Source organism: Papio anubis, chromosome 3, assembly GCF_008728515.1.
Source record: "Papio anubis isolate 15944 chromosome 3, Panubis1.0, whole genome shotgun sequence".
NCBI lineage: Eukaryota > Metazoa > Chordata > Mammalia > Primates > Cercopithecidae > Papio > Papio anubis.
Genome location: NC_044978.1, coordinates 114119872 through 114191960, shown reverse-complemented (window position 1 = coordinate 114191960; position 72089 = coordinate 114119872). Strand labels below are relative to the sequence as shown.

The 72089-nt window shown below is 36.0% G+C and overlaps 3 protein-coding genes and 2 long non-coding RNA genes across 6 annotated transcripts; 1 reads left to right on the top strand and 4 right to left on the bottom strand.

Annotated features, from left to right (window-relative positions):
- Positions 1-7206: 7206 nt before the first annotated feature.
- On the bottom strand, positions 7207-14502 carry LOC103884413 (submaxillary gland androgen-regulated protein 3A). The gene is made up of 3 exons (XM_009206993.4): positions 14341-14502; positions 13024-13091; positions 7207-8558 (listed from the first exon to the last, which is right to left on the bottom strand). Exons 2-3 carry the CDS (start codon positions 13075-13077, stop codon positions 8127-8129), a joined length of 486 nt encoding a protein of 161 aa, XP_009205257.2. The 5' UTR covers positions 13078-13091; positions 14341-14502; the 3' UTR covers positions 7207-8126.
- Positions 14503-21631: 7129 nt separating this feature from the next.
- Positions 21632-29293, bottom strand: LOC103884415. The gene is made up of 4 exons (XR_647002.3): positions 29078-29293; positions 27118-27201; positions 23026-23516; positions 21632-21697 (listed from the first exon to the last, which is right to left on the bottom strand). It is a non-coding gene; the product is annotated as an uncharacterized LOC103884415 (long non-coding RNA).
- Positions 23523-67411, top strand: LOC103884414. The gene is made up of 6 exons (XR_002522089.2): positions 23523-25338; positions 25529-25650; positions 29348-29388; positions 30689-30851; positions 61334-61468; positions 65791-67411. It is a non-coding gene; the product is annotated as an uncharacterized LOC103884414 (long non-coding RNA).
- On the bottom strand, positions 39206-41377 carry CABS1 (calcium binding protein, spermatid associated 1). The gene is made up of 2 exons (XM_003898806.2): positions 39976-41377; positions 39206-39356 (listed from the first exon to the last, which is right to left on the bottom strand). Exon 1 carries the CDS (start codon positions 41283-41285, stop codon positions 40095-40097), a length of 1191 nt encoding a protein of 396 aa, XP_003898855.1. The 5' UTR covers positions 41286-41377; the 3' UTR covers positions 39206-39356; positions 39976-40094.
- Positions 48184-60122, bottom strand: LOC110743282. Of its 2 annotated transcripts, none has more exons than XM_021938566.2 (2): positions 59944-59994; positions 48184-53928 (listed from the first exon to the last, which is right to left on the bottom strand). In XM_021938566.2, the coding sequence occupies exon 2, from the start codon at positions 50378-50380 to the stop codon at positions 48197-48199; it is 2184 nt and encodes a 727-aa protein (XP_021794258.1). In that variant the 5' UTR covers positions 50381-53928; positions 59944-59994; the 3' UTR covers positions 48184-48196. The 2 variants fall into 2 exon arrangements, with proteins under 2 accessions (XP_021794258.1, XP_021794259.1); XM_021938567.2 differs by having other exon boundaries at positions 50412-53928; positions 59944-60122.
- Positions 67412-72089: the final 4678 nt, after the last annotated feature.

The window sequence follows — 72089 nt, the reverse complement described above, 5'->3', positions numbered from 1 at the left end:
ATCCAAATTGGTAAAGAGGAAGTCAAGCTATCACTGTTTGCTGATGATATGATCGTTTACCTTAAAAACCCTAAGGATTTCTACAGAAAGCTCCTAGAACTGATAAAAGAATTCAGCAAAGTTTCTGGATACAAGATTAATGTACACAAATCAGTAGCTCTTCCATATACCAAGGGCAACCGCGCAGAGAATCACATCAGGAATTCAGCCTTTTTTACAATAGCTGCCAAAAAAAGTACTTACATATATATCTAACCAAGGAGGAAAAAGACCTCTGTAAGGAAAACTAAAAAACACTGCTGAAAGAAACCATAGACACAAACAAATGGAAACTCTTCCCATGCTCAGGGATGGGTAGAATTACTATTGTAAAATGACCATACTGCAAAAAGCAATCTACAAATTCAGTGCAATCTGCATCAAAATACCACCATCATTCTTCACAGAATTAGAAAAAATAATTCTAAAATTCACATGAAACCAAAAAAGAGTCTGCATAGCCAAAGTAAGACTAACCAAAAAGAACAAATCTGGAGGCATCACACTACATGATTTTAAACTATACTATAAGGTCATAGTCACCAAAACAGCATGGTACTGGTATACAAATTGGCACATATACCAACGGAACAGAATAGAGAACCCAGAAATAAACCCAAATACTTACAGCCAACTGAACTTCAACAAAACAAACAAAAACGTAAAGTGGGGAAAGGACACCCTTTTCAACAAATAATGCTAGCCACATGTAGGAGAATGAAACTGGATCTTCATCTCTCACCTTATACAAAAATCAACTAAAGATGGATTAAGGACTTAAATCTAAAACCTGAAACTATAAAAATTCTAGAAGATTACATTGGGAAAACTCTTCTAGACATTGGCTTAGGCAAGGATTTCATGACCAAGAACCCAAAAGCAAATGCAATAAAAACAAAGATAAATAGTTTAGACTTAATTAAACTAAAGAGCTTTTGCATAGCAAAAGGACAGTCAGCAGAGCAAACAGACAATCCACAGAGTGGGAGAAAATCTTCACAATCCGTACATCTGGCAAAGGACTAATATCCAGAAACTACAAGAAACTCAAATCAGTAAGAAAAAACTAATTCCATTAAAAAGTGGGCTAAGGATATGAATAGACAATTCTCAATATATGCTGGCCAAGTATTCAAATGGCCAGCAAACATATGAAAAAATGCTCAACATCACTAATGACCAGGGAAATGCAAATCAAAACCGTAATGCGATAACACCTTACTCCTCCAAGAATGGCCATAATCAAAAAACAAAACCAAAAACAAAACAGTAGATGTTGGCGTGGATGTGGTGAACAGGCAACACTTCTATACTGTTGGTGGGAATGTAAACTAGTACAGCTGCTATGGAAAACAGTGTGGAGATTCCTTAAAGAACTAAAAATAGAACTACTGTTTGATCCAGCAATCCCACTACTGGGTATCTCCCAAGAGGAAAAGAAGTAATTACATGAAAAAGATACTTGCACATTCATGTTTATAGCAGCACAATTTGCAATTGCAAAATCATGGAACCAACCCAAATGCCCATCAATCAATGAGTAGATGAAGAAACTGTGGTATAGTTATACGATGGAATACTACTCAGATATACAAAGGAATGAATTAGCGGCATTTGCAGTGACCTGGATGAGATTGGAGACTATTATTCTAAGTGAAGTAACTCAGGAATGGAAAACCAAACATGTGTTCTCACTAATATGTGGGAACTAAGCTATGAGGATGCAAAGGCATAAGAATGACACAATGGAGTTTGGGTACTTGAGGGGAAGGATGGGAGGGGGGCGAGGGATAAAAGACTGCAAATAGGGTTCAGTTTATACTGCTTGGGTGATGGGTGCACCAAATCTCACAAATCACCGCTAAAGAACTTATTCATGTAATCAAACACCACCTATACCCCAATAACTTATGGACAAATTTTTAAAACATAAAAAAAAAAGGTTTAGTGGGTGGATTTTGGGATTAGCAGTGATTTGTGGAACAAAAGGGGAGGTCTGGAAAGTCACTGGGCATATACAGTTATCTCTTCATGCCTCCTCATGAGTCCCATGTGCAAATTTGTGGGGAGTTACTATGCAACATGCAGTGGAAACTCAGGTTGTGACCTCAGCAAGTTCATTCTGTGTGAACTCCCTTTGCCCATATTGGTTCCAGTCGATTTCTGCCAGTTCTTTTAACTCGTAAGCAGAGGGAGCTTCAGTGTTTCAGCAACTTGTTTCTTTTCTCATCTACTATCCAGCAAACTCAAGAATTTCTGTTAGTTACAGGTTTCTTTAACTCTTTGGGGCACAGTTTCAGAAGTAATTCCTATAACATTCTTCTCTCCTTTCATTGGCTGAAATTCAGCACATGGCAATGCCTAATTGCAAGGAAGGCTGAGAAATGTAGTCTGGCTGTATGTTCAGAAAGAATAGGGAACTAGATACCCCTTTGAAATTATAGAGTTTTTGCTACAATTGACGTTTCTATATAGTTAAACTACTTTTCTCAGTTTAGGAATTCTCAAATAGATTTGATATTTCTTCAGACTGACCCTTTAGAATAAATATTTCCTTAAGGGTTCACTTGATCTATATTCATGCAGAATTTTCTAGATATTTGTAGGTTCCTTAGGCCCAATATTTAATGATATGATGCTTTACCTGCAACTTGGGATTCTTGGGGCCATAGGAGACATTCTGAAGCAACATCCTTCTTGGTAATGCTATATCCATAGTATTTGTAATTGGCAGTGATGGATGACATCAGGGTAGAACATAGCCCTCAGAAGGCTGCCATTATGACATAAACATTACAAAGCAGTGCTATCAGTAAATGAAATAAGAAGCACCAAATAGGAAGGTAGGCGAGATTGTTTTTTATCCTTATGAATTACTCAGCAAGGTCCTGTGTACTTAGTTGACATGTGGTGGTGGGGTGAGAGGAATGGGTATACAAGATGTCTTCTTTACATTGTAATTTCATCCTGGTTCAAGGTGTAATTTCATTTTTATTTGCAAAATATCTGAGTCTCTAATTTGCATATATATAAAAACAAGTGATCTATACTTTTGCTCTTGGATTGCTCATGGTGTAGAGGAGACGGAATGGATAAAAGAGGATACTGCAGTAAATGGCAGAAATATGTAGTGTGTCTAGACAGGCTGCCAGACCAGAAAGAAGTAATGAACAATTTGAGGGTAGTGATTTTGTGTATTTAACTTTATATGCAAAATTGACCGTAAAGTTCTGATATTTAGTTGATAGTGCATATACAGGGAATGAGGGATTAAAATGGACTTGAAAAAATTGTTTTGCAGTTTTACAAAGGGACTCGGAAAAGCAGCAGAAAGATGTTGGTGCAGGAACTGTGTTTGCCCAACACTGTAAGATGAGGTGACTTTTGATGGAGCTTTCTTGTAAGGGGAAAATTTGGGGCAGTATATGTGCCTACAACAAGATGGGAGAAATACTACCTTTCATGGTTAAAATGGCTGCAAGTAATGAGGTGAGGTGTTGGTTATAGATGTGTATGTATGTGCATATTTAAATAAAAAAATAAAGATCCAAACATAAGTATAGTACCTAGAGAGAACATTTGGGAGAGAAACAAATTCCAGATAATGGTTCTGCATGGTCTCCAAACTCTCAGTTTCAAACATTAAACCCTCTGCTACCCTATTTGTATTTTTTTTTTTGCTTACTTTAGTAATTCACCTCTTCCAATAAACCTGCTATCTATTGACCTTTTATAACTACTCCTTGTTTCCTGATCTCTCATGTTAGTCAGAAGTTGAAAGTGCTGCAGGCATGCACTTGCCTTATTTTAAAGGGATTCAGCTCTCATTGTTGTGATATTTACACATGACCTATGTGAAACTTGTGATGCATTCCAAGGGAAATGTAGACACTTATAATTATGCATTATTTAAAAAATAATGTTTTTTTTTCCAGCTGGTTATAGATTGGTGTTCCTTGTATCCTCTTTTTGGTGATATTATAGTTTTAATTATGTACACTTTTCATGGATTTCAGGACACCTTTGAGAAGTGGGTTTGTCTAAAGATGGAATGATAATCACATATTTCTTCCTCTGCAGTCACCAAAACTGTTAAAGCAAAAATATAGGTAATTTCAGCTTTTGCCAGTCAAATAATATCAAGGTGAACTTGAATAGATACAGGTTTTTCACAGGGTTGACGGAAAAAACACAACCTTCTCCCCCTTGATTTCTTTAAGTTCTAGGATGGCAAAGATTTTAATTTTGATTACTTATTTATTTCGGGTAACTATTGTGGTTCATGGCACATGGAGGTCAGTAAATAATGTTAAACAAATTAAGGAAACATTGAAATAGAGGCTTTTTGAGCTCTGGGTGCTTTTGTTAAGACCCTCTCATCCTGAGGGAATGATCCCAAGAAAGAAGATGTAATTAAAATGTATTACCCACTTTTCTCTAAGAGGCCATCAGGACTAATCTTGTGTCTTACACTTCTTCATCTTCTTTCTCTAAGATTTCATGTCTCTAAGATCATCCACCTATATTCAGACTGTCATTCTCAGAGGGCTGTATTATCTCTTCTCCCATCTACAAACATCAACTCTGTTCTCTCAAACTCATGAAAATTCATCAGCAGGAGCCTCTATATTCTCAGTTTCTTTTCTGTGTGTTTGCAGTAATATATTGCAAAACTCAAACCTTGTCTGTATCTCAAGTACACAATGTGTACACTAGAGTACTTGGTGGAAGTGGTTGGGTTTTCTCCATACTCTGTTCCACAGGGCTTGGGAGCAAAAGCATAGGTCACTTATATTTATAAATATGCAAATTAGAGGCTCAGATATGTTGCAAATAAAAATACAATTACAGCTTGAATCAGGGTGAAATAGCAATATTAAGAAGAATCACACATACCCATTCTTCTCACCCCATTACCACATATCAGCTAAGTGCACAGGATCTTGCTGAGTAATTCATAGCAACTTGTTTCTGTTTAGGTACTCCTTATTTCATTTACTGATAGCACTGCTTTGTAATATTTATGTCATAACGAGAGCCTTTTGAGAGTTATAGTCTACTGTGATGTCACCCATCACTTCCAGTTACAAATAATATGGACGTAGCAACACCAAGGTCAGGTAGATGACCTTGCCTTCATTGCTATTTCTAAACCTCATCTCTTTTCCATCATTCCAACTTTGAAGACCTTCAAAAAAGCTATGCCTCCCCATTACTCTTCTGTATTGAAATAATTTCTTCCTGCTCGGTCACTACTTGATGTTTTTAAGACTTTACCACTTTGGTCACTGTCTTCTCCCTTTATTCATCACATTTGGTGACTTCAACATCCCTGTAAATGATTCATCCAACCCACAGCCTCCTAATTCCTTGACTTGCTTACTCCCAACATTTGGATTTGAAAAACCAGCATTATTTTATTTTATCCCAGCCTTTTTCATAGTAATACCTTAGACATTGTCATTACCAGCAATTGAATTGCCCCCAATTTTTACAACAAAGCATTAAACTTCATATCTACTCTAGTCTGTCTTTTATTGAATAATCAAGGAAAGGAAATTTATCTTAAAAACAGATGATTTTTTTTTCTGGCTAGATTCAGAGAGATGTGACCAAACAAGAGTCAGGAAGAAGACATACATAGGAGAGATAAATGAGCCTCAAAACAGATTTTTCCCTAGAGTCTGCAAAAAGGCATGCAGCCCTATTAATACCTTGATTGTAGCCTTGCCAGACTCTAAGCAGAGGAACTCTTTGAGCTATACTATTAGAAAAACTTCTTTCTATAGATTAGTGAGATAATTTGTTATTTTGTGATTCTAAGTTGGTGATAACATGGTATGACAGCAATACAATAATACAGAAGTTAAATGGATAACTCAACCTTAACATGGCCAATGCAGAATGTATGATATTCTAAATCTTTATACCCTGATCTTTTCCCATTTTTTAACTTACTAAATGACACCATTATTGACACAGTTGTTTAGGCCAAAATTATCAGAGTTATTTCTAGATTATGTATTTTTCCTAAAACCCAAGATTCTGTATTTCATCAAAGATTTCTGGATATTTTTTCAGCTGTATACTGCGATTGACTACTTTGCTTCATCTCTGTTGATCTTTCCCTAGTCTAAGCCACCTCTTCTCTCATCAGGACTCCTGAAATAGCCACCACTTCTGCTCTTTTTATTTTATTTGAAGTTCCGGGATACCTGTGAAGGATGTGCAGATTTGTTACATAAGTAAATGTGTGCCATGTTGTTTGCTGCATCTATCAACATATCACCTAGGTATTATGCAGTCTTGCTCTTCTAACAGTTTTTTATCCATAGAGCAGCCAGAGTGATGAAGTTTTGAATATGTTAATCACATAATGTTATTTCTTCCTTTAAAGCTATAATGACTTCCCATAACATGTAGAATAAAGTTCAAAATCCAAATCCCTTTATGATGTGTTTTTTCTCTGCCTTCTTCATATCATCTCCTTCCACTCTCCTCTTTTTTGAGTGTGAACCACATTAACTTTTGTTGACTCTTCTTATACACAAAATTTATTGCTGCTTTAGATCTTTACATGGTTGCCTTGAACACTTTTTCTCTAGATCATTTAGTACCTTGCTTTTTAATATTCTTCAAGTCATTCCTCAAATATCACTTCATCAGAGAGTTTCTCCATTATTATTTTATGTAAAACAGTCAGTCACCACTACTTAGTATCTTCCTATGCATTGTTCATTACTTTTCAAAACACTCTCACATCTTACATTTTATTGACATGTGTTTACTTTTTAAAAAATATCTCACTAGATATAAGCGCCATGAAGACAGTTACTTTGACTACCTTCAATATTGCTGTTATTGTGCTACTAAAACAGTCCCTGTATCCTGGTAGGTTCTCAAAAGTGAAAGAGAAGCCTGGGCAATGTAGCAAAACCCTCTCTGCTAAAATTACAAAAGAATTAACCAGGAGTGGTGGCGTGCATCTGTAGCCCCAGTTAGGAAGCTAAGGTGGAATTTCCTGAGCTCAGGCAGTCATGGCTACAGTGAGTTGTGATTGCATCACTGTACTTCAGCCTAGGTGATGGGAGTGAGACCCTTTCCATGGAAAGAAAAAAAAAAAAAAAAAAGGAAAGCATTAAACACAAATGAAAATTGTGGGCTTACTTTAGGTGTCTTGAGAAGTTTTAATTTATAAGTGTTTGACGGCACTGTGGGAAGTTAAGTGTCCTGAAGGAAAAAGTCAAACATGGAAAGATAAAACTCTCATGACATTATGAGGCCATTTCCTAAATAGTCATATCATAATACTTCTGATTCAAATATCAACAAATAGATGCAGTAGAAACTTGGAAATCTCAGTGATTAGCTTCTTCTTATTGCTATCTGAAACCATCTCCTATCTCTATCTTAGCTTAGAAAATAATTTTTTCATATCAAATTCCAAGACTTGTGATTCACATCTCAGATATTTAGATTTGCTAGAATGGCGTTTCTTCTCTGCAACTATTTATAAGCAGTGATCAGATGGTACTCAGGATTTTTTATAGGGCGAGCTATGGTGACGGCTAAGATTCTTTCATTTTAGTATCTATTAACATCTTATTTTGGGCTTTGTAATTGTATGATGGGTTGCCATACTGAAGAGGGCATCCTGTTGCCTACTCTTCTAACTTCGTAACTCTAAGCTTCAAGTCCAAGTGTCTTATTGCATTTTTCCTTAATTTACTTTTTTGGCCTCATGGGACATGGCCAGGCTCTGGTAGCACTAATATTCATTTAGGTGACATAAATGGGGGATAAACTAGTGGCTCTGATAACAGTGGATACTTCATATTGTTGCTCAATTCTTTATTTTTCCCTACTGATATAAAGGTTCATGGGGATTGTTTCACAATTTCTAAGATATTTCTCCCAAAACACAATGCTTTGGAAATATTTATTCTCATTCAAAAATGAAAGCCATTTTATCTAAAAGTCTCTTGGAAGTAGTGTTGAAATTCTTATTTTTGGAGAGTAGAAGCAGTGGCTATGAGGGTAGTGGTGTCTTTTGCAGTGGTGGTGGCACCTGTTGCAGTTGTCTGTATTTAGGGTGCAGGATTAGGGAGGTCAGGATCAGTTGGAGAAATTACAGGGGAAAATGGAGGTCCAGGTGGATAGGGTCTTGGTTGGGAAGGTGGCTGTGGATAACCTGGGCCATAAGGGGAAGGAAGAGAGAGTGGTTGAATTCTCCCTGGACCATAGGGTGGAGAAAGGCGTGGTGGAAATCTCCCTGGACCATAGGGTAGAGGAGGAGATGGTGGAAATCTCCCTGGACCATAGGGTAGAGAAGGAGGTGGTGGAATTCTCCCTGGACCATAGAGTAGAGGAGGGGGTGGTGGAATTCTCCATGGACCATAGGGTGGAGGATGGGGTGGTGGAACAAATCCTGGTCCAAACGGAAAAGGTGATGGAGGAGGAGAAGGAGACAGTGGCTCAGGTGGATATGGTCCCCCGAGGTCTCTTTGACTCTCACCAGGCTGTGGAATAAAGAAGTAAATACTTTTAAATCAGATATTTCGCAGTTAAATATAAGAATGAATGCTTTCTATGATAGGCAGAACTCTGAGATGGCCCCAAGATTTCTACTCTCTGCTGGCACATACTGGCCTGACCTTATCAGATGAGCCCTTTTAAAACAGGTTCTGCAATGTCTGAAGAAATCAGAGAGATTTGAAGCTGCAGCAAATGCTTTTCTCTGAATCAAGATGCCGTGTTGTGGGGAGGGCTACGTGGAAGTACATGGTAGACCGGCTACAGGAGCTGAGAGTGGCCCCGGGCTCATAGGCAGCAAAAAAGTAGGGGCGTCAGTCCAACAACCAAGGGACTGAATCCTACCAATGACCATACAAGCTTAAAAAAAGGACACTGAGCTGCAGAAGAAAAAAAAAAAAAATACAGCAGTGGACACACCTTTTCAGCCTTGTGAGATTGTGAGCAGAGAAGCCACCTAAGCCAAGCTCAGAGTTATGGCCAAAGAAACTGAGATAATAATGAGTTTTTAAAGGCTACTAATTAGTGGTAATTTGTTATTGAGCAATAGAAAAGTGTTAAATGTATCTAAGTTATGATGTCTGAACGTCTATATCAAAGAAAAATGTTTCTCTTTTGCCCTCTGAATACCTAGGCTCTCAATGAAAGCTGGGATAGTATTGACTTAAAAAAATAGATAATGAACAAAAATCTTATCCTTGGCCTATAGTGAAGTCTGTCATTCCAAATTCCAAATGGAAATGAATGCCTTTGCAGCATGAGAAAAACATGTCTTTTTATGTCTAATTCAAGGGTTCAGGCTTGTTCCGGGCTTTGCACATTAATTAATTGTGAAACGCATGTGAGCAACTGTTTCGTGCAATGAGCTTATGAAGGAGCTGGTTCATTCATGTCATGAATGTCAACCTGGCAAGTTGCCAGGGGTACAAACATCTATTCTATGACTCTACAGGCTGAGTAATTACAATACAAGGAGGGGTAAATGTGATCTGAAGGGAAGTGAAATTAGTGGAATGAGTGTCTGGGGTTTCATGTCAGTGTTTGAGCTCTCCTTCTGGCACATGGAGATAGAGTGAGTGTGGAATTCTTTTTGATTCTTTTTTTCTCATCAGGAAAATGATGTTCATAAAAGTACTCACCTCCTGCAGTTGTTGTCACATTTGTTGTGAAATATCACTTGTAAAGTGCCTAGGGTGGTGTTTATCTCAGGTCTGGTTTACATAGAGTACAATTTTTAGAAATGAAAATAGCTGAGGCTGGGCGTGGTGGCTCATGCCTGTAATCCCAGCACTTTGGGAGGCTGAGGTAGGTGGATAGCTTTAGGCCAGCAGTTCAAGACCAACCTGGACAACATAACAAGACCCCATCTCCATTAAAAAATTCAAAAATAACTGAAAAGTAGTGCAAGGAACAAATACATTAGGGATTTAAAGTGATCAGTTCTGGATAGGAAAATGATAAAGGATTGTCTCTGTGGGAAGGAGTCATTTGAAAAGAGGGTTAAAGAATATAAAGTAAGGAGGGAGCATGCCAAATAGAAGGAAAATACGCAAATGCTCTGGGGTAAGAATGAAGTTCCACTCTACTGACGGCAAGAAGTCCAGGTTGCTTGGAGCAGATGCTTTTTTTGGACACAAAACTACATTCACTTCTTGTGGTTCTCAGTCCCTTCACCTATTTGGCCATTACCCTTGCTAATCCTAAACTTTACTATTACAGTAAAGCATCTCTGTCCTGAATTCCTAATGCCAGGTTCTTACCAATGTTAGAGGATGTCACCAGCACTGTACCATCAGAGTTAGCGTCCTTCAATATTGCCTGAAATCCTTTTTTGAGTGTCTTATCTCAGATTATCTCTTCCCACTTCCCCAGAGGCCTGTAATTTTCCAAGTTGATGCCGGTTTTATCAACATTCTCCACCTCATCCTGAGCTCTCACTTACCCCCACCAAAGTGGCTTTTCTCCTGCTTCACCAAGATATTTCAGGCAATTAGAAATGAACTTCCCTGATTTACTGGTCACACAACCATGGAGTCATTGATAGCTAGATAGTTTCTGTTTCTTTATACTTGTTTTCCAAGGGACCTGGCTCTGTCAGTCTTCTCTTTTACTTTCTGCAACTGTAATATCTGCCATTTAGCTAGCTCATTTTCTTCAGAAGAACACTATCATTTATGGTCAACTCAATTTTTTTCTCCCTATCCTATCAGCTCTTCATCCCACTTCCTGAATTCTAAATCTAACCACTTCTTATCATCTTTCTTGCTTTCATTCTAATCTGTCATTTACTTTTACCTGAATTTCTATAATGGCCCGTTGATTTGACCTCTTGATTCTAATCTTGCCCCTTTCACCTAACATGTACAGAGAGGTTGAAGATGTCATTTGAGAAATAAATATCAATTGATATTTCTCCGTTTATAAAAGATTCAGTTTCAACCACCAGTACCTTGTTGCTGTGACTTTCTTTTCACGTCTTTCCTGCAAAGCAAAGCTCTATGAAAGGGTATTCTAAATTTGCCAACCCCACTTCTCACTTCTCATTTGCTCTTAAACCTGGCTTCTGTCCTTAACATGCCAGTAAAAGTTTTATTCATATCACCAATGAAACAAACAAACAAAAAATTCCAAGGCACTTCTGTGGGACCAGCCTCGTGTTTGTCTTCTCTAGCTAGTGATGGTTCATGGTATTATGGAGGGTGTTTGACCCAAGGACTGCCAATCCAAGGACTAGTCAGGGTATGTGGAAGTTCAGGATTTGATTTTTTATTGTCAAGAAAACGAATCCTCAGTGTGGAAAATATTTCACACATTTTTATTTTTGAGACAATTAAAAATTAGCTGAAAGTATTTTTCCTAAAGATATACCGATGTTGATCTAAATATTATGTAATGAAAAATCTTCATAGTAAATATCGATTCTTTTCCTGATCTCTTAACCCAATCACAATGATTAGCTCCCTTTCCACAACTGGCTAAAGTAAAATGATGAAAATGATGAAAATACTATACTAGGAAGAAACACTCCCTTCTTAAAGGGTTATAATGAATGTTAATCTCCTACATTATTCAGTTTAGCAATAATCCAGCTAAGATAAGCATACTTTGCATACTTTGAATCTAAACTTATTTGTATTTTAATGAGATTAAAAATAGTGAGACTTGCTTTGAGGATTAAAAGAGATAATGTATGTAATGCATTTGGAAAATTACTTATAACAGAGAAAACACTCAAAAGTCGACAGGCTGAATATGATGACTTACCCCGCCTACAAATATATATATGCAAAGGACATGCTACCCTTCACATTTCCAATTTTCAGTAATTATTAATCATCATTAGTCATATCAGCTGAAAAAAGGCTCATTGCTAAACTGCTTATATTATTGGAAAGCTCTCTATTTTTCTAATTTATCTTATTAAAAAGTTATTTGTATAATAAAAGCCTGAATAAAATGTTTTTCTCATATTCTGAGGACATGAAAATATTGAAAATCAAATTTATGATGAAGTCATTAAGACATGACCTTTAGTGGATGTCAATACGTTTTATTGGCTTATCAAAAATTATGTCTAGCCATAATGCATGCAGGAACATGGCCAAAGTCAGAAAACTTCAGTCATCTCAGAATGTCCTGCTTTTATTCAAGCTTTTCAAAGTAGAAGAAAGAGGTACTATTTTATGTTTCATGTTTCAGAATGATATAATTTTATGTTGCCTGCTTTGTGGAAGTCATAGTCTTCTAAAAAATCAGCTTTTATATTTTCCCATTTGATATAATAGATTTTTATGATACTTTGGGAGAAGTTACTCTGGAATTAATATTCTCTTTGTAACACTGGAATTAATTGACCCCTCTGTTGAAATTGAGTATCATTCTATTACTTTTAAAAATATGCATTAAAAAATTCTGAAACACTAGGTTAAGGGCAATGAGCATAGTTTTCCTTAACCTAGTTTTTAATATATGGTAGGTGTTACTATAAATGTTTATTATTTCCTCAAAATGTAGCATGCAAAGATTCTCCTAAATGCATCTTCCCAGGTCCCATTATGGGGTACTCTTATTCAGGCTTGGATGAGGACTTTAATACTTTTTAATAAGTGAGTTAGGTGACTCCATGGTAGGAACAACTACTTTATCTCATTTTACAGAGTTTTACCTACTGTGTAATTGCTAGAGTATGGAAACATACATTTATATTTATCTGTTTAATGCAGTCTGATATTATAGATTTCAGCTATCCATTATGGCAGCCATCAGACATATGCGGCTATTTAAATTAAATTAGATTTTAAATTTAGATTTCAGCACTAGAACAGTGTTTCATCAATGCTTAATAGTTACTAATATATAAGAAAAGGTAACATAATTAATGTAAAAAGAAATCTGAAGTAATGGTTAAGGAGGAAAGTATAAAGATGTGTGATCGTGATTAATGATACTTACTGTGAAACACGCTGCAAGAGCCCAAAGGCCCAAGATTAGAGTCAGTGATTTCATCCTTTCGGTTGCCTCTGAAAGTAAGCACAATAGGTGATCAGTATGATTTCTTTTTATTACAAATTACTATTTAAAATGTCTCAACACATGGATATAATGTAATACAGATATACTACTGTAGCATTTTTAGGAATTTGCCTAACATTATGTTGGATTCATTATTACAGTGGGGCAACATTAGTAGGCTTATAAAATTTGACTTCAAAACAGTGGAACTAGTTTTTATTTTTGACTTGTAAGCTGATATTGGAGATAATGCCAAAGAGTTATTCATAAATGATTTGAAGAATAGAAGCTTTTATAAATGAGGTTTTTGCCTTTAGAGGTAACTACTTTGAAATGTACAATTATTTACATTTGAACACTTTTGTATATTTAAATAGCAAGTATATTGTTTTATAGATTTCTATAGACTTGGGTTTGCAATATTAACATATTAACTAAATCATGTGTTATCAATTTAATTCCTTGGGGTATCTCAAAAATAAGGAAAAGAAAGAAATCACTCTGTTTGACGTAGTGTAAGAAAAAGAGAATCATACTAGTTTTAACAACATTCCACTAAATTAATTTAGTCTGTGATGTGTGGTCTCAAAGTGCTTCCAAAAATCCATATATGGTAGATCAAAGACCAAGTCAGAGAACATGGAGGAATCCAGGTATTTTATTCTCCGTTGGCTCAAAATTTGCAAAATATTTCAAGTACATGGTAGCTTGAATTCTGGGAAAGCAACTCCATGCACCATTGTACAAATGGCTTCCTGACAGTCAACTCTGCACATAGGTTGAGTGTGTTATCTGAGCAATGCAAGTTTTGAAAGAATTATGTGGACAAAATTTCACTGGATATTCAATTGTATGTGGGTGTGGCTATTCTCTTAAGGATTACTTTTCCCATGATCCATTCTTACGAGAAGTTTGAAAAACAAAAGAAGAACTAATAATAAAAATATACTGTAGAACAATTCCCTCTTTTAAAGTGCATCTGAGAATAATCTATCATTATGAAGTTTTAAGAACTTTAAGGAACATCAAGGGGAAAAGTCAATTGTGTACTTGGATGGACTAATTGTCCCCAATGCCCAACATGAATCCTTTACTCTGACATGTGAATAACCTAATTTTTCAAAATTTGATATGTTTAATGACTTACAATTTTACATAAGTTGAAGGTGCTTATGTTTTTGGTGGTAATGAATGTCCTATAAAAAGATCATGAAAAGTCTGAGGAAAATTCTGCAGTTAATATTTCCAGGTACATACCTTTGTGTGAGGATCTGTCTTAGAGTTGATTAACCTGCTGGTCAAAATGACTCTTGCCAGTTGAAAGACAGAAAATAAAGATGAAAAGAGACAAGAAACTTCAGTTCTTATATAGTGCAAAAGATTTCTGTTGGCAGTAAGAGAAAGAATACTTGGAAATAAAATAACTTCTGGGTTGATGCTCTTCAAACAAAGATAGGAAAGTTGTTCTTGCCAAATTGGCAGTCTTATTCTGCATTTTTGGGTCTCATTTCTGAAAAGCATTGATCCATTCAATATTTGTTGTTTCCTGGGGAAACAGATACAACAAATAATGTCCTCTCTCTTCAGGGAAACAATCTGGGGCCTGTGGTGCACCATTTCCTCTTTATTTTAAAGAAAAAGCACCAGCTTTTTCTATGCCAAGCAATTTTAATGGGCCATATTTTGTATTTTCTATTTTATTTAATAGGCAATCTTTTGTATTTTCTATAGGAAGTTCCCTTTTGTCTGTGAAGAACTAACTGAGAACAACTGTGTTTTAAAAATCATGTGGTCCTTGCTGTTATTAACTTGAGAATCTTAATTAAATGAAAATATGATGACATGCAAAGACTTGATTATGGGAAAATTATACAGAAATTTTTAGTTTGAAGTGGATGTCTAATGGAAAGTTATAGCCTTGGCTTTTTGATAAATCTAGGCATTGAGAATAATTTTTCCCATGCTGGATGATCTTATAATCTCGCTTTAATACTTTATTATATAATCATAGTAACAGCTATTATTTATTAAGCCTCTAGTTTATTCCATGTGGCAGGTTAAAATGAGTTCTATTATCATCTCAGTTTTATACAGAGATGCTAATTAGCTGAGTGGAACTTGACCTTAAGTCAGCCCACTTCAAAGTCTAAGTGATTTTTTTAACCAGTATTCCATATTAGCTCCCTAATCTTAACGATCACCATACAATTAACTAACATTGTGTTGCAGTACATTAGCGAGATGAATCAGTGAACTTAATAGTTCATTCTACTTCCAAGCACAGTAACAACACTTCCTTATTGGGTTATATGAGACAAAATATTTTGCCTTATTGTATCTCAATTTCTTCGTTTAAAAATATATATTTAAAATGTTTATATTTATAATTTCTTTTTAAATTTTTTTTATTTATTTATTTATTTATTTATTATTATCCTTTAAGCTCTAGGGTACATGTGCACAACGTGCAGGTTTGTTTCATATGTATACTTGTGCCATGTTGGTGTGCTGCACCCATCAACTCATCAGCACCCATCAACTCATCATTTAAGTCATGGAGATTAGGACCTTCCTTCTTTCCCTCCTTCCCTCCTTCCCTCCTTCCTTCCTTCCTTCCTTCCTTCCTTCCTTCCTTCCTTCCTTCCTTCCTTCCTTCTTTTATCTTTCCTACTAACATTTATTAACTATCTGCTGGGTGTAAGAAAGAGTACAAGTTGCTGAAGTTACAGCATATATAAATGCTTGGTGTTTTAAAATTTTTGTGAGTCATAGGTGATGTAGAAATTAAGAAGCCAAACTTTCAGAATTGATCTTGGTTTTAAATGACTGTACTTAATTTCATTTGCTTTGTTGGAGTTTCACTGCCTTTAAAAATTCTGATGACATAATTAAGTGTAATACAATATATTCCTGGTTTGCTAATCTTAGCCCTTAATATGTTGCTGAACGATTACATGCCTAAACATCAGTGAAGATGATTCTATTCTTAATTAACAGAAAATTTCACTTCCTTCTTTGACAGTAATTCAGTGTGTCAAAAGATGACTGTCTCTTCTCTCTTATTTTGATGCCAACATATCCATCAGCCAAATGTTTGAAGTCAAGGTGTGATCTACATTGTAATAGATCACTGGCTCTGAGGGACTTAGGATGAATGCTGGCAAAATCAACGGACAATTTCTGAGTGGGTTATGACCAATAAAGAATTTGAGGAATGCAAACAAACAGAAGCACATGTCTGTTAAGAAACAGGAACAGTCACTCCAGTTAATCTTTAGTTAATTTATGGCTTTAAAAGATCTTGATTGAATACTTACTAGAACAGTAGCTAAAGCAGCTGGTCACAGAAAATTCAAAGTGACAGTAGAGAAAAATTATTGTTAGTGCAGAGATTTACGTGAAAGATGGAAAATATTTTCCTAATATAGGTAGACTAACAGATTTAAGTTCAGTCATGCAGCAACATATTTAAAATCTGCTTTCCTATTGTGTTACACTCATTTCCACTAAAATAGAACAGTAATGATAGTTTCTTTGGGCCTATGGAAAGTATGTACTTCTTCTAGACTATTCAGAAGGAGGAGATATGGTTTCTGGGGTAATGCCACCTTGAATATTTATCAAGCTTTAGAGTTTACAGATTACCTTAAAAATTTCTGTGGAAATATTGTGTAGAATATCAATAATGCCACTGAGCTCTGAGAGAAAATGTATTCTTTTGGATTGAAGTCTAGCATGATGAAATATAATTGACAATAGAGCTTTTAGACTGAAGAAAAGTTATTCTCTGACTTGTGCAGCATGGATGCTGCAAGAAACCCACATCACATAGGTCTGTAAACTTTCTGAAAGTTGGCAACAACTTTGCCCTGAACTTCCAAGTAGCAAAAGTTGTAAAAAGAAGAAATCAGGTGAAACATTTACAATGTCCATAAAGTATAATCATGATAATTTCTTGAGAAAAGTAGCTTTTTTTTTTTCTTTTTCCCCCACTGAGAGCCGTGGGAAAATTTCCCACTGTTTTTAAGCAGGAGGTGTATTTTTCTATGGTAAATGTGAAAGTGGTCTTTACAGTATAACCCGGATGTCCCCAATTTGTGAATGTAAACAACTATTCAATTGCCCTTTAATCAGAATTTTGCTAGATTGATAACCTCATCCATGTAACCACATAAATTCAGTTCCCCTTTCAAAATCTCTTTTGGGGAATATTCCTGGATTCATCTCAATTCTCAAAATATATTTTCTTAGCCATAATATTATTTTTTACAAAAAAAATCTAGTCATATATAAATTATCTCCATAAAGTACCTCAAGTACTTAAAAAATGTTAAACAATTAGTGTAATACATTTATTATATGGTGAACTGTGGTATATTTATTTTCTCATTTAATATACAAAATAACTGCAACATGTTAATGTCTTAGTTATTTAAATAAAGAAAGAACATCAGAGAGGGGCAGAATTAGTAGTAAGATCATGTCTGGCTTGTTTAATAAACTTTTTCCTAAAATTATATACGGTCTACTGGTAAGAATTTGTTCCTTAAAAATGATGAAGGACTCTAAAAATGAAGTCTATTAAAAATAATGAGGGATTACCTAAAAGTTAGCACAAATGCCTTAAATAACAGCTTTATATTTAAGAGGAAACAGTGTACTGTTACCTGAAATGGAAATGAAAAGTTTCCAGTTCCAGAATTGACTTTGCCATCTGTTACTAATATGGAATTGGAAATGTTGACTCATCACTTGGAGCTTTATTTTCTTCCTTTGTAAAATGACAAAGTTAAATTGAATAGCTCCCTAGCATCCCCATTACAAGCAGATCTAGGTTTGGAGAGACCTGAAGCTTATATAATTTGGGCACTGACTACAAGGAAAACAATACAACTTCATGATTAGAAAACTCTTACAACTGCTGCAAGGCCACCTTATAAGAGAAATCATGAATACAAAATGATCAGAACTATCCAAAGTCCACCTGATATGAGGGGAGGTGTCCTCATGGAAAATTTGGAAAATTAAGAAAAAACAATGTTAGCCAATGGGAGTTAAAATATCCTGCTTTTTCAAATGCTATAAAAACACATGACTTTTTGAACACATTGCTGTATCTGTTCAGGGGACCTTACCTGAGAAGAATCTCAGCAAAGAAGTCCTGATGCCTCAGTTTCATTGTCATTAATCTCTTATTGGGCCTCTTCAAGGTCTCACATATTTGTACTAAGGCTTAATGTGCTTAACAACCACCTGGAGGTTGGTGATAACTAAAAATTCAAAGATCCATTGGCTGAGGTTCTGATTATTTTGGTTGAGGTTAGGGCCCAGGAAATTGCTGTGTTATTAGGCACCATAAATACTTTTCGTGCAGATGTTTCATAAAGTATTCTTTGAGAAACACTCCAATAGAATGCAATTGAAAGGAGGAAAATAGAAAAGAAAAATACTTCTTTCATTTTAACTGGAAGCTGTTTCGGGGAGCAATTGTTGCTTTGGGAAGAAGACAAAGAAATGCCATTAAAGGTTAGATGTGAAGGCCAGGAAATCTTCCTCAGAGCGTGGGTATAAACTATGATCTCCTGTAGGTGAAGGGCAGAAGCATCTGAAGACCAGAACTAGGGTTCAGTCACAAGAACAGCAAATTTCTGGAGAAGATTGAGTCTCAATCTAGGCAGATCTGCAATGCCCAGTTTAGGATCTTGATTGGTAAATAATGGGGCCCTGGGGTATAGATTGGTTTTTGGGTCTCTCGGTGTATTAGTTAGCGATTTCTGCATGACAAACCACTGCAAAACTTGATGACTTAACAAAGCAATTGTTGAATATTTCTTACTCAAAATACTAGTGTGCTCACTGGGCAGGTTTCCTGGATTAGCCAGGCCTGACTGATTTTTATCTGGGCTTACTTATGTGCTGTGTTCAGCTGGTGAATTGGCTGGGGGCTGATTGGTCTAGGATGACCTTGGCTGGCACAGCTCACCTCTCTTCCACATGTCCTTTACATTCCTCAAGCTAGTCTGGGCGTGTTTTCATGGTGATGTGAGGGGTTCAAAAGAAAAAAAACAGAAAGTGCAAATGTTTTCCAAACCTCTCTTCTTTTCAAGTTTGATTAGTGTAGTGTTGCCCCCGGTAAAAAAAAATTGACAATAGTCAGGCCCAGAGACAGTGCAAGAGGATACAACAAATGGACTTTTTTTTTTTTTTTTTTTTTAAATTATACTTTAGGTTCTAGGGTACATGTACACAACATGCAAGTTTGATACATTGGTATACATGTACCATGTTGGTTTGCTGCACCCATCACCTCATCATTTACATTAGGTATTTCCCCTAATGCTATCCCTCCCCCAGCCACCCACACCCCATCCCTCGACAGGCCCCAGTGTGTGATGTTCCCCATTGTGTCCATGTTCTCACTGTTCAATTCCCACCTATGAAGGAGAACATGTGGCGTTTGGTTTTCTGTCCTCGTGATAGTTTGCTGAGAATGGTTTCCAGCTTCATCCATGTCCCTGCAAAGGACATGAACTCATCCTTTTTAATGGCTGCATAGTATTTCATGGTGTATATGTGCCACATTTTCTTAATCCAGTCTATCATTGATGGACATTTGGGAACTAATGGACTTTCTTAAAGGGAAGTGTGAAAAGTTGGGCTATAATCCAATAAATCTATCACACTTGATATTCTCAATGCTTTAACACTTATTTTTGAAGAATACAAAGTTGAGTATAGTCTGGAGCACGGTTTCTCAGCCTTGGCACTATTGATACTTTGGGTCAAGTAATTCTTTGTTGTGGGTATCTGTTTTGTGCCTTTCTGGCCTCTACCCACTAGGTGTCAGTTGCATCTTCCCAGCTGTGATGACCAGAAATGTTCCAAACATTACCAAATGTCCCCCCCCCCCCCCGGGGGACAGAATCATCTGCAGTCAAAAACCACTAGTTTAGACAAAGAAATCACTTCTTATTTCGGTACCTAATTCACTTATTCAGATATAGTTCTCTGAAGAGTATTTTTTTATTTTGACCACTCTGAGCCCTAGAGCAGTATGGAGAGTGGATCTTAGCAATTGAAACTTAAGAGAGAAAAACCTGTTAAAAGGCTGTTACTACAGTTGTCCAGATAGACTTGGATAGTGGCAAAGGGACTATGGATGGATAAGTGGACAGAATAAAGATATGTTCACAGGATGTAATCAACAGATCATTTTGATGGTCTAGATATGAAGGGTGAAGGACAGAGCAACATCAAGCTAATATCCATGAGTCATGCAATATTTCAGTAAGAAGTTGGTAATTGAGCCAAGAGGGTTGACCTTTACTAGGGTAAATGGAGATAATTGGAAGCCTCTTTCAGAATGATAGAGATGTGTGAGTCAAGGAAATGAAATGGAAATTGAGATGTACCTAATTAACACTGAACCCAGGATAGGAGACAAAGAAGTATGGGTGAATAGCAAAAACAGGGCTCACAGGAAAATCTGAAGAGAGAAATGGCAACAGATGAAACTCTTATTTCCAAACATTTGCCATTCATTTGTTCTTTATACTTCTCTTCTTATTTTCCTTCTTACTCTCTCTTCTAAAGTGTTTAACCCTCTTTCTAAAACCTTTTTCTCTACTTGACTTTCATGTAAGTTTCTTAGTTCTCTCACCTCTGACTGCTCTCTTTTTAATCTGCTGTTTGCTCCTTTTTCTTCAGGTTTCTCTCATGATTCTACCTTTCTCTTCTTCCTTCTTATTCCTCTCCTCTTTTTTCATACCCATCAATATCCAGGAGAACTTGTGTTGTGAGGAATAATGCTCTTGTATTTGTACTCTTATATTCCCTGTCCTAAATCTAGGTAAGTTTTACTAAAACACAGGGGTGAATTTATCAACTAGATATGGACCTAATATTAATGTGTCATTGGATGAAATGATATATGAAATGGTACAAAGTTTTGGTTAAACAATCTCTAGTGAGAACACTTCTTTAGTAGAAGAAGTAGCAATTGGGAAAGAATATCTGTAGATCTTTAGGAATTTAACTTACTTTTTTCTGTGCTTTTTGAAAATGTCTCACTTAGACTATGATCCCTTTGAGAGTAGGACTGCCATTTTTTCACCACTTTTTTGTAGCACTCATATTTGTAATTTTATATTGTGCATTTATATAAAATATAATTGTATGTTTATAGATGTGTTTGATTATGACTACATGTACTTGTGTTTTATATCAAAAAGAAAATTGATTTCTAAGATTTGTAATATTTTAACATGTTATATGGGGTGGTTTTTAAACACCTTTTTCTAGTCTGTGAAGAATTTACTTTTTTTTTGACACCTACTTTGTGTGTTATAGAAACATTTGATAGGATAAATGTGCTGATATTAGCGCTGTCATTCTACAGGAATAAAGAAGAGATCAATACACATATAATCAAATGCATAAATCAGGTTTATCTTTGAATGATTTTACGGTATAGAAAGATGAAAGAAGAAACAGAAAAAATCATATATCTATGTTTTTATACCTCTTCCTATATTTTTCTTTTTTTTTTTTTTTCTTAAAACAAAGTGCTGAGAGAAGGTGATCACAAATATATCAATATTCAGTTTTTCAGGATCTGTGAAAACAAAACAAAATATCATGAGCCATTAACTAAAGGTACATAAGCTCTACCCTCTCAAATTGTTTTAAAATAGCCAAATGCTGAGTAGGACATTAGAAGCTGCAACTTTAGAGTTCAATGGATGTGAATTTGAAGACTGGTCTACCGTTTATGACTTTGTGATCTTTGGAAAGTCATGTAAATTCTCATAGCCTCAGTACACTCATCTTTAAAAAGAAGCCCATGAGACTGATTTCACAGGGTTGATATGAGTATTAAATTAGATTCAAGGCCAGGAGCGGGGGCTCACACCTATAATCACAGCACTTTGGGAGGCCGAGGCAGGCAGATCATGAAGTCAGGAGATCGAGATCATCCTGGCTAACATGGTGAAACCCCGTCTCTACGAAAAACACAAAAAGTTAGCCAGGCGTGGTGTCTCGCGCCTGTAGTCCCAGCTACTCGGGAGGCTGAGGCAGGAGAATCACTTGAACCTGGGAAGCAGAGGTTGCAGTGGGCTGAGATCATACCACTGCAGTCCAGCCTGGGCAACAGAGTGAGACTTTGTCTCAAAAAAATAAAATTAAATTCAATAGGAATATTTAATGCTACAACAACATCTGAACTAAGTGTTCAACAGTTGGCATCTATCATTGTGATTTTTACATTCTATACTTAGGATAATTCTTCCCATTTATATTTATAATTAGAAGCTGCTATATTCAGAAATAAGATGAATTTATGATCTCCTACTTCTTTGATATTGTTTCTGAATGATCATGTTATATCATGATGTGTGTGATTCAGTCATTGTTTATAGCAAGAGAGCTCTTCTATTGGTTGGGTTTTGTTTATATTAGTATTCCCAAGGATAATTGTAATATTTCCACAATCTTTACTCCTTTTTCATCTTATTATTGTTGGCAGGTGCTGAAAGAGTGAGGAAGACTTCCTATGTGGAATGTGCACTTTGTGAAATCTAATAAATATTGAAGTCCAAACTAACTTTAATTTATGAAAGCCCTAATTAAAAGTAAACTTTTCCAGGAAAATAAAACATATTTTATTTTATTAGAAAATAAAACATAGGGATAAAAAAGCAAAGTCTTGTACACATTTGGTGATCCTTTAATTGTGTGTTTCTTTTGTGGTAATCAGTCAGCATTATCAGGTTTATAGATATGACTTATACTCAAGGAGACCAAATTTAGTTTGTGAAATAAAGGGGGAATAAGAACTTCTAATTCATATGCCAGAGTTAGAAACTATTTGTTTATCTTTCTCATTGATTGTGGCCATTCACATCTCAAAGTTACTCAGAAAATATTTTGGAAAATATTTACCTTGGTTTGCTTTTATCTTCTTGTGATTTTGGTATTATTGTAGTCTCAGACAGTTGCAGAATATACTAAAACTATTATTGCTGGTTGGCAAGGGTGGTGTCAGCCACCTCAGCTGGGTGAGACTCAGCTGCTGCAGTGTTTGTGACAGTCTCAGATTGGAGTGTGCTGGGAGCTGTGGTGTTGGAAGTGGCACCTGTAGTTTTGCTGATAGAGGCAATGGAAGTGGCCGTGGTGGCTGCAACAGTTGCAGGAGCAGAGGTGGCTAGCAGTGCTTGAGAACTAGGGTTTACATCATTCTCAGGTGGTTGTGTAGGTCCAGATGATGGACAATGTGGGAGGTTGGGTTGGTGAGGGCTTCGATGGCGGAAGAGATCTGGGAGACCAAGGGTAACCGCAGGATCCGTTTCCAATGTTGTAAACCATTCGTAGTTTGACTTTCCAGGACTTCTTTGTTTAAATGGTTTAGAATTCTTTTCAGAGTTATGGCTAGACTTCAGAGAGAGAACACAAAACAAACAAATAATTGTTTTTACACAGATAGTATACATAAAGTTAGACTTTAAATATCTATTTATATTACCATTTAAATTTATACAATTATTCTAATTCATTTCATAAGTAAGTTGATAGAAAAATATGCCTGCCTCATACAGCATTTTAAATTATGATTTTGGGTAGGATATAAATGAAGTAAACTGTGTCCCTACTGTTCTGAAAGTTTGATAGTTTTATTGCAGGTTTTTCCAAAACATATTCCATAATATGCATTATGTTGTGAAAATTTTGGTGACCAAATAACTTTGGAAAGGTTTTGGGTAAAGTAAAACATGTTTCTTTACTGCAGGACTTATTGGAATCGTTAACATAATATACAGTGGATATTTAGAATATCTAAAGGATATCGATATTTCTCAATTTTACCTAATCATAGAAATTTCGTGTGTGTGTGTAGCATTTCTTCATACTAGTGTTTTAGTGTTTTGTGGAGCACTTGTTGAGAAATCTGTTCTAATTTCCATCCTGTAAAAAAGTATAATGCATTTTACTGCTCTGAATAAAGAGAAACTTTCCATTGTCCCCTTTCATCGACCTGAAAATACAATGAGATTGATAAAGCATTCCATGAATCCATGTGGCTGACTCATTGCACGGAATCACAGACACTAAAAGCTGGAATTACCTTGAGTCAGTGTATTTCTACCCTGTGAAAGCCTTAATTCAGCAACGCAAAGGACACTTTGATTTAATTCGCTTCAGTGACACAGACTTTTGATATGACATTCCCTCAGGATTTCTGATTAGGCTGAGGTCTCTCATTTTGTCTTCACTGGCAGAGGCTAATTCTTGAAGTTCTAAATATGATGCTTCACCTTCCTCTCTATGAAGGATTAGTTCTTATCTATTTTTGTGTTGTACATCTTCCTAATGCCAATATATTTTAGACTGAGTTTGGAGTATCTGCTGGTGTGGACTATTGGGGGAAGACTTTCACTCCTCGGGCTCTGGTGCTCCCATGCCATGTGACTCTGACAGTGTTGTCTGTTCACTGAATAGATCTCATACTCCCGTAGATCTTTACTGGAAGACCCAGGAGCCACTCAACTTTTAGGATAAATTAATTTAACTAGAGGGTTGCTTTAACATTCTAACAATGTTGCTTTCTCTTCTCTTGACCCTTTTCAAGATTTTTATTGCTCTGTAGATGTAAGATCTCATGTATATTTCCCAAATTGATGCCTTGGTATATGTGGCTACATTTACCTCTAGGCAATCAAAAGGAAATGTGATGTAATAATATAAACCAGTGATCAGTGAGAAAAATATCCTACTCTGCAGTTTCTCTCTTCCCTACTTATAACACAAACAGTTAGGTAGATGTGAGTAGCTGATTTCAGGGATACTATGGAATGATCAGGGTTTGGGACAAATTGAATATTCATAGATTGGTCTAGGTTTCACTGAATGGAGGTTGTCAGACCAATCCTGTTATGGGTATCTGGCCATTTCTCAGAATTATTTCACATTGAGAATTATAAGGTGATGGGATTGAAGGGGTGGAGAAAAAAAGAGAATGGAGAAGAAGTACAGTGCTGAAATTTTCAAGGCAGGTTTGGAATATTTTTTTTCTTCTGAATGTTAGAACAGTTTGGGTCGTTAAACTTAGAAATGTCTATGCCACAGCATTAGAGGCAGGATAATTTTTTTGTTTGTTTGTTTGTTTTTTGGTTTTAAGGCTTCATTTAGAGTACATGTCTGCTTGTGGGGAGAAAGGAGAAGGGGGATCTAACAGGATGTCAAGACAAGTATTTTCAGGTAACACATCCTTCTGTGCATTCCACCTCCAGTCTGATGTGGGGTGGGGTTATGACAATTAGAAATGGCAGAGGGTGGACACAGGGATTTGGAATTTTGAAAAGTCTTTCCTGATGATTTTGGATTTCCTCCCCTTTTTCATTGGACACCACTGAGTTTAAGAAAATAAAGAGTTTTTGTTTTTTTGCAGGATCATAGAAATTGTGCCTTATTTAAAAAAACCATCAACATGTATAAGGAAAATATATCTACATTGAATGAAGAAATATTGATTTTGGAACTGATAGCTAGGAAAGCATTGCATTTCATGAAGTAAGTTTTCCTACTCCCATTGCAGACTAATATATATCAAGAGGCAGGTAACTGAGGCAAGATTTTGGTGCTTACACAACTATTCCCATTTGTTTCCTAAACTTTGATATTCAGGCTCTGTCTCTTAACATTTTCTTTGGTTGGAAATAAAATATTTGTACCTTATCAACTTGTCAGACAAAATGGCTTTTGATTATGATTGAAAATGTAAAAAGATAACCAGAAATGTAATAAAACTTATTTTGTGTTTTCTTTTCTTATGCACATCAACAGACTAAAAAGAGATGGGAAACACAAACATTAAAAAATTAGATCCAGAGTATGTATGGCATTTTGAGAAGAGTAGTGATTGTAAGTCAGGTATGAGGGCAAAATGTGTTTGCATTAGGATGAATAGAATGAAATACAATTTAAGAATTTCTGGTGTCATCGTTGCATGAGCAACATTCTAACAGTTCAAAGAGTGCGCAGTCTGTGGAATAAGGATGATCTATTTTTCTTGAATCCTTTTAGCAGAAGGATTCCTTTTCCTCCACATTCACATGAGTGTGTTGGTACCTGGTCTCCAGTGACCAAGTAGTGCTAGATTTGGCTTCCTTTATCATTATAACTACTATTCACTCAGGTATCCAGCTGGAGACCACTGTGCTACTACTACAATCATCTTTATGAAGTTGGTGTGAGAAAAAAACCAACCTGTCTTTTATGGAAGAGGAAAATGAATGGTTTCAAGAAGCTCTGGAATAGGATTTTTCATGGGATGGGAAATCTTCCTGGCTGCATTTTAGCATGGGGAAGGAGAAGAAGAGGGAGTTCGCATAATTAGCAGTGCCCAAAAGACACTGGTTGTTCATGAAATGATACTGGATTATGTTCTCAGAAATAAGTCTTAGACAATGTTCCTCTCATCCTCTAGGTAATGTAATTTAGGTTCAGGTGTTAGGTTAACAAATCTAAAAATATTAGGGATAGCAAGCACATGCTCTTGCTTGGAAGTTAATACCATGTCTAGATTTTCTTAATTTATTTGAATTCTTTATGTGGTTGCAAATTCATTTTATAGAGTTTCTTATGAAACTCTATAAGAAACTCTATATAGAGTTTTCTTCTTCCCAGCTTTTTATTTTTGGAGAGTCCACCAAGGACTAAATTTTATCTAGGAGTGCTCATGCAGAGGTAGAATCAGAGTACCTTAAAAACTTAAAAATCACAATACTACAATGTCCAATTTACATGTGTTTGGAATTCTAGAGACCTATCAGTATGTGGGAAAAGAAAAATAATAGGATTACATTCCAAAGTCAACAAAAGATCATAGAGAAAGTTAAATTAGGGTATTAGAAATAAAATAAAAACAGAGTATGTTTAGTATAAAGCTACATTGGCATAAAACAATGAACTGAATGTACCCCTTATGATTAGGAACTGAATAAGAAAATAAATACATGTAAAATATTTTATATTTACCGTGGGGTAAGCAGTAAAGATCAAAATGATTGCAAACAAAATCAGAGCCTTCATCTTGTCTTTGGGTCCTCTGGAACCAAGCACCTTCATTGGTGATCAGACAATAAAAGAAATAAAAATTTGTTTTTGGTAAATTTTAACCAATGGAAAAACACTTATGTCTATTATGGCATATCTATGGCATATATCATATCTATGGCATAAGAAGAACATATTATTTACAAGAAATACATAGAGTTCAACAGATAGGAGCAGAGGTTAAGAATAGTGAATTCTAATAACACTACATAAAGTAAATAAAGAATCATGACAAAATTTCTCATTTAATTGTCAAGAAAACAAATATTGATCCTACCTTTTTACCTATTATTTTATGATTACTAAACAGTTATTTAAGAAGGCAAACCCATAATATGATTGAGAATGTGGTGAGATATACAACCTTTTACACAACCATTAGTTCTATTAATTTAGATAATGTTTTAAATAGTCATATAACAATACACAAAAGAAACATGAAAATGTTGATACCTCTAACTTAAAAACCCATTTTTTGGAAATCATTGTCAATAAATTAAGCAATAGAAAAAACCCACTAGTGTTCATTTCAGTGTTACTGATAATTAAAAATATATTCATAATCATGAAGACTTTGTGGAAATTTGAAAAATGCTTATGTTGTAATGATAAGGTAAATGTTTAAATATCATGCTATATGTAAATTATCCACACAGATGACAGAAAAATGTAAGCATAAATGAAGTTATATATGAGATGATTATGTAATTTATGTGTGGATTTTCTGTTCTCAAAAAAATTTATGGTATTCTGTTGATATCATAATTTAAACACATAAAAAACCTAAGAAATTTCCACTAAAATGATCTGTCTCTAATTTTCACCTTACATACGTAAAACACTGGACAGAAAAATTTAATGTTAACTTATAACCTAAAATACATATATTGTTAGAAATATGAAACACTCATTTAATTTTACCATCAGTATTAATTTTTATTATCAACAAACAACTCTTAAAATTTAATATTTCTGTTAAACTTTCATTTTTTGATATAATCTTCACTTCTGAATTTTCTCATCCAAACAAAATGTAAAAAACAAATCCGTCTCAAATGGTAATTATTTGAAGACTATTATAAAAATATTCTTTCTTAATACTTTTGCAATCACATAATAGTTCAATAATGAATCTCTCTCTCTCTCTCTTTTTCTTTTTTGCTAACATTCATTTTTTCCCAAAGAAAAGTAGCTAAGAGTTTTAGTTGCCAAATCCTGGTCATATTACCTAACCTATCAGAGGCCTATTTTCCTAATTTTAAAATGAAGTGATTTATTTTTTGATTGATGAAGTGGTCAGATTTCAATACCCCAAAAATAAGAATAGAAAACCAAATTAACAAGTTTATCGCTTCCATATGAAACAGTCATAATCTCAAGCAAAATATGAGACACATTTCTACATTAATGTGTACGTCCCTTTGTAACAAAAGAGATAAATAAAGTAGAGGCAATCAACTAATATAAAATCAGGCCCAATGATTTCCTGCATAATTTAATACACTGATTTTTCTGCCACTGATAACATTTTCATTTTTATAGGTTCAAAACTAGAATATGGCGTTATACCTAGAAAGGGCCATTTTAAAGATTCCAATATTCTGGAGGACAGGCTGTTTTTATCATTATCATTTTTCCTGAAATTGTTACCATTTTACTGTTAGAAATGGATAAAACTTGTAGGCTGAGAACTTATTAAAGAAGTATCAATTTTTTTTCTGTTTACAGTATTTCCTTTCAAATGCATTTTTTCTGTTGGAATTCTGTGGAAAGCAGAGTTTGAGATTTCACAATACTTCTAATTATATAATTAGAAACTATATAACAAAAACTAAAGAAAATGGATTTTTAAGCCTTTGAAATTAAAAACGAAAAAAGATACCGTAATGAGGGGGTCTTCTTTCTGTTTGTCCAGCAATGTCAGCCTTTCCTCAGCTTGTGAAATCTGGAAGCTCAGTGAAAGAGCACAGGTGATTCATGCCTTATAAAGGATTATTTTCTCTCTCCTTTATTCCTTCTATATTGTGAAGCAAAATATTATTATTATTATTTTAGCCTTTGCATCTGGATTAATCCAAATCACTTCCTGAAACAAAAAAAGGACAGGTGTAATTTTCAAAAGTTAACATTTGTACTTTTCATTTTTTTTCAGGAACGTCATGGTTAATTATCTGTGTATTAGAAAAAGTGAAGGTTTATTCATTATAATTTACTCCTTCCTTCATTTCAGATATTTTCTTAACATTTTACTGTAAAGCAATATTTATTGAAACTTGACCAGAAACCCAAGGACTAACATGTTTTCTTTCTTTTTAACTGTACCCTCTTATTTATAATATAATGCTCGACTATTAAGTGCTAACATGTATTCTGAGCTGGGAGAAAGTATTTGAAAATGATAACTTCTTTTATGTTCATTTTTGGCTTTTTAAAGTAAAATATTGCTGAAGTAAATTTTTAGAGATTATAAAATTAGCTCAACTGAAACATTAATGGTTCTTTTCTCACATTTTCTTAACATAAAAATGAGAAAAAGGGTCCTCACACCTGTAATGTCAGCATTTTGGGAGGCCAAAGTGGGAGGATCACTTGAGCCCAGGAGTGTGAGACCAGCCTGGGCAAGATGATGGAACCCCATCTCTAGAGAAAGTGCAAAAATTAGCTGAGGTGGGAGGATTGCTTGAGCCCAGGAGTTTGAGACCAACTTGGGCAACATGATGAAACCTCATCTCTACAAAAATTAGCCGGGCATGGTAGCCTTTTCTGTCTCTACAAAACATTTAAAAAATTATCTGGACATGGTGATGTGCATCTGTAGTACCAGCTACTTTAGAGGCTGAGGTGGGAGGATCACCTGAGCCTGGGAGACTGAGGCTGCAGTAAGTTGTGATAATGCCACTATACTCCAGCCTGGATCACGGACTGAGACCCTGTCTCAAACAAACACCAAAATAAAAAAAGGAAAAAAGGTGACTAACGAACCATTTTGACACTCTTTACTATACATCTTTTACCACTAGATTCAGAATAATTCTTTTGTTTGTTTGTTTGTTTTGTTTTGAGACGGAGTCGCCCAGGCTAGAGTGCAGTGGCCGGACCTCAGCTCACCGCAAGCTCCACCTCCCGGGTTCACGCCATTCTCCTGCCTCAGCCTCCGGAGTAGCTGGGACTACAGGCGCTGGCCACCGCGCCCGGCTGGTTTTTTGTATTTTTTAGTGGAGACGGGGTTTCACCGGGTTAGCCAGGATGGTCTCGATCTCCTGACCTCGTGATCCGCCCGTCTCGGCCTCCCAAAGTGCTGGGATTACAGGCTTGAGCCAGCGCTCCCAGCCCAGAATAATTCTTTATTACACAACAGTTTTGTATTACAGAAGAAAGCTTGCTCAGAAGAAATGTGACAGTTATTTGCTAATACAAAATGTGAGCATTGTAGTAGTTTGACGTCTGCTTTGATGCCACCTTTAATTTCCATGAAAATGTTGTTTGTTACCAGAAAGATAGAAAAACATCATCTGGAAAACCTACTGGTGGATAATCAGATTTTCAACGCTTTTCTTTCAAGTTAGCTGTTAACAATGGTATATCCTCTTGGCATTAATTCACACTGTGAAGAATGAAAGAATGGGGAAGAACCTCTAGACTTTTTAATCCCAAAGGTAAATTGGAGGGCACTAGATGCAACATCTCTTTGGTTATTGGATTTTCAGTTTACCCATACTTTCTAAAAATTATTTTAGGATCACTAAAAACAATGAGAACAAGCTAAAGTATAAATCAGGAGGCAGATCTAGATCTGTGTGCTTTCACATAGATGGTAATTTTGTATGGGAAGAGACCGAAATTTGAGAAAATAAATAACTTGCTCATATTTTCAAAAGCCAGTTGAATCCAGTTTTTATTTTCTCCACGACATTTTCTTTCCTCTGCACCAAGATATTCTTATGTATGTTTAACTTTTGTTGTGAGACATTCTGGCTAATCATTATAGTGAATAAGTTGTAGACAGAGAGAGTCTGTCTTAGGCATTTTTATGGCTCTATCAATTAGTAGATTTCCTGGCACTAATCTAGGTGAAATAGAATGCTTTTGACCAAGTAAATATATTTATATGTAAAAATTAATTTTCTTTCCTTTTCTTTGTTGCAAATGATTCTAATGTGAAATTCTGTAGACTAAGAGAAAATGTCAGGATTCCAACTCACAAGATTCTTGCTTAGAAACCTTGGCTAGGACCATCTACCGTACCCAACAGGGCTGGTCAGAGCTTTCAAATTTTGACATATAATGTTCATGTCAAGGAGTCTGTGTAGTTAAGCTCATGCTTATTATATCATCATTTTGTTTAATAGTGTGATTGGAATACCTTGATAAATATTAAAATGTTGATAATTATTCTTACTAATTCTTGTTCTTCTTTTGGGCTTTATTATCTCTTCCTTACACGAATACCATAGTTTGTTGTATCTCTATTTTTAGCTTCGCCGATCACCCCATCCAACTTTTACGTTTTTACTGAAATTACCTTTCTAAAATACAATCTAACATGCAAATACAATGCTTGAAACTTTGGTTGCCTCCCATTGTCTATATCTGCATTTCCCAAACCATGTTACAGAGCATTATCCTTAGAGGAGTTTACTGGAGCTCCATGACGATAGAGCCGAATGAACCCTTCTTACATATATTCTTATTTAAAGACTCCAGGAAATTCATTCCAATATTTCATCAATGCATTTTACCCTGAAACTCTAATTTCAGTGAAACTAGTTCAGGGAACATGAGCTGATATGAAGTTTTAACACTAAGTTGCTACACAAGATGTGATTGGTTAATTTTCTGTGTCAACTAGGCTAGGCTGTGATGCCCTATTGTCAGGTCAACCACTAGTCCAGATGTTACTGTGACATTTGCAATCAACTGACTTTAAGTAAAGCAGATTACCCTTCATAGTGGGGATAGGCCTTATCTAATTTGTTGAAGGTCTTAAGAGCAAAGACTGAGGTTTCCTGGAAAAGAAAAAATTGTGCCTCACCCAGAACTTTTTCTGAGTTTCCTGCATGCTGGCCTCGCCTGGGGATTTCAGACTCAATACTGCCATAGCAACTCTTGCCTGAATTCCCAGCCTGGCTTTCTTTTTCACTCTTTCTCTATATCCCATTTGCTTCTGTTTCCCTGGAGAATCCTGCCTAATATGCATGGTCTGATACAATTTGGTTATATTTCTGATTTGCTTGTAAAGCTATTATATCACTTACAATCTATTTGTTATGACTTATACTCAGACCCATTGTGCTTACTTCAAAATTATTAATAACACCAAGTGCCTTCATGCTTCTGTGTTTTTGACCTTCTCCTTTCCACAGCTTGCAACCAGTGATCTCCTTCTTGTCTTGGCCAACTGGTATTCAATTCTAAGCATCTAGTGCAGTTCAGCTCTCTTCTGAGAGCATTCAGTTTAATAAATGAAAATATCATTTCCTCACTTACTGTTACATTTTATTCATTTATTTAACAGATGTTTATTGAGCATCTATTATGTTCCAAGCTCTCAGAATTGAGCTGTGAACAATAGTATCTGGTTTCTTCACTTTGAATGCAATGTGGATAGCTCTATTAGGACATTCTGGTTTATAGTTGTTGTTTTGGAGTCATTATTATATTGTCTCTTTCAGTCTCAAAAACGTTCTGGTTTTCATGACAAATGATGTGATCATCCTAATTATCAGTTATACAGTCTGGGAGGGAAGATAAGCATTAACCAGGTTATGGGTTAAATTATGTCCTCCCCCCGAAAATATGCTGAAATCCTAACCCCCAGTAATTGTGAGACCCCAAATTTGGAAATGGTGTCTTTTCAGATGTAATGAAGTTAAGATGAGGTCATAATGGATTAGGATGGGCCTAATCCAATGACTGGTGTGCTTATAACTGAAGAGACATCTTGACATGGAGACACAAAGGAGAACCTCATGTGGCAAGCAGGCAGAGACTGCAATGATATGTTTACAAACCAAGGAATACCAAAGATTGCCAGCAGTTAGTTCCCAGAAGCTAGGAAGAAACACAAGAAAAATATCTCCTAGAAACTACAGAGAGAACATGGTCCTGCTAACACCTTGATTTCGACTTATATACCCCAGAACTGTGGGGGATATAGATTTCTCTTGTTGTTAACCACCCAGTTTGTGGCACTTTGTTACAGTAGTCTTAAAAACATAATATAACATGCAATTGAAATAATTATGGATGTTACATAAAGCAAGGTGTAGTGTACTGTGAATAATATATGACAGAAGAATACAGGGGCCTATAGAAATTTAGAGTCCAGGGAGGATATAACTGAGGAAGTGACATTTAGGTGTACTTTATTAAAAGGTGAGTTAAAGAATTTTTCAGGGCGAGCATAGCACGTTCAGTGATCCTGATATAAGACATAGCTTTATGCTCTAAGGATGATCAAAATGAGATCTATATAGTTGAAATTTCAGAACAGAAAATGACAGGAGCATATTATGAGGCTGCATAGATAAGCAGGGTTTCCATTGTGGCGACGCTGATGAACATCGTGAAGATTTTGGACTTCATCCTAAAGTTGGTGGAAAGTCATGGAATAATTTTTTGAATTAGGAGGTGGAAGTGATATGATCAATTTCTGTAATAAACTTCCACTTTTGCTTGATAGAGATTTGGATAAAGAAATGGCGATGGGAAGGAGGGCAAATGGTTCTCTGCTGTATTTGGAATGCCAAGGTAAAAACTTTGTATTTGTTAGGTATGGAGAATGAGAGAGAGGGAAGTGAGGGCTGAGTCCCCAGTTTCTGGCTTAGACAACTGTGAAAATAGTGCCTTTTGCGGAGATGGAGAATATTAGAAGAGGAGAAATTTGAGGGAAGGGAAATGCCAATTTTAATTCAGCCTTCTCTTATGTTTGAAATACAAGTGAGAAAAGCAAAATAACATATCAGGAGTGCTGTAACGAAAATAGAGGCTATGGACTCAAAATGTAATTCATGTATCCTTTGTTTACTCCTAATTTGCAATAGGTAGAATTGGTGGAAGCACATACACTACAAACACACTGGTTTGATTTCCCACTGTTCTTGGTGCCTTGAAGTTATGAATGTTCTTTAACGTATCCTCATGTAGAGCTAGTTTAACTTTGGGAATCTCCTCAGGATAACGTTCTTTCTTCATGGTCAGGAGTCTTTGCCTGTTAAGATTGGCTTCTCTCCCTCTCTTTTTGTGGTCAGAAGCTCCCTGTGACTTGGAGGAGAGTGCTATGCCCCAGGGTAAGGTTATCTGTGGGGAAGGGGTACAGTGGGGATTATAAACAGGGGTTACACTGGGACAGAGGGAACTTTGGACAGAGATTTCTGTGTCAGAGGAAACCATGGGTAGGATTATCTTGTGACACAGGAGGATCTTTTATCAAGTAGATTTATTAAAAAGGAGGGTCTTTTATCAAGTATATTCATTTATTCATACAATGAAATATTATAGGTAGTGTGATTAAAGAATGTACATAGTGGGATACACAACAAGTAATCATACTGACCGGTGGTGAAAGATGATAGCATGTGAGGTGAATATGAAAGATGATATTTACAACATGAGACTGTGGCACTGGGAGAACAGCGGGCACTGTAATCTCAGCACTTTGGGAGGCTATGGCGGGAGTGTTGCTTGAGGCCAGTATTTTGAGACCATTCCAGGCAAGATAGCAATACCCTTTCTCTACCAAATATATAAATAAATAAAAAGACACAGGGACTTGAAATAACTTGGGTTCTCAGTTTTTAAAGTGTGTTGGTTTCAAACAACAGAAAACGTAACCCAAAGTTGTTTATTTAGAAAATGGCATTGTCTCAGGTAAATAAGCAGACTAGTTAGGCTTGCTACATGGTGTGACTACTCTCACATTCTTTTATTTCATATTTATATTTCTTGTCTCTAATATCCTTAGTGTTTGCTTTACTGTCAAGCAACCTGCCTCCTTGTCATCCAAGGTGACTGTAGCAGCTCCTGGCCCCAAATGTCTTTAGATGGAAGTTTCCTTCAGAAACTTATTCCCCAGAGCATCCCCAAAGCACTTCCGTTTGTCCTCTTTGCTCTGACTGGTTCATGTGCTTATTCTTCATGACTGTGGCAAGGCATGTGGAAGCAGGGAATGAGCAAAAAGCTTTAGAGATGACTGCTGTGGGGCTTAATTGGCTAAATACAAAACCAGAGTTGAGATGACCAGCTACAAGACAGCCATTAGGCTTAACCAGGGCAGTGGCAACGGGAAGGGATCAAGGAGTAGGATTATGATAAAGAGATGGAATGATTCATTATTCAACAGTTCACACAAAGCAGTGTGATTCGAACTTGAATTTTGGAGCCACGCAGGTCTGTGGAGCTGAGCTTTATTACTTACTGGCATTGTTATCTGCCACCAGTGACTTTTCTGTTTCACTTTGGTTATCTGTGAAATGTGACTACTCCAAATGTCTACTCACTGTATGCCCATCACTCCTTTCTCAGGTCATCACTATTTAGAATATTTGGGAATAGAGACTCTGTCTCATATTCATTCTCTAATTACTCGTCTTAACTATTTCTTCTTTGCCTCCTATATTTCTTTATTTTTTCAAGAATTGCATATTCAAGACCTTGTGTCTTACAGACATTTAATCAAATTTCAGGGCAAGGAGAAACTTTGTTTTGAAATGGCACAAGGTAAAATGGATAATTAGGCACGCTTTCTTGGAAGAGTGTTCAATGACCAATAGGAATCTCACTGGCCACTCATCTTCCTGGACTCTAACCATTTGCTATGTGCTGTTCTTCTTGTTATTTCTAAGCCCTAGACCCAAATTCCTATTAACTTATGTTGTAGAGCACATTATCTTTTTAATTGTTTAACTGTTCCAGTTCAGTTTATACCTCAGAGCCTCATCTCCTCCAAGCAAAGGGGACTATCAAGTTGTTTTCCTAAACAAAGACCTTGAAAGAAGTATAGTTGGAGTTTATAAAATAATGATACTTTTATAAACTCTGAACCCATGATCTCTTAATCACTATTCTGTATGGGCCCTCAGATTTAAATACCAGAATGTTGGCAAATTCTTACACTCAAGAAAGTGATTTTATATGTTCATAAAGGAGAAACACTGAAAACAATCTACAGTTGTAGTCACACGTAATTAATTACACTTCTAGCCTGTGTTCCCAGTACTAAGATTGTTTTGAGGATAAAATGATTAAAACCTTTAATAGCTTCCAAACAGATAAGATTCAGGATGTTTAACAAGGGCTGTATGATTTGTCTCTTGCCTGCCTTTCCAGTTTCATCTTATTTTCCAGCTAATACTATGTCTATTCATATCCTTGAAAAATCTAGCCTCAAGAATTTGGAGATGTTTCCTCATCTCTCCACATTTTTCAGTATTTTAGCTTAAATCTCACCCCCTCAGAGAAAATTTCTTGGCCTTAAATGTGTGTGAAATCTGCAATTATAATCTTATGTTTTTTCTTTGAAATACCCATCACATTTTGCATGTAGTCTTTTCTTTCTGTGTGATTATTTGAGATCGTTTCTCTAAAATTTGTCTTTTATGTTAAATTAATTTCCATGAAGGCAGGGACGGTGTCATTTGATTCACTACAGTGGCTCAAAATACTTTCATAGTGCTTGGAACATAGTTGGTGCATATACATGCCTTATGAATAAAAAATAAAATAGTGTCTGACACATAGGAAACACTCAAAATGCTAGCTAATAGGAAGCAGGTAAGAGTGAAAGATTTAGCTTGGCTTCCAGGTTTTCTAGTTAAGGGGGTTGACAAACATTCATCCTCTCCTGTGTACAGTTTATGTTCTGGATGATTGCAGTGCATTCAGAAATGCACAAAAGCCCAGAGAATGAAACAAAATCACCTTCAGTCCTTCCTAGAGATTATATATTGTAATATATATAATCCAGACATTCTGCATGCATGTGTATGTGTATGCGTGTGTATATTGCGTACATACCACTGCGTAAATTTGGTTAGAGTTGTATGAAAATATCTTCCATTTGGTTAAATATTCTTCCTTAGAACCATTTCTTTTTTAATTTTTTTTAATTTTTATTATACTTTAAGTTCTAGGGTACATGTGCATAACGTGCAGGTTTGTTACATATATATACTTGTGCCATGTTGGTGTGCTGCGCCCGCTTCGTCAGCACTCATCAACTCATTTACATCAGGTAAACTCCCAATGCAATCCTCCCCCTCCCCCTCCCCCTCCCCATGGCCATTTGGTGTTAGTATTTCCCCTTCCCGGAGTCAAGTGATCTCATTGTTCCAGTTTCCCACCTGAAAATTGCGAGAACATGCGGTGTTTAGTTTTCTGTTCTTGTGATAGTTGCTAAGAATGATGGTTTCCAGCTGCATCCATGTCCCTACAAAGGACACAAACTCATCCATTTTTATGGCTGCATTGTATTCCATGGTGTATATGTGCCACATTTTCTTAATCCAGTCTGTCACTGACATGCACACGTAAGTTTATTGCGGCCTTAGAACCATTTCAAAAGATGCAAACTATGGCTTCCTATGGATATATAGACGTGTAATTAATTACATGTGACTACAATTGTAGATTGTTTTCAGTGTTTCTCCTTTATGAACATATAAAATCACTTTCTTGAGTGTAAGAATTTGCCAACATTCTTGTACTTAAATCTGAGGGCCTATACAGTATAGTGATTAAGAGAGCATGGGTTCTGGATGAAGACGGCCTGGGTTTGAAGTGTTCTTTGCTACATATTAACTATGAAACTTGGTGCATGTTGAGTAGCTTTTCTGACTGTTTCCTTATCACTAAAATGAGAATAATAATGTTTCTCCTTCTAGGGTACCATGGAGATCAAATGTTATGCTAAATATAAACTCAACTGTGCCTGACAGGTAGTCAGAGCTCAATAAATGTTAGAACTTTCATAATTTCTGATTCTTAGGAAAATTCTCAGGGCTAAAATATGTAAAATAACTGGGCCCAAAACTTCCAACTTTTTAAATGCTTGCTACATGTATTGCCAAATTGGCTTCCAGCCTTCCAGAAAGATTGGAGAAATTTGGAGAAAGTTTGGAAAATGAATCAACAATGAACATGTACAATAATTACTGTCAATCCTCAAATAACTAAAACTGATGTGTAATAGCTTTATTTTAATTTTTTAAAATGTCTATTGAATATTTTTCACAAGTTCATTGACAATTTGTATTTCATGAATTATGTTTATTTCTATTGTTCATTTAAAATACTTTCTTTGTAGAAACTTTTATAGAAAAATGATAGTAATCTTTTCACTGCTATATAAAATCAGTAAAATGAAATTAGTTATTTACTTTTTAATTTTATGTTAATTTTCTTTGTTTCAGAATTTTAACTATTCATGGTGTCAAACCTATTAATCTTTTTATCACCTTTTCATATATGCTTAGATTTCTCAGGTCCATTTGGATAGATATACAGGTATGTTTCCTCCTAGGTTTTTGTATGGTTTTAGTTTTTATATGAAAGTCTTTAATCCATGTAGAATTTATTTGAAAGTATGGTCTTAAACCGAATTTAAAAATTTGTTTATTATTCCAACTTATTATTTTCCCAAATACTGATTGTTCACATAAGATTAACTATTATATCCCATGTTTTTGAATCTACTTCACTGTATAACAAATTTTTGTGTCATAATTTTTTTCTGGGTTTTAACATACTATCATTATTATTCTAGTCTATAGTTTATCTAATGGTGTAAATCCCTTTACAAACTGCCCTACGTAATGTATTTTATTCACTTGGTGTTTTGACATTGTTTTTATTTCTTTTTTTAATATAATACAATTATAAATCTCTATAGAATAATTTTACTTCTAGGGATTAGAGCTATATTATTCTTTAAACAAACAATGAATTTTCATTTCTCTTTCTCCTAATTTGAGAATTCTGTACTAGAATATCAAACACACCTACACACAGCAAATCAGTTGCTTGCCAAAAAGATTTATTGAAGAGAAATGAGCAAAGTGAAAACAGACCCATTTAAGTAGTCTGTGCCACAAAAGAATGAAGATTTATGTCCTTGAATCGCTAGCAAGAATCATAAGAAGAGTGTGATATTCAGTGTTTAAGACCTGGAAAACATGGACAAAAATTCAGAAAACATGTTTTAACAGAAAGAAAATTAAATTGATATATATGTTTACAGAACATTTTTCTGACAAATACGCATATTTGTAAAATATCATTTTGCTTTAGTTTGTATCTAACATGTGCTAAGAATCCTACCATAAATCTTATGTATCTTACATGTGGGTGCTAAACAATTACTGAATTTTAAAAATTCTTATATGAATGAGGATTAAAAATTTTTTAAACAGAAGAAAATCATTGGTGAAATACTAATGAAAAAATTGTTTAGAACCAGCGTTTTGGGAGAACTTTTTAGTGCTATGGTAATGTTTTTGAGAGGTTAATTTATCTTCATATCCTTAATTCTCACTAAAGTATAATACTGACTGTTAACTAAAGGATATGCATCATTAAATGTTGTAGAAATGAGCTTTTACATTGCTCTGTCTTCATACTCCCTGAAGGCTAGGGCGAAAAATTTTACATTAAGTAATTGTTAGAATATTGAAACTTTGTGATACTAGGGGGACTCTTACACTGTGTTTTGTTTTCTAAGTTTCCATAAATCTGTTACATGATCTGTAGTCCTAAGCATCTACATTTATTAAGTCGAATACTTGCCTTAAATGCCCACATTCTTTCATTTCTAAAGGTTTTTGCTTGTTGGAAGAACTTCTTAGATGTTAAGGCTAGCTGGCTAGGCTATTGCACAATTTTACATGGTATCCCTTTTGCTGCTTTCAAATCATGAACTCATCTGGTTCTTCTTTCAGTAGTTCAAAGATATCCGTTTCAGTTGTGGAGGTGTCTTCCTTATAGTCTGGGGTATCTAATACAGAGCTAGTTCCAGAAAATGGCTCAGTGATCTTAGGCACAGTTTCTGTTCTATCAGTTTCAGACAACTCTTCTTCTGTAGATGAGTCTTCCACTAGGTTTGTAGCTATTGATGCAGGGACAACGAAGTCATATCTGGATTCAACAGCAGTAAGCAAAACAGAATGGGTCTCTGCTTCATTTGCAGTCTCTCTCTCCATCCAAATATTGGCTCCCTCGGGAGATTCTTCATCAGTTAGCAGAGTATCTTCCTGGTTATCTTTGTCTTTTTCAGCAGAGGTAGTGAGTTCAAACACAGTGATAAACTTTTCCTCATCAGAGTCAGTTAGTGTAGCCACAGCACCGGTGTCATCTTCTAAAACACTTAGGTCAATTTTGGTTATTTTCTCTTCTTCAAGGGCAGTTATATCTGGAATAGTAGTGAAGTTTACTTCAGGAGCAGGAGGGATTTCAGCCTCAGGAATAATGGAATCAGTGACCTGGATAGCCTCATCAGCAGGGACATTGGATTTGATGGAGGAATTATAATTGTTCATATCAGCTTCATCCTTTATACGTGGAAAGGCAGGAGTGTCAGCAACACCGGCACTGCTGTCCTTTAGTGTGCCAGAGACTTCAGATGTCATTAAGATCTCTGCATCTCCTGTGTCAATGGTATCCAAGAGGATATCTTCTTTTGCTATGTCAGTGGAAAAATCTATTAAAGAAACAGTAGTAACTGGTGATGAAATATTCCCAATTTTCACGGTCATGAAATTTTCAGTAATAGAGTCTCTTGTGATGGAGTTTGCAGTGCCGGTCAGAGAGGTAATTTCTTTCTGTAGGTGAGTTGTTGACTTAATAAAGTCGGTCCCCATATCATCTTCTGATCTGAGTTTTTCCTTTGTAGGTGTCAGTTTGTTGTCTGTAGTTGTTGAAAAATCGCTTTCTAGCACATATTCGTTTACTGAAGTGACGTGATCTCCTTCTGAAGTAATAGTTGTTTCTGATTTGGGAATAGCATTGTCAGCCCCAAAGAAAATGGTTGCTGCAGTTGGTGTTTTACTGCTTTCTGTTGGAGGATGAGAATAAATTTTGGGCAAACCATCTTCAGCCATGGGGCGAAGTGGCACTGTGCACTCTCACAGGTCTTGCTTCTGGACTCAGTGGTATCTCTAGGCAGGAGAGCAGTGTTCATCAGAGTGATTAAAGCTTGAGTCATCATGGTGATTGTTGCATCAGCTATGGGGGCAATGTAACTAGGTCTCCTTGGAAGTTGTTTCTAGGCTGCGATTGGTCATATAGTTGAAGGAATATTGGATGAAAAGACAATAGAATCCGCTCTGATTATGAAATCAAATTCACAGCCAAGCATTTCAATTGCAGGGAACTTAAGATTTACCATGTTGCTGTTTATAAGGAAGGTGTCGCCTGATGTGGAGTTAGGGTCACTTGAAACAGACATAGCAGAGACTGCCAGGCACCTTGTGGGTTTAGTATTAGTAAGGAAAACTCTGGAAGCCACAAGTTTATCAGCATCAGCTTCAAGTCATCTATCTTCCAAGCAAGTAACAGAGTATTTTTGAGGTGAAGCCATTTTCCCTTAAGATTCTTAGTATTAAAAAATTGGTATCTAAAAAAATCAATTGTGTTTTTGTCAGGAAGTATACCTATGAAGGTAATTAGGTAGCAGGGAATTCAGTTAGTTCCCTTCTTCATAACAGGGAGTCCCACTTTTTTAGTAGAGATAATAACAAATAGTTACTGGCCTGTTAGGGTCTTTAGTGTTTTCTTTTTCATTGTATTTCTGACTTCTTGAATTTACTTGAGTAACAGTGAGAGTCTCAGGTTTTGTAGGCTAACATTATTTTAGGAATGTTTTTCTGCAGGCTATTATTTTAACCCAAAAGACAGGGAGGATTATCACTGGCAGGAAGCTGGTGTCACGTGTCAAAATTCACCCAGAAACAAGAATCAAGATGTGGATAACTGCATTATTTTTAAGAATTATATTCTCAATTTCAGAGGGAGTATTTTTTATAATAATGTTAATTATGTCGAACATCATCATTGTGTTGTCAACCTTAAGATTTAACTAATTAGATGAAAGCAGATTGCAGTCTAGTGTTAATGCTAGAATGAGTCTTTTTCCAGTGTTGTTAGAAGAAATTGAATTTTCATGCTCAGATACAACTAAATCCGAGAAAGGGCAGCAACATCAGCCTGAATAGTGGGTTCCATCTCAAGGACAAATAATTATTCTTTATTAAATATGAACTCAACCTCAAAGTTTTCAGCTTTCTGTCTTAGATGATTAGCCTGGTTGCAGACATATCACCAGTCTCTGTAAAAATATGTTTCTGAACAGAAGTACTATCAGTTCCTGGGCCAGTAAAGAATGCCATAGGGACAGTCATTCTCTCAGTAAGCTTACTTAGTGGGAGGATTTTCTTAACCTCTATTTTTGTCCCCCATCATTTAGTTTCTATAAAGCTTGATTCAGAATAAAGGATGCTGTAAACAGAAAACTTGGTACCTCCTTTGGGGAAGTTTTTTGTGTGTACAAAAAGGAAAAAAAAAAAAAGATGGTGAGGTTAGCTGTATATTTGCTGGAAGATATCTTGTAAGGCTGGGTATTTGTTATGATGAAGAGAGTTGGAATAAGCTATAAAATACTTTTATGAGCACTTTATCTCCAATTAGACATGTCAGTTTAAATAATTATATCATCTTCATTGATATTAATTTGTCAAATAGTCTTTAATTTCAGGCATTAATTTTGTGATCACGCTAACTCTGCTTCCACTAGTATAGCTGTGAGGTAGGATCACATTGATTGCAGCATAATTATTCCTCCTCTAAGGGGAATGCTATTCACATTATCTGTGTTTTCTAAAACATTGCCCTTCAAAAGAACACTTCAGATTGACTGTGTGTCATCCATCAAAGAGAAGAAAGCATATGGTGGAATTCCTGGTGGAAATGCAGGAATTTTAGCACTCTTGAGGATGAAACTGAAGTTTTATGCTCCAGGGAATACATAATACTACACTCATTTTTGACCAAACGATCATTGCCATTGAAGACATAATCTGACTAAAGGACAGAGAATCAGATTCTATAGATGTTTTATTTAATCTGAATAGTAGTTTCTTCCATTGATGGAGTGTCTATTACAGTAATTGAAACATTTTGTCTTTTTCAAGGAAAGTATTAAATTTACAGCTACTGACATGTGTTTCAGAGTATATTCGTTACATTTAAGTGAAAAGGTGAAAACTGCTAATAAAGGAAGATTTCTTAATAAAACCCTAGGAAGGTCATTTGGCACACCTATGATTTTTCAGGGATACTTGACTAGGAAAAGAGTCCTTAGAAACAGACTTTAAAAATGACGGTGTCATAGTGATGTCCACATTGAGACTTTCCTTGTATAGAGAATATCTTGAGATTCATCAGAAGAAATATCATGTTCAATTTTAAAGGAACCCACTGTTAGATAAGTGGTGTCTCCTATGAACACTAGAATTCCTGTTTAGAAAAAGCATATACGTATCTTCAGAGTTTATGAATTTACTGGGGAAAATAAGTTATGAGCCTTAATTGAGGCGATTATATTCGTAATGAAGTCACTAAAGAAGTTCCAGTTTCAATTATCTTCACTCACAAAGTAATTTCCATCTTCAGAAATAGTGAAAGAAGTGAAAGGAGCAATCACATTTTGAGATTTGGTTATGTCAACATCCACAATTTTGTCCTCTTCCCCTCCAGAGTTTAGAATGTTGGATGAGTGACTAAATAAATTGTTGTTGAAGGGTGTGTTGGCCTGTGGGGTTGCTATTTCTTTGCTTCCAAAGAAGATGGCATTTACAGAAGGATAAGTCACAACCCTCATATCTACTTTGTTGTTTGTAGGATCCTCAGGGATACCCTTTGGAGTAATTGTTTTTACCTGTAACTGAGAAATATCATCCCTAATTAAAGTGTTTTCTTCAATTTCCTTGTTAGCTTGTGGAAGAATAGAATTTTTTAAAAATCTAGGTAACACTTTTTCTATATCAACAATGGATTCATGAGTAACATTAGTGCTTTCTGAAGGTTGAAATTCAGTATTTGCTTCTCTGATATTGGCTATATTAAATTCCAACTGAGGATTTCCTTCTACCAAGGAAATGATCTCTGTGTAAAATGAAGAGTTTTTATCAGTAGAAATAATGGCAATAACTTGTGTTAGCAAATTTGAGTCCCTGGCCATGAAGTTGGTTTTGTGAGAAACAGATCTAGCTGGAAGGGAATCCGTGGGTATGGGAAAGCTTGAATAAGCTGCTACAGGGATACTGTCATAATCCTTATTGACTGATTTGTCACCAGCAATGAGATTCATTTATAAGAGTTTTGGTCAGCATTTTGTATAGAGTTTGTTTCCACCTGGATAACTAGATCATTTCCTATTATTATATTTACATCTATAAGGTGATTCACTTAAAATTCACTAGCTGTGTTTTTCTCTGTAGAAGCTTTAGTTATTTCTCTTATGTAATAGGAATTCGGACCATCATATTCATTAGGAATAAAAGTAGAAAACTTGGTGCTTGTTTTCTTAGGTTTTGTATTTTGAATGGCAGAGGCATCAATATCAAAAATTTTGTACCTGGTAATAAGAGTAGCAGATGTCTTAGGTTTGACATCTTCAATATTGTCTGAAGAGTCAGCGGAATCAGCCTGGAGAACAATACAGACCAACGGAAGAGCATTCAGGACAATTTGACTTTTAATATTTTGCCTTCCTGAGATAATACCTCCTTAAAGTAAGCGAAATCTGTTGGCATAGGCTCTGATGCTGTTGAAATTAACATTGTTGGATGATGATGTAAATTTCCACTTTTTGCAAGTCTGGGAGCTGCAGTGTCTTTAGTATGAGAATTAGCAGTTAAGATGAGAGCTTCAGGTACTCCAGCAGACGTAGGTTTTAGAGACATGACACTCTCTGATGGAAGGCCTGAAAGGTCATGTTATTTCTGTCTTCAGTGGAGATAGTAGGAACATTTGGTTTAATGGAAGATGTCTTTCTCAAAGGAAAAAAAGTAAGAGCTGGGTTTTCATCCATATTGGAAATGTCATCACTAGAAAGCTAAGCTAAAGGAAAACCCGTAAACATTCAATCAGATGCCACAGCTATACTTGTTTCATCTTCAGTAAAATCAGATATACTAGATGTGATAGTGTCTGCCCTGCTGGGTGTAAATGTCTTACAAATGGCAAGTGAAGTGTTTTTCCTGAACAAGTTATAACTACTTTTGATAGCATGATTAGTAGTATCAGTTGTGAATTTTCTATTGTCAACTACCGGTTTTATGTATGAAAAAATGGAATACTTAATTATTTTATTTCCAAAGTCAGAGCTTTTGGAGGGAATTATGATGTCATCATCACCATTTATGGTGCCTTTTTTCACAGATGTTTTGTCATAAAATCTAGAAGGCTTTTCACTTGCATTGATTAGGAAGTGAGTTGTGGGTCTATGAGCTTTGGTTTTGACATTGGCATAGGGATCTTTGAAAAGAATGGCCTCGATGTCAAAGTTCTTGTTTTTCTGTTTAGGAATTATAGCTTGGTAATTTTCTTTAGCTTCGAACTCTGATGATATTGCTTTAGAGAGACTATCTGAAGCAGCCACTCTGGTATATAGTGCTTGAGGCGTATGTATCTTAGGGGCATATCTGAGTGTACTCATTTTTATAAAGGAATTATTTGCTTTATCCTCTAATTCCAAGATGGAGTTATCCGAAACATATTCAGAACCACTGTCATCAGACACAGTAATTATATCATCTGCATATGCTCAAGTGATTTTGCCTTCAGAAGAAATATCATCCATTCTTTCTGAAACGTCTTTTATAAAATAATTTTTTTCATACTCAGCAACTTGATCACTGTCTATAAAATCTTTGTGCTTTAAATATATTCTCTTTAAAAGTGCTTGCCATGGAATTTTCAGAGGTAATGGTAATAGGCAAAACGATAACTTGGTCAGATGGAATAATTGTTTCCTGAGGTAGAAAGCTATAATCAATCTTCTTTGTGATATCTTTTCCCATCATGGTAACAGGAGTGAGTTCAGAATATTTGGGAGTACCCATGGATGTTGTGAAATCAGAAGGAAGAGTTGATCTCCCCTGTAGGCCATGTGATCTTGCTGGAGTGTTTGTGCTGGACCTGCCTATGTGAGAGACTCTATTACGAAAGGGAGAACTTTGATCATTAGGTCTAGTTACTTCTGAAAGAGTTAATGTGGAATAAACTGAAAAGATTCCTTTTAAATTGGGAGGTGCTTGAGATTTGAAAGAAGTATTATCAAATTCCACAGTGAAAGAATCATCTTTTAGTGTACTGGTATTTTCTGAAAACAAGTTTCCTGCTTCAGACATATGGAATTCTTCATCAACATAATTGTCACTATTGGAGAGAAGATTGAGCTCAGTTGCTGAAGGAGGAATTTTCCATATAGCTGGAATGAGAACTGTTGTATTTGTAAAGTGACTTAATTTAAACATAGCAGCTGGATCTTCTTGATCAGAAAGATTGGCTATTTTTCTTATCTCGTAGACACTATTTTGAGACTGTTTTATCTGGGAAAAGGCTTTTTCTATTGCTCTTTGAGATTTGGAATATATTTCGTCAGTCTCAGTTTCTTAATTTCCAGGAGTATTTCCATTCACAGAGAAAGAAAAGTTAATTTCACTATCTGTGGGATTATTTGAAAATGTGGATTCAATTGGAGAAACTTGTCAAGTCAAGGGATAGGAATGAATGGTGGTTTCGGTTATTATAACTTGCTTCTTTGGGACATTGCCTCCATTAATGGCACCAGTGTATTCAATTGCTCTTTCTAACTCTTCTAACCTAGTTACTGAGGATTCAGAAAAACAGTTATCTCTCATTAGACAGGGGTTTCTGGATTTTCAGTTAAGGAATTAGGAAGGAGCATGTTGGTTCTCAACAGAGATTGGAATCCTCTAGACTTAACATTATCTTCTTTAGGTAGCATCAAATCACCACTCACATAACTGCCTTCAGTGGAAGGAACAGTGGAATTCACAACAGTGCTGTTTGGCTCATTCACAGATGTAAAAAAAAATGAAGATCTGTCATTTGACTCTTTCGTATCTTTACTGATGAAGGACAGATCGTCATCAGGAATGACATTGAACTCAATCAAAGGAATAATGCTGCTCTGTGAATGGAGTACATCTGTCAAATTTGTTTTAAGTTTATTGGGATCAAATCTGGCCGATGTGGTGGCCTTTGCTGCATTTGTGGCAACATTGTTATAAAAAGCAGATGAAACACCTTCCCTGTTGAACAGGTCCTTGTATTCTGTAGGAATGGTGATCATGACAGGATCAGTGGAATCAGCTGTGAACATCTTGCTGTCTCCCATTGTTGACATTAGTTCTGGGTCTAAAACAAGAGGGTGCTTCATCTTTTTGCTTTTAGGGAGAATGATGATGGTGTTGTCTCCAATTAGAGGACCATTTTTCAGATTTATTTCATCTAGAAATTCAGGCAAAAAATTCCAACTTGGATCAGTTAGAGAATAAATCATGAATTTTGGAGTCTTAGTGTTAAAACTGGCAGTAGAACCTTTGAGAACAGTAGTATCATTGTTAGGATTTTCCGCTTTGAAGATGAAGATACCCTGTTTTTTTTCTGGTACTGATATCAATTGGAGTTCCCTGAGAAAAATGTTTAGAGACTGCAGCACCGGCATAGAATTCATGTGACTCAAGTGCATTGGAGTTATTAGTGACTATGGTCTCTTCTATAAGGGGACCACTTCTTTTCTCCACTGGCACAAAGACATAGTTATCTGCATCATATTCAAGGGCACTGTTGACAGGTATAATAGTTATCATATTCTCATTATTTGGAATATTGCCATCTGCCAAAGGGGTGTCATCTGCCCCTTGTTTTCTATAAAAGGAACTACTTCAATTGATGGATCTTTCTCTATAAATGTCTTGTCTCCTTATCTACTATTATAAACAATATTTTTCATACCTTTTGTTGAAATAATGGTAGTAGCTGAAAGTTTGAATTTGTCAGATGAAGAACTCCTTTCTCCAGGTATAATATTGTTATTAGTTGTTGTGGTGTCTTTTTTCATTTTGACAACTGGATTAAATTCAGAGTTCTTAGAGGAACTCATGAACGTTATGAAATTAGAAGGAAGAAGAGTTGATTCCCATGGTAGTCCATACGTTCCAGTGGGAGTGTGTATAATGGTCCCTTCTTTAGTAGTGACTTCAGGAGAAGAGCTTTGATCATTAGACCTAGATACTTCTGGAAAAGTTAACATGGAATCAACTGAAGAGATTCCTTTTAAATTGGGATGCATCTGAGATTTGGCAAAAGTAACATCAAATTTAACAGGGAAAGAATTATCTTTCAATGTACTTGCATCTTTTGGAAGAAAATTACCTGCTTCAGAAATATGAACTTTCTTTTCCACATTATTGTCACTTGTGGAGAGGATATTATGCTCAGTAACTGAAGGAAGGGGTTTCTCCATAGCTAGACGGAGATCTGTTGTATTTGTAATGTGAATTTTATCAAATTTAGCAGCTGGATTGTCTTGATCAGAGGGACTGGTTATTTTCCTTTCTTCATAGATCCTGTGCTGAGAGATTCTTGAAGGAGAAAAGGCTTTTATTATTCTCTGAAGTTCAGAATCTGTTTGATCTGTTTCAGTTTTAGGAATGTCGGTAGTTTCTCTGTTTACAGAAGATAGTGAAAAAAATTCATTGTTTGTAGAATTGTCTGCAGTTGGAAATTTAGTTGAGGCCAAGGAGTGAGGCTTGAAGTCCATTTGGTTCATAATGAAAATATCACTACCTTTAATAAAATTAGCATATTCATTCATTGTCTCAAGCATGTCTGACCATGCCATTGAAGAATTAATCAAGGGGTTATTTGTTACTGTTACTGGACCAGATATTTCAAGGTTTTCTGTTGATGCTTTAGGAATTAGTATGACTTTTTCAGGGATTCGTAGAGCTAGGAACCCTGTAGACCTAACATTGTGTTCTCCAGGTGGGCTAGAATTACCTTTTTCATAACCACCCTCAGTGAAGAGAGGAATAGTATCATCCACAGTAAGGATTGCATTCATATGTGAGAAAGAGATTGAAGCTCTGCTATTTAAAACTTCAGTATCTTCATCAATGAAGGGAAGTTCACTATCAGGGGTGACAATGAACTCAGCCAGAGAAAAATTGATGTCCTGTGAGTGTGTCATGTCTGTCACATTAGTTTTCCCTTCAACATTGTTTACTCTGAATGGTAAGATATTTTCTGCTTTATGTTGAATATCAGTTTTATAAATAGTAGATGAAATGGCTTTCCTGTAGAACAGGTTTTTATTTTTTGATGGAGAGTTTAACACAATGGGATCCATGGTTTCATCTGGGAACATCCTTCCCTCTTCCGTGGTTACTGTTATTCCTCGGTCTGGAACAAAGGTGTACTCCATCTTTTTGTCTTCAGGGACAATGGTGATGATACCAGCTTCTCTTAGGGTGTCCCTGCCCAGAATTGTTTTATCTAGAAATTGGTAAGAATTCTCACTTGTGTGAGTTAGGGGGTGAGTCATAGAGCTGGGAGCCTCAGAACTCAAATTGCTGGTGGAAATTTTGAGAACAATATCATCAAGGTCAGAACTGTTGTACTCCTCTCTAGACACTAAATTTTGCAGTATTTCTTTAGTTTTGGTCACAGTTAGGGCTCCTTGAGATAGATGTCCAGAGGCATCAGCACTAGAGTAGAATGTATGAGATCCGAATAGTTTGGGGTTGTAAGTGAGAGCAGTTTTTTTTAATAATAGGGTTGTAATTTCTCTCCTGTGGTTCCAGGACATATTTGTGACATACTCAAAAGCTCTGTCATCAAGCACAGTGCTTATTACATGGTTATTATTTGGAATATTTTCACCTAAGGTAATATCTGAAATGTTTTCTGTAATAGGAACTACTTCATATTCAGTGATTATCTCTTTCTCTACAAAGATTCTGTGTGGAAATCTTTTACTAAAAATAGTATTCAATGTTCCTGTCATTAGAGTATTGGTACCAGGTGGAAGGATGATTTTATGAGTTGAAGTATTTCTTTCCTTAAATGGAAAATTATTATTCTTTGTTGTAGCATCATTTTTCATTTTGACAAATGGATCAAGTTCCAAATATTTAGATGACCTCACTGTTGATGTGAAACCAGAAGGAGAAAGGGTTGATTCCCATGCTCCGCCATGTGATCTAGTGGAAGAATTATGGAACAAAACTTCTGAGCCTGTGTCTTTATCTGGAGGAGCAAAGTTGTTAGATTTAAGCCTTCAAGTCTTCTACACAGACATGGTGGGATCAGCAGAAAAGATTCTTTTTAAGTTGGGAAGAAGTTTGGGTCCAGCAGAAATATTAAATTTGCCAGTGAAAAAATTATCTTTCAAAGTACTTGAATTTCCTAAAAAAATTTGTGTGCTTCAGAAATATTGACTTCCTCCTCCTCACTGTTATTGCTCTTCCAAAGCGTGCTGGGCTCAAAGGTTAAAGGAGGTGCTTTTTCCAAAGTTGGAATGATTTGTAACATGATTTAGGTTGAATTTAGAAGCTGTGTCTTCCTCAACAGAGTGCTTACCCATTTTTTTTTGTTTTGTTTTGGAAGGGAAAGGGTGCATTTGTTTGGGTGAAAGTATTCTCATGATTATACCCACAGGATGAGGATCTGTCTTAAATTTAGAATCCCAACAGTTTCTCTCTTCACAGTGGATAATGAATCAGCATCATCGTTTGTTGCATTCCTGGTAATAGTTGTTGAACTTGTAGAAGGAATAATTGGGTCCGAGGAGTGGGGCTGAAGGTCTGTTTGAATTTTAAGGACCTGATTTTCTGAAATACCAGTTCCATTAATGAGATCAAGGTATGTTGTCACTGCCTCTGATACTACTGATATTGACATTGAAGAGTCAGCCAAGGAGTTACCCCTCATTAGGACAGAAATGTCAGTAAAGGCGTTAGGGCTGAGGATTGTACTTTCAGTTGTTTGTAGAAATGGGAATTCTGTAGACAATACATTATATTCATCAGATTGCATATAATCACTCCCTTCATAACTGTTCTCATGGAAAAAAGGAGTAGTATCAGCCATAATGTAAGTCGTTTCCATCAGTGAAGAAGATGTTGAGTCCTTGTGTTTTTTAGCCTCAGAATCTTCATCAACAAAGGGAAGTTCATTATCAAGGTTGACGTTAACTGAATGCAAGGTTGACATTGCAACTGAAGGAATAGTGATATCCTGTGAATGGTAACTCTCTGCCTTGAAAGTTTTATTCTTATTATACTCAGAGTTGGGTGACATGAGGGGTTTGGCTCTCTTCAGGATGTTAAAAGCAGTGGATGAGGTGTTTCTCCTGTAGGAGTGTTCTCTGTTCTCAACCGGAGTTGAGCTCATGGTGAGATCAGTGATTTCATTTGGCAATGTCTTGCTTTCTCCTTTGGTTACCATTGCTCCTGGATCTGGAATGTGATATGTTCAATCTGTTTACCTTCACAAAGAATAATGATGATGCCACTTCCATTTGGGTAGCTGCCTTCCAGAGTTTTATCATCTGAAAACTTTGGAGAAAAATTTCTATTTTCATCTACTAGTGGGTGAATCATTGTTCTGGGTGACTTTCTATAGGGCTTGGCAATATAATCTTTGAGAAATAAATAACCTTTGTCAGAATCAGGGTTTACTTCTCTGGAGCTCAACATTTGGTATTTTTGTTTAGTTTTGAGTTCTGCAGGATTTCCCTTCAATGGATTCTCAGTGACATATGCAGTAGATAAGGGAGTATGAGATCCAAATTCTCCGTAGATTTTTTCTTGAGCAAAGGTAGGTATTTTTGATTTGGGAGTCTTTCCTTCTCCCCCAATATAAAATGTATTTCTCTCTGACACATAGTCCAGAGAACCATCATCAAGTCCAGTGGTAATTAGATCCATATTATTTCTATTGTTTTCTCCTGTCGGAAAAAACACATCTGGCTCTGTTGAAAAGTCATTTGTGGAAGAAATTACTTTATATGGATTACATTATCTTTTTCTACAGAAGCTACATATCTCTTTACATTTATAATGTTGTTCATGTCTTCAATAAAGATGATATTGTCAGGTGAAATGGTTTCTTTGTCAGACAGACCAATTATATCATTAGATATGATAAAGTCATCAAGTCATTTTTATGTTGCTCTCTCCTATAATGAGTGTTGGAGCAAGTTCAGAATTACAGATTCCAATAAAATTAGTGGGCAGGAGTTGATTTCAGAGGTAGTTGATACACTTTATCATAAGAGTTTGTGATGGACCTCTCTAAGTAATCATTATCAGGAGAAAATGAGCCCCTAACCCCAATCTTTGCTTTGTTGTGCTCATTGTGGAAGCAAGGTAAAATGTTTCTTTGGAATTTTCAGGTGCTTTCTATTCAGCAGAAGCAGCGTCAGGCTTAAGGATGAAAGGATCAACTCCCACTGCATTTACATCTCTTAAGTTCACTGGAATATTGGCTTCAGAAGTATAGGATTCATCTTCTGCAACAGCCTTATTGCTACTGAGGAATGCATTAGCCTTAGTTCCTGCAGTAGCAATTTCTTTTGCAGAAAATTTAATAACTGCTTGATCTACATCACAGTTAGAAGTTTTATTTATTCCATCATTTTTGTGGATTACAGGTTGAAGGACCATATTAGGTGAAAAGACCCTGGTGTTAGTTTTATCATTAATGACCTCATTTTCACCAGGAGGTATGTCAGTGGTTACATTTTTGGGTTTCTCTGAAAAAGTAGCAGGATCTACCAGAGGAAAAGGAAAGACCATAGGAAAAGGCTGAAAGGTACTTTGTGCTTTGGTGATTTCCCAGTTTTGATTGGTGATGGTAGAGTGTTCTCCCAGTGGCTCTGATACCTCTAATGTCACCAATGTGTCAGATAAAGATTCACCATTTTCACCAAGAGGAAATGTCATTCTAGTTATGTTTTGATAGGGAATTAATAGAAATCTTAATTGTATGGAGCTGACACCATTTACCTTAGGCATGGTAGTGACATTATTGTCATTGCTGTCAGACTCAAAGGAAGGGGCATTAAGTGAAACAATGCTGGCCTTTGGTGGCATTTTGGTGACATTGACCGGATTAAGAGAAGTAATTGAATTTACTTTGATTATACTGTTGGTAATTTTACTGACATCAGAGATAGTCTCCACTTGGTAGGCAACGTCCTGAGCCAATGGATTATTATGACCCTCTGAAGGAGTCACTTCAGCTAAATCCATTTCATATTCGTTGACTTTGGTTTTCTCCAATGTGATGATGTCTGCCAACTCCAGGGCAGCTGTGTTAGGAATATTGGATGAAATGCCTTTCCTGTAGAAATGACCTTGAGTTTTTATGGGGGTAATTACCACAATATGATCAGTAGGGACAGCACCCAATGTCCTGCCCCCTCCCATGGTAACAATTGTCTCCATGTGAGGTACAAATAAATACTTGATTTTTTCATTCTCTAAACCAGAAACTTCAGGGGGAATGATGATGGCATCATCTGCACTTAGAGTGTCCTTTCCTGCAGATGTTCTTTCTAGAAACTCAGGAAAAGAAGTCTCACCTGCATCAATTAGGGAAGGAGCCATGGTTTTTGGATGCTGAGTGTTGAAGTTTTTGGTATAATCTCTGAAAGAAGAGGCAACAATATTAGAGTCAGAGTTTTCTTCTTTGATGATAATGATTTGGTATTTTTCCCTAGTTTCAAATTCAGGGTGAGTTATTTGATACAGAAGACTCCTTGAGGCCTCATCATTAGAGAAGGGTATGTGCGATATAAATCTATTGGGCCTATGTGTAAATGAAATAGTGTTTACAATAGGGCTATTTTCTTCATTTTCTATTTCAAAGACATACTTATTTGAATTACATTCAGAGCCACTTTCATCAGTTTCCATGGTTACCAAATCCATATTATCCACATTATTTTTCTTTGCCAGAGTAGTCCCAAGCTGAAAAATAAGGGAATCATCTCTTATTTTGTTCTCATATCCCAGTGAAAGAGGAGTGCCTATTTCAGATACATGGTAATAATTTTCCTTATTTATGTCTTTAGAAGGAACAACAGTGAAGGAAGTCACAGTATGATGCCTATATGAGAGTTTGTTATGCTGCCTGTAGCAATTTTGTCTTTTTCTGTTGCTGGATCACTTTGCTCATCAGTATAGAATGAATAATGATTGTTGAAAGTTCCTTTACTGAGTAACGCAGTACCTTCCAGAGCAGGATTTACATTATTTTTCATTGGAATAATAAAATCTCATGTTGTAATGGTAGAGTCTCTTTCAAGAGGATAGATATATCCTTCTGGGACATTTTCTTTCATTATTGAATGAAGTCTATCACCACCAAAGAATGTATCATGATCAGAACCACTGTTACTATTTCTTACAATCACTTTTCTTTGAACCTTGGGAGTAAATTTTCCAAGTAGAGGTTTTGAGATTTCAGCCTTATAAGATGATGGAGAATTCTCAATTTCAGGTTGGTCAGCTCTGCCTTTGGTTGTTCCTCTGAATGCAGTGGAGTCATATGTATTAGAGTTGACAGAATACTGTTCAACTGACAAGTTGTTACCTTTAGGAACATTGTCACCTGCAATAGGTATAGCATAAATATAATCCCTGACATTTCCTTCTTCAAGTGTGTCTTCTTCTTCTACCATAATGCTTACCTCATTTTGGGAACTTGCTTCATAGTTCAATATTATATCTTCTTTGAAAAAATTTTCCAATTCATTTCTTGGGATATGAAATACAGTGTCATTTTGTTGAGAGGCAGTGATGATGGCTACTGTCAAAGCTACTGGGATAGGCTTATTTTATAATAAGTTTTATAATAAGTTTTATTTTATAAGTTTTTATTTTATAATAAGTTTTATTTTATAATAAGTTTTATTTTATAATAAGTTATTTTATAATAAGTTTTGGGTACTATAATATCTGCCAAAGGGTCTTTTTTTCACAAGGTTTATTGCTTGAGAATGAATGGAAGGGGCAACAGACTTCATAATGGTAGAGGAATTAGCAATTAATAAGGTACCATCATCTCTAGATACAATAGGATTTTCTCTGGAACTGTTAAGGCCATGTCCTAGTTTATTGGGTTTATTATTATGAGTATTAACTTCATTCAAGGTCAGAATATCTTTCTTTATTGGTGAGGTGGCAGCTATTGAAGCCAAGTTTGTTGCAACTTTAGTGTTTTTATCCACATAAGAAATGTCATCTGCTCCAATAGGGATAGCAAGAGGGATATTTATTTTGGTCTCAACCATTTTGCCTTTATTGGCTAGTCTCTTAACATTGCTTGAAGTGATGGCAATAGGAGATTGATAGGCATCTCAGAAATCAGTAGGCTCTGACTTGTCCATTGTGAAAAGTAATGGTTTGTGTTTGATGGTGTTCCAGGAAACATTTGGGTTCTTTCTGGTGACAGTAAGTGAATTATCAGTGATTACATTATAGCATAAGCTAGGAAGTCTAGGGTAATACATTCTTTAAGTTTGGGGGATAGAATCACTAGGTGGAAGGAACACAGTGCCATCTACTGCTTTAACATTCTGTTTCACTGCTGCACTTTCACCTAAACCATTAACCATTGTTTCGGGAGTGATTGGCTTAAAGTGTATTTTGTCACCTGTAGGATTAGTGACATCATATATAATATCATTTGCTTCCCCAGGAGTAGTAAGGTCTCTGTCACTTATTGTTATTTCAGCAGTAGGTACAATACTAAATTGCAATAGAGACTTTGTGATATCAGCAGCCGCAAATCCACTCGTTTCAAAGCCACTGTCTTCTGATTTGAGGTACTTGCAATTGTGTGCAGGTGGAAGGTTTTTTTTTTTTTTTTTTTTTTTTTTTTTTTTAAAGCAGGAGGATCTTTATTGAGTGTACTCAGACTTACATCTGGAAAACTGGGCCTAGAACAAAGATAGCACTTGACTTTTATACACACTTCAAAAGGGAGTGGGCTAGCTTGAAGCAGGCTTACAGTTACAGTGGTGCGAAAGCAAGGATACAGAGGCAGAACAATTAATCAAATTCTGATAGGTTCATAACTCAGGATTACACATGACCGTTGCTATGCAAACCAGATGTCAGTTAATTAGGTTTTCCTTTAGTGCCTAGCACGGCTTATTCCATGACCTTCACTATGGCATCCAGATGGCTGACTGAACAATGAGATCACTTGGATTCCGGAAGGGGAACATCACACACCGGGGCCTATCAGGGGGAGGGGGGTGGGGGGAAGGGGGAGGGATTGCATTGGGAGTTATACCTGATGTAAATGACGAGTTGATGGGTGCTGACGAGTTGATGGGTGCAGCACAGCAACATGGCACAAGTATACATATGTAACAAACCTGCACGTTATGCACATGTACCCTAGAACTCAAAGTATAATAATAATAAAAAATAAATTTAAAAAAAAAGGAAGGTTTTTTTAATTTGAAAAACAGCATCTTCTTCCATTACAGATTCTACTTTTGTATAGGGAGTGATTCATCTTCATTAACCATTTCTTTGTCTATCAAACCTATAAATGGGTTTCTTGGAGTAAGAATACCAGACATCTTTGCAGGTAGGGAGGCAATAGGTACAGTGGCTCTTCCTTCTGCCATGATGGCTTTATTAATTATTAGTTCAGAGCTGCCAGTCATATGTGTGGTCCTCTTACTTGCACTGGCAGTGGCACTGTGTTCATCATTGGGAGAGGCGAAACCAGCTGTAATTAGACTGAAATGGAATAGAGGGTCTACTGATACCTTATTGTATATAATGGCATCATGAGTGAGATAAGAATTTTCAGCTACAGAATCTAACATTTTCATCCAGGCACCAGTCAAAGAGTCATCTTTAATTAGCAGAGAAGGTTGAGCTTCAATATCTGGGGCATTAAGCATTAGTTTAAATGATTCAGCTACTGATGGAAGAGTGTGTCCTTTGTTCATAAAAATGTCTATTTCAGGATTAGGACCTGCAACACCACCAGCGTTGTTGTCATTAGTAGAAACACTAATTCTTTTCTTCACAGAGTTAGTAGATTTATCTGAAGAGATAATACTGACCTTTGAGGCTGATGTCATGCCAGCTTCACTGTCTTTACTAAAATGAACAGACTCAACAATTGCAGGGTGAGTGACAGAAATCATAGGGATGATACTGTTCTGGAAACTGGATGTTTTAGGTACAGTAGTTCTTTCAGAGTCCATTTTGGTTTGGGTGTCATTTGCAGTTATTGTGGAGGAGATTCTATCATCACCTCTTTTGTTAATGAAGTTTTTGCTGTCCATTGTAAAGAGCATTATTTTATATTTGAATAGGAGATCGAACACATCAAAGTTGTCAGGAAGGAGAGTAATTTTGTTTCCTGCTGTTTTGGCATAATCTCCATCAGGATGAAGAGAGTAAACTTTTCTTCTAATTTCTGCTGGTGAAGTGTTTGGATGAATAAAGATGACTTCTATAACTGTATCATCTTGGTTCTTATTTGCAAATTCTTTGACCATGGAAATAACATTCTCAGTTCCATAAGTGCTCACAGACTTAAAATTGTCCCTATCAGTTTCGAGATATATATTGGAAGGTATATTAGAATGATACTTATTGAGTCATTTGCTTTAGATTCAATTGCTTCAGCAATATTGATATTGTTAGGTATCGTGATGTTTTCCATCTGAACAGTGTGTCTGTCTTCTATTATTGTACCTTCCTTTAAAGGTCAAATTATTTTAAAGTTACTGTCAGTGTTAGTAATTGACTCTACAGTGTTAGGGTTACTGTAATGCTTTGTAGAGGTGGTGCTGTTTGTTTTAGAAATCATTAAGTACCGCACATCATTGTATATTTAGCTACATCTGTCATTGTTTTAATGTCAGTGAAATTACTGACAACATTATTGCTTTTCTTATACATTAAGAGGATAATTTGTAGTATCAGTGGGATTGATATTGGAAATAGCTTTATCAATATCAGTGGCAATCATGACAGATTTGGTATCAGACTTGTCATAATTATTCAGAATAGGAATAGGTTCAAAGTCATTGCTATTTTTTGCAAAGGAAATGCTAGGTACTTGAGCAGTAACTGTAGTTCTACCATCATTCTTTATATTTGTGGTCTCAATTACAATAGAATTGTCTTTCTTTGGAAGGTCAGGCTCATTGTTCGCAGTTCTGATATATATTTCCATGTAAGTAGTATCAGTGATAATTATGTTGTTGTCCTCCAGATCAGGCACATCAAGCAGAGCTGTATAATCTTCTTGTAGAATGTCTGTGGCATCGATTTTTGCAGTATTGCCTCCTGCCATAAGGGCTGTGGTATAAAAACAGAACATACCGTCTGGTCCTACCTCTTCTTTATGAGTAGTGGTACCAGTTCCAAGGAGGTTGTTTGTATTTGGTATGGCAATGGTATTCTCATCTACTGAGGGAGTGAACTCATTTTTAGCATTTTGGATGTATGCAGCAGGATAAGGGGCAAAGAATGGTTTAGATCTGCCAGTGGATGGGAAGAAGGGCTCAAGACTCTGAGTTGCTTTGGAGTCTGCCTGAAAGTGAGAAATAGCAGTGGAATCAGACTTGTACTGGTAGGTGGTCATGGATACAGGTTTTGCAATACTCTTTCCCCCAGAAAAAGTCATCCTGTTCTGTGTTATATGGGAGTTGGGTGCCAAGTTGGAAATTGTGGTACTGGCAGCAGAATTCTCTTGCATAGCATCAGAGGAAGATGAAGCTTTGCTCTTTGAAACCTCCGCCTGAGTTGAGTTGCCTACTGTACCCTTGACATGAGCAAAACTAGTTGAAATCTGGTTCGCTATAGAGTTACTTAGTGTATCATCTCCAAATGGAAGAAAGTTATATAAGTCGACTTGAAGGCTGTCTGAGTGGTTTCTCTCTGAAAGGAATCCAGAGAGCCTTCTTACTCCATCAGTAGATGCTGAGTAGAGTAGATGCTGAGTAGCTGTCTGAATCTTTTGTAGGTGCAGATTTTTTGTTTGTTTGTTTTTAGGATGGATGAGACTGAACTTGCTGGATAGTTGTCTGATGAGGACAAAGACAGATTGGCAGACAAATCTTGATTTGTCTGACTGTGTATTTCCTGACTCCCATTAAACTAAAGAGGAAGAGGTACAACACTTTTGGGAGGTTCCCCCAGCAGATATTTTACTAAAAGTCTGAAATGAATATACAGCATTAAATTGATCAAATAAAGCAACATTGTGAAAGCCTCTGCTTTCTTCCGTATCCATTGAGTGTTAAACTAATTAAGTTAGAAATACACAATATCAATGTAAAAAGCAACAGCTGATATGTATGTTAGGCTTGAGTACCTTCTGTGAGTATAAATTCAGATGTTCCATGGCAAACTTTTAGTAAGGAATCTCTTATAATATGAAATGCATAGAGAAGCCTCATTCAAATCCTATACTACCATACATTATAACTTCTCTTATCTTTACTTCATTGTGTATATAATTAATTTTAAAAGAAGGGTATGAATACAAAATAGAATACTAAAAAAATGATGTTTTATTTAGCAAAATGTTTTTTCTTGCATTAAATGTAAGCTGATGATCTAAGTATTAATTTTTTCCCTGCATCTAATTACTATTATCCAAAATACTGAAACTTACCGGGAAGTAAACCACAAAATTTAAGATGGTCACAGTTGGGACTACGATCTTCATCTTGTCTTGTGATTTATTCCCTGAAAGTAAGGTGTAAGATTATTCTCTGTTAGATTAATCCACTGAGTTATTATAAATGACAATTTAAAAAATACTAGAAATAATTTGTATTTTTATTGTAGTTTTGATTTGCATTTCTCTGATGATCAGTGATGTTGAGCACCTTTTCATATGCCTTTTTGCCAATTGTATGTCTTTTGAGAAGTGTCTATTCAAATCTTTTGTCTATTTTTTGTTCAGATTATCAGATATTTTTCCCGTAGATTTGTTTAAGCTCCTTATATAGTCTGGGATTATGTTTTATTATTGTTAACATTAACTAAAATATCAACTTAATAAGATAAAGACAATATCCAGGTATTTCTAGTGCATTGTTAGAAATGATAGTATGCGGAATACTCAATTTGCTAAGGCCCATTCCATTTTATCTCATCAGCAAAAGTAGGAAGAATTTTGACTGTTTTCTATAGCTTATAGAGTATCAAGAAGTAAACAATATAACTAACAAATAGATTTTTGACAGAACACTTCAGTGAGGAAAAGAATACTTATTTTCACATTTACAATTATTACTCATCTGTTGCATGTTTTTAGGAGACTATTTTGATATAAGTTAACAAAGTCTACCCAATTAGATCCCTATACAAAAGTGTTTTAAGAAAGGGTAGGTGTTTGAAAAAAGAATGGCTCCAAACATTCTGATTTATTCTAGTATTTACCTTGCAAAGGAGTCTGTCCTTCAGCTGCCTTCTAGCATTAACTCTTCACCAAATCAGCCTTGTTCAGCAATGCATGAAGATGAAATCCAGGCTGAGAAAGCCTAAATCTCAGAGAGAAACACAGCTTCCTCTTTCTTCCTCCTTTATTGCAGTGGGGGAGAGAAAAAGCTTCACATATAAAGGATTGCTTCTGAGTTAATCCCCTAACAAAAGAGAGGATAAGAAATGTCTGTTGTCTTTTGTGCATGCAGCTCTTAGGTACAGAGTGAACGTATTAGCTTATCTTCAAATTGAAAGGGGGAAGGCTCATATTTTCAATATTATGAAGCCTTCTAAATGTTAATGCTCTAGCTCTAGTGTCATTTTACTTTTTAAAATTTGTTTCTTCCTCTGCTTCCAGTGCAAAATTTGGATTCACTATAATAGCATTTTACATCTATGGCCATTTATTAGTTTACATGAGAATTCACTCTACTAGGCTGTGGTTTTTTAAAGGACAGAATTACGTTTGGTTGAGTGTTTGAAAAATATATTTATAATATATGAGAAGAAAAAATTAAAGGCTATTTAATAGACTATTACATGGCTTATTACATTTTTTTCTGTATAATTTATAGAGATACCTTGCTGATTGCTCAGTAAACTTACACTGACGAACTTTTATCTCCAGTTTCTGAAGAGAATTGTCTGTTTACATGAAACAAACAAAAACATATTGCACCTATTGAGTCACTCGCTGAGATGATCCATTGGTATGTACTCTAAAACTTCCATAAAAATCTGAGTTTAAGGTATTAGTGATTTTCAGCTATTTCTATGTAAGGCATGGTGCAACAGTACTTTTATCAGACAATGTAGAGACTCAATCTGAACCTAACTGGCTTGTTATCGCTTCCCATTTCAATACACCAAAAATTTAATTTATAATATATGCAACTTTTAAAAAATCCATATACTTCTTTCACATAATGTAACCCTAAAATTCATTAATGATTGTGATATATGAATCTTACCAGCTGGAAAAACGAATGAGGTCAAATATTTTGTCATTTTTTTAAGGCTTCTTCAATTTTTCCTATCTTTCCCTATCTTCTGGCTCATCTTAATACCTTTCTGTAGTTGACTTTCTTTTATTACACATTGGAACAAATACCGTATCTCCAAAATTATATGCAAGCCAGTCACTGGATTGTTTTTTCAATCAGGCACCTATAAAGCATCTATGTATATAATAATCACCTTCAGATCAAAGGCAATGTGTTATGAGTTGAACAATTACAATGTTATCACTTTAGTAGCTTGGAAATACCATTCTCATGACATTAGATATTGCTCTTCAAAGAAATAACGTAATTGTTGGAAAGCCAGTGCAATCATGTGTGCTTAAGCATGGAATGCTCATTCAATCGGAGATAACATTTGCATGTCTTTTCAAGTAAGCCACCAGCTTCAGACACAGAATACCTTGCTGTCACTAATTCATCCTTGTAAGATCTAAGATAGCTAAAATTCGCACCTTGTGGTTTTCAAATAGAATCTGGCACAATAAAATCAAGGTTTTGTATGTTAAAAAAAACATTTCATATTGAAATTCTTTTTTTAATTGTCCAAGAAGTCCTAATCCTATTCACACCTTCAATGAGGTGAATGGCTTATTACATTTTTTTCTGTATAATTTATATTCCCACATGCTTTCCAGTTTATGATTGAGTCACTATTTCTGGAAAGTGTCCCTTGCGATGCTCAGGTAGGTTAACACCAGTGCATTTTCATGTATTAAAATAATATAGAGGAGGAGCTACAGATTAGGAAACAGAGGATGTTGTCCTCATCTAGCTGTGATTCCTATAAGCTCCCAGGCATAGATTTCAGAATGCTTATTTTGTTTTATTGAATTTCCAAGTTCACCAGTACCACATGTTTCATGAATAAGAATGCCTATCAATTCAACAATTACCTATCCAGTGTTTGTGAAAGGCACTTGTGGAAGTAGAGAAGCAGAAGATATAATGCTTATCCTCAAAGAATTTATAATCTATTCTAGGAGGAAAAGTTTGTATATGATAGCCATATTCATTGCCATTTATTTATTCATTTGAATATTAATTGAGTGCCTATTAACTTTAAGGTTCAGCTCCAAGAACCCAAGTGACGTATTTGGGAGCAAGATAGGCAAAATCTGACCAATGAGTTACATAATCAAAACATTTTAATTTGGGGGTTTCAACAGAGGTAGAAATCATCATTTTTTTGGAAATGTTCTTAATTTTGAAGCTTGGGTAAGTTTTGAGACCTGGAGTTGGGTTAGAAAGGACTTTTTATGTGTAAGTAAAAGGCAAGAACAACAGCACAGAGACAAGAACTCTTCAGTGCTAACTGGGGTTAAGAAAGGGGAATATCTGATTCCATGCTTCTTGCTAACATCAATTGACTGGTGTCAAGAGTAAGATAAACAGGGCTCTAAAGGAAGCCCTGAGAATTCTGATTCAAGTAAATTCTCCCTCTCCCATGTCACTGTACTCACTGGGGTCAAAAGTGATTCTTATACACTTGGAGTAAGACTGACAATTACTTGTCCTTAAAATCACAATATAAGAGTGAATTCAAGACTTCAAGACTTCCATTCCTTCCAAGCCCCACATTCAGCACCATTATCTGCTTTGAGACCATCAAGACTAATCTCATTATGCCCTTTATTTCTGCTTATCTCAGTCACCATAAGAAGAGGCAGTCTCCCAGTCACTATGCATCTCTCATAATGTATTTCCAAAAGTGCTCTGCAAATCCTGTTCTATACTAATTTCTTACCTTCCACTAACTGCTAAAGACTTTCCTCCGTCTTCAGAGATTTAAAATGCCTAAAATCTAGCTCTTACAACCTGAAGACATGAATTTACCTGTAACCATTTTAAGTCTAGCCTCTTTTATTTTTGATGGTTTTATACCTTTAAGCCTGGAGGTGAGTTAGGTATCTTCCTTGTTCTTTACTAATGCTTTGGACTGTTTTGTGTCTGTCTCCAAACTTCCACCAGCTTGGACTCTTGTATCATTGTATACCTCCCATGACATGTCCAATTAGTAATCTAGTGATGCTCAAACCATTTTCTTTCTTCCTGTAAAGATTTTACTTCGTGGCTCACTGTAACTATTCTTTATATCATTCTTTTCTCAATTCATAGTGATTTCAATGTTCACATGAAAGGCGGTTTCATTCATTATTTTGTCATCTCAGTTCCTTGACCTTCTTTTCTCATGTACACTGATTGTCCACTCTCGTAACCACACATTCCAATGCCCATATTTTAAAATGCCACTACTAATAATCCATATTAAAAAAAATTCAATTTCCAACCTTCTCTGGTACCCTGATTTTAATAATTCTTTAACTCACAAGGACCTACAATCCATCAATTCTATTAACTATTCACTCTTCCTTACACCCTCTGAGTCCTTATTTGCTTTACATCTCATGAACAATCATTATAATCTCACGCCTGCATATACTATTAATTCCCTCATTTTGTTTTTACTTTATTGTGCTTGCTTGGCAAAATATCTATCCAGAGTAAATTTAATTCTTCATTTACTTACTTCCTATACCCAGAGAAAACTAAAACTACGCTTCATCATGAATTCAAGGCACCTATTAATGCTGATTGGTAATTATATTAAAGTTCTTTAATCCATTTGGTTTTAAAATAGAGACAGAGTCCCGCACTGTTGCCCAGGCTGCAGTCCAGTGGCATGATCTCGGCTCACTGCCAACCTCTGCCACCCGGGTTCCAGCGATTCTCTTGTCTCATCCTCCCAAGTAGCTGGGACTACAGGTGCATGCCACCATGTCCTGCTCATTTTTTTGTATTTTTCGTAGAGACGGGGTTTTGCCATGTTGGCCAGGCTGTTCTCAAACTCCTGACCTCAGGTGATCCTCCCACCTCGGCCTCCCAAAGTGCTGGGATTACAGGCGTGAGTCACCGTGCCTGACCTCTAATCCATTCTTTTTCAGTCTTCTTCTTATAGCTTCTCTCTCTTCAAGTTTCCACACCTTTTCCCCATCCTCACTCTCAGCTGGTGATCTTGCTCCTTATTTTATAAAAGAGTAAATAGATGAAATAAAAAAATAACATTCACAAGCTCTACTACCCTATTTCCATTTCCCCTATAATCTGAATTCTTACATTTTTTTATCTGCCTTTCAATTAGCATAGATGAATTCTCTAAAGGTAGGCCTAACTTCAAGCCCTCCATTTCAGACTAGATCCCTCTTGTATATTCAAAGACATCATTTCAGAAACCCTATATCTCCTGTTTATTAATTTATCCCTTTTTGTTGGCTCATTATCAACATATAGACATGTTGCTCTTTTTTACCTTAAGATAAAATATAAAAACATACCTTTTTTCCTCTTGCCTTTTACTTCCCCCTCTAGAAACTGTTTGATTTCTTTGCTTTTATAACAAAGCCACTCCAAAAACTTGTCTCAAGTTTCTCCTTCCCTTTCTTTTCAGTCTACTTCAAAAGGCTACTTCTCCTACTCTACCTAAACTGCTCTAGTAGTTCTCTTTGAATTGCTCAAGGCTTTGTACTGTTGAATCAAGCTGTCATTTTAAGACCTCATTTTACTTACCCATGCATTTGACAGAGTTGGTCCTGCCTTCCTTCATGAAACATTTTCTTCAGTTGGTTTCCATCTTGTTCTTTTATCAACTTCACTCACCTTCTTTCTCACATATCTTTGTTGTTTTCTCTGTATCTTCCCTTCCATCTGAAGCATTCCATGGTTCAGCCTTTGAATCTCCTCCCTTCTCTATTAATACCCCCTTGATGAATTTGTTTAGTTATACATATCCAAATATAAATATAATTGAAATGATAATAATTGTCAAATTAATATCTCCAGCTCAGGCATCTGCCTTCAATTCCAGAATATTATACCTACCTTTTTACTTAATAGAGACAATTGGCTGTCAATAGGTAGATCTATGGCATATCTGAACAAAACTTCTGATATACTCCCAATATCATCCTAAAAAGTGTTCTCATAGTTTTTCCAATCTCATTTGTTGGCAACAGCTATAAACTGAATTGTGTCCCCCCAAAATTCATGTGTTGAAATCGTAACCCTCAATGTGACTGTACTTGGAGATAAGACTGTTAGAAGGTATTGGAGGAAATTCTATATGAAGACACAGCAGGAAAGAAGCTGCCTACAAGCTAGAGAGAGATCCCTCATCTGGAATTGAATCAGCCAGCATCTTGCTCTTGGATTTGTAATCTCCAGAACTGTGAAAAAATAAATTTATGTTGTTTAAGCTGCCCAGTCTATGATATTTTGTCCTGGCAGCCCGAGCAGACTAATAGTTACTTAATCCTTTCAATTATCAGTCAAAAATTCTAGAGTCATTTTTACCTACTCTGTTGCGTACTCAACAATCCAGTCATTGAGCGAATATTAATGGCTCTGCCTTCAAAATATATCTAGAACCTATTTCTCATAGCTCCACCACTATTCCCATCCTGGTCCAGCAGCCATCAATTTTGACCTTGATTACTTGCATTAGTATTTCAACTAGTTTCCTGTTTCCACTCTCTGTTATCATCAAAGGCAGCTATAGTGTTTCTTTTAAATGTGAGATTATATCACTCTTTTGCTCAAAGCCTCTGGTAGTTATTCATCTTAATAAAGATAAAGCTAAAAATTTAAAGGCCATATAAAATATTGTTTCCTGGTATTAATAGCTCCCAGACCTTATTTTTTGCTTTCTGTATAGCTCATTTGGCACCAGTCATGTTGCTTTATTGTGATAGCCTTAATGTTCCAGCTGTTCTTGATCTTTACCATGAGGAGAAGAAATTAGATTAATTAGAAACAGGAAGACTAGTTTGCAGACCATTACATACCCAATATAAATCAGACATTATAAAGCTCAGAAAGGATAAGTTTGGATAAAAAGAAAGTATCATTTTTAAAAAACCAAGTAAAATAATAGGAAAGAAACAATCGAATAGTGGAGATAAAGAAGAGGAGTTGAAGATAGTGCTGAGATTTGTAGCTTGGGCAGCTGAGTCGATGATAGATGCTAATGGAGAGGGGATCAGGAGGCAGAGACTGTGGAGGTAGGGGGCAAAGATAACAGATAACACTCCTTTTCAAACATGTAGCATTTGAGATGTTTCCATGGTATCTATGTTCGGTTCAAAAGCAATTGAAAATGGAGATCTGCAGCTCAGAAATGAAGTGATAAATGTCAGAATGGTGTTTATCTTTTGTTCAGGGAAAATGGCTGGAAGGGAAAACGTGAGAGACTTCTGGCTTGTTGTAGTTCTTCGTCTGGGTAGCACCTGGTTACATGGTGTGTTCAATTTGAATTTGTGCATCTCTGATTATCCCCCTTTTCTTTTTTTCCTTTTTAATTTTAGGTTCGGAGGTACATATTCAGATTTATTACATGAGTAAATTGTATGTCACTGAGGTTTGGTGTATGAATGATCCCGTCACCCAGAATAAATCGTTCTATGCCCTCCCACCCTTTTCTTAATGTCCATGCCAATAAAGGCTAGATGTTACAATATACTTCTTTTCATGTGGGGTTTTAATGGGAATTCAGTTTAAAAATTCCTGTGTGTTTAAATTTTAGAAAAGTAGTTCAACCATTATGGAAAACAGTATGGCGATTCCTCAAGGATCTAGAACTAGAAGTACCATATGACCCAGCCATCCCATTACTGGGTATATACCCAAAGGATTATAAATCATGCTGCTATAAAGACACATGCACACATATGTTTATTGCGGCACTATTCACAATAGCAAAGACTTGGAATCAACCCAAATGTCCACCAGTGACAGACTGGATTAAGAAAATGTGGCACACATACACCATGGAATACTATGCAGCCATAAAAAAGGATGAGTTTGTGTCCTTTGTAGGAACATGGATGCAGCTGGAAACCATCATTCTCAGCAAACTATCGCAAGAACAGAAAACCAAACACCGCATGTTCTCACTCATAGGTGGGAACTGAACAATGAGATCACTTGGACTCGGGAAGGGGAACATCACACACCGCGGCCTATCACGGGGAGGGGGGAGGGGGGAGGGATTGCATTGGGAGTTATACCTGATGTAAATGACGAGTTGATGGGTGCTGACGAGTTGATGGGTGCAGTACGCCAACATGGCACAAGTATACATATGTAACAAACCTGCACGTTATCCACATGTACCCTAGAACTTAAAGTATAATAAAAAAATAAAAAATAAATAAAATAAATAAATTTTAGAAAAGAAGTTCTATCTACTTCCTGTTACATTGAGGAGGTCCTCAGGTCAGAGGGCCTCCCTTTGGCCCCCTAGATATTGATATAATACCTCCGAAAGACAATCATGTAAACTTTTCAGACTTTTCAGGAAATGAAAATTCTAAGTATAAATTTCATAGTGCTATTTTTTTTTTGAAGTCCTTTCTTTTACATTCAGCTGTCTTTTTCAGTCTTTTGGTGGAAAGAAAATATCTAGTATCCAGTATCATCCTCTGAGTCGGCTTGCTTTAGATTATGTATTAAAATACCTTAGTATATATGCCCATTTCTTTCAGGGGATTCCAACTTCTTCACATGCTCAGAGCCAATTTTTCCATGCCTAAGTTGTTATGTGCAACTAAAATAAGTGTGTGTTAATTTTTTATGCATTTCACATTAAATCTAGATATAATTTTATAAATCCTAGATTCTTCACTTCATAGCTCTTTGACCTTGAGCAAAACACTTAATTCCTCCAAGCCTCAGTTTTCTCATCTGTAAAAAGGGTCTAACAATAGAACTAGCCTCATGGAGCTGTTATTAATATCTAATATGATTCCATGATGATGTATAGCGCTTAGCACATATGAGCACTCACTAATTGTCAGCTATTATTATTGTTTCTGTTTTAAACTGTACATGGTAATTTTGAGAGTGCTTTAGATGTATAAACAAGCTGGGCAAAACTTCAGTCTCTGTGATGTGGCCACATTATTCCTCTGATTTCATTTATTTATGAAGAGAGTACCCCTAGGAAAGGCCTGGTCCAATAGAACCACCACTGTTGTTACAGCAGGTCTTGCTTAAGGGAAAAATTCATACAGTCTCCTTGTTTTATTTTTGAAGAGGTTTGAGGGATGTGGCTTCCTAAGAGTCCCAGAATTATGTGGAGACTCTTAGTTCCAACTATTTGTATGAAGTGAGCCTAAAGTCCTGTCTTTTGCCCTCATCTTGGTTTTAAAATTCGAGATCCTGTATTAAAAAGGCCAACACTGTCGTTCGGGGTGGTCTCTGAGTCCCTGTACATGTTTTCCTCCCTGGATTTTGTTTCCTTTTTGTTTTTGTGCTGGGGGTTTCCCTTACTAGTATTTTGCAACAAAGTCAATTATACATTTAAAAGTATATTTATTATAAGCAATTCATAATGTATCAGTTTCAAAAATTTTATATATGTTTCCCATGCCCTTAAAAGTAGGCAAGATGGGACAGATACTTCATTTTATTTTAGTACGCATGATCCTCTATTTTCATTCCGTTGATACCTTCTTGTGGAGGTTGGTTAATAGGAGTTTTAACCCAAATATTATTTGCTTATAGTTTCTGCATCCCACACAGTTATTTCATCGAAGCAAAAATTACAGGTCAAAGTTTATCAGTCGAGGATGACTTTATTCAAAACTATTACAATAGTCAAGTCTGCTGAAACAAATGGTGGGAGGATTTTTAACACTGGAGTGAGAAAAGCATTGGAGGATCTTGCCGGGAGGGCATTTGATCAATGGCATGGGTGGAGCACATTGCCTGATTCTTGAGTTTACAAATGTTTTTCTCTGTAATTAGACCATCTGTGTTTGCTAAGTGGTACTTATTGGAGTAGGCTTCTACCCTCCCATAGGGACTGGAAGACGAGGGCACTATCTTCTTTGATGGTTCCATTTTAAAGAGATGGCTCCCAGGTCCTTAAGAAAGACAGTCTTGGTTTTAAAGCTGACAAGAGGCTTTTAAAAAGACTCACATCTCAAAGGGGCAGAGAAATAATTTCCTATTGTAAGTTTTCTAAAGAAATGATGTAATAAAAGGGAGGCCAGAGGCCTAGAATCAGGAAGAAATCTGTCTAAAGTTTAATCATGCTGAGGGGAACATGAAAGCCTTGGTCAATCTTATATTTAAATATTGCTCATTATTGGGGGCTTTTTAAAAGGACAAGCATGTGACTCTTTTAATCCATTTCCAAATGTGTGGGACTGATAGAGCATGTGAAACTTTTAATCCAGTTCCAAAGATGTGTGGTACTGATAAAATGCATACAGGGAACAAATGAGTTTCAAAATGATTTATTGAACAAAAGTGAAGAAGTAAAAATAAACACATTTAAAAAGTAAGAGAGTGGAAGCAGCAGAATTTTTAGAATGATCTCATTTCTGAAGAATTATGATAGCAAATTCTTGAGGCCATATTGGTGAAAGTTAGCAAGAGAAGTTTAATATTGAGCCATATTAGGACCTTGAAAAATGTTGAGAAATGTAAAATTAATTCATACTGTCCTGTAAGCATTAACTAGTCATTTTAAACTAGCTGTTTTCTATTTCTTATCTGAAATTAATCCCATTCTGTATAGCAGCCCCTAGCACCCCTTTCTTATTTTCCTGACAGTACATAATTGTATTTTAGAGGAAAACACATCTAATTATGTGTTTTGTGTTAAGGGTAAAGCACATCTAGTTACATTTAAGGCCTCATGCATTATTATTACTACCTAGAATGCTTTTGTTCACCTTCTTTTTTTTTTGAGATGGAGTCTTGCTCTGTCACCCAGGCTGGAGTGCAGTGGCATGATATCAGCTCACTGCAACCTCTGCCACCGGGTTCAAGAAATTCTCCTGCCTCAGCCTCCTGAGTGCTGGGATTACAGGTGTTTGCAACTACATCCGGCTAATTTTTGTATTTTTTAAAGTGGGGACGGGATTTCTCCATGTTATTCAGGCTGGTCTTGAACTTCTGACCTCGTGATCCTCCCACCTCGTCTTCCCAAAGGCGTGAGCCACTGCACCCGGACCACTTTTAACAACAAAAACAACAACAACAACAACAAACCTTTATGTAGAATTTGATAGGTAATATGTTCCAGCAATTCTTTCTTTGAAACAGTCTTAGGAATGCTCTTTTTATCTTAGAGTTTTAGATTATGGTTCTATAATCTAGACTAGTTCTTCATCAAGACAAATATATAGTGTATCTTGATGTCTACAAAATTCAACTTTCTTCTCCACAAATCTTCTTTATTAATAGTAAAATTATGCCCTCATTTACATCTGAATTTAACTGAGGTTTAACTTTTGCTATCTTCCAGTCTAGAACAACAGCTTACAGTTTCTTGACTGTGATGAACGTATTCTGGTTTGAGCTTGTATATACGCTGATTTCCCCTTCTGCTGTACCTTCTGGGTGAGTGTTTTCACACTCATAAGGCCATCAGACTCCCCTGTCTCCCTGAAGATCATATTAAGAATATAATTTCTGGCCGGGCGCGGTGGCTCATGCCTGTAATCTCAGCACTTTCGGAAGCCAAGGTGGGCATATGATGAGGTCAAGAGATCCAGACCATCCTGGCCAACATGGTGAAACCCTGTCTCTACTAAAAATACAAAAATTAGCTAGGTGTGGTGGTGCGTGCCTGTAGTCCCAGCTATTTGGGGGCTGAGGCAGGAGAATTGCTTGAACCTGGGAGGCAGAGGTTGCAGTGAGCTGAGGTCACACCACTACACTCTAGCCTGGCGACAGAGCGAGATTGCATCTCAAAAAAAAAAAAAAAAAAAAAAAATATATATATATATATATATATATATATATATATAATTTCTATAGTGGTAGACCTCAGTAATAATTATATTGAAAATGAAGCCAACTGCTTATGACTCAACTATCTACTAAACTATCTTTTGCAATCACTATTCTAGAACTCTAAGCTTTCTGACAATGGGCTTAAGTATCAAGAAATTTGGATTCTAGTCCTGGCTTTGCCACCATGTGTTCTGAATTTGGTCACATCCCATACCTCTGTATTCTGATATATAAATTGGAAGAGTACCTGCTCTCTTTCACAGAATTGGAAATTCAAAATTTAGTCAAATCAGGAATAACTAGCTATTATGCAATGTATTTGGGCATATATAGAATACCTTTGAATGTTCTCATCTAATTATTTGCAGTCATTAATTTACCTGTTTACCAAGGTGATTGAGATGAACTTTAGCATTGCTTTCACTATGAGGAAGCAGTGTTAATGCCAATTGTAGGAGCACTGGCTGCCGTTATAGTAGCAGATAGTGTAGCAGAGGTGGTTCCAGAT

Bases quoted from the DNA above. Each gene is read 5' to 3' on its own strand.
- LOC103884413 (XM_009206993.4), bottom strand. From the start codon at position 13,077: ATGAAATCACTGACTCTAATCTTGGGCCTTTGGGCTCTTGCAGCGTGT. The intron at 8,559-13,023 runs GTAAGTATCATT...TTTATTCCACAG, and splicing joins CTCTTGCAGCGTGTTTCACA to CCTGGTGAGAGTCAAAGAGA.
- CABS1 (XM_003898806.2), bottom strand. From the start codon at position 41,285: ATGGCTGAAGATGGTTTGCCCAAAATTTATTCTCATCCTCCAACAGAA.
- LOC110743282 (XM_021938566.2), bottom strand. From the start codon at position 50,380: ATGAAAAATGATGCTACAACAAAGAATAATAATTTTCCATTTAAGGAA.